The 67,049-nt window shown below is 40.1% G+C and overlaps 1 protein-coding gene across 1 annotated transcript; it reads right to left on the bottom strand.

The window, feature by feature from the left end:
• Positions 1-16,955: 16,955 nt before the first annotated feature.
• ntn2 (netrin 2) lies at positions 16,956-45,225 on the bottom strand (the record flags this gene model as incomplete). The annotated part of the gene is made up of 6 exons (XM_079261492.1): positions 16,956-17,396; positions 17,487-17,561; positions 23,644-23,697; positions 25,992-26,141; positions 32,384-32,572; positions 44,178-45,225. The coding sequence occupies 6 exons, from the start codon at positions 45,223-45,225 to the stop codon at positions 17,011-17,013; spliced, it is 1,902 nt and encodes a 633-aa protein (XP_079117618.1). The 3' UTR covers positions 16,956-17,010.
• Between the last annotated feature and the right edge of the window lie 21,824 nt (positions 45,226-67,049).

Raw genomic sequence — 67,049 nt, 5'->3', positions numbered from 1 at the left:
TTGTCACCCCCTCCCTCCCAGCTTATGAATGATTGTGAAGTGTGTGTTGTTTGCAATTAAAATTGGGAAGAAGTAACCACATCATGTTGGGAGCGGGACCACCAAAGCAGCCCCGCCCACCGCACACTGCATGGCCCGCCCCCCAAAATATGTCCATGTGTTGTCAGTGTGTGTTTTTTGTGTTATGTTGACTAAGTGTAATTAAAACTGGGAGGTGAACCGATGCTGGGTGCAGCGATCGAAACCACCTTGATGGCCTCTCTCACCATCCAGATCAACGTGTCCACCTCCCAACGCCCTGCCTGTATGTGGTGGAAGAAGGGAAGGAGGGGGGTCCGGGGATTTAGGTCCCGAGGGAAGCGCACCTCCCTCAAGAAGATGAGCCACCTGCGGCACGAGGCACGTCCCCCATTCCAGTGGAAACCCTCCCCATAAGTGATATGGGCAAGCGGTTCCACCTTGAGAGGTGGAAAAAAAAAAAAAAAAAAAGAAAAACCATATTTTACAGATATATGACTTCCACAGTTCTTTCATCCATTAAACTTGAAAGTATATGGATAACTTTTGCTGTTATCACACATAAAAATACCAGAATTGCCCCTCAAAAATTGTTGTTTGGAGGTACATTGCTGCCTATCCTAGGGCTTCATTTGCAGAATGCTCAATATATTTTTGATTGGGTTTGAGATTTCTTCCTTTTTATACTTGTACTGGCCAAAGATTCAATTGTTTTGTATCACTGGATACTTTCCTTGATATGCCTTTAATTGAACAAACATGTTTGCTTTGCTTTACTTAAGCTCACCTGGCAAAACTAATTATCAAACCTGGCTGAGATTATTATCAGTTAAAAGGAGAAAAACCAAAAAAGGAGCACCCTCACTGCTGTTTGTGTTGTTTTTCAAGCTCCCCTGCTTTGTGTTGTGGCAGCTGGGTCATCTTTATGTGCATGGATCCCAGCTGTGCAGCCCTGAGTAGGCAACTCTTCTACAGATTAAACAATGCTTTAACAACCACTTGTGAAGAGAAGGACTAAATCTGAGTTAACCTTATTTGTGTTGATTTATCATCTACAATACGTATTTTCATCTATAACTGTTTGAATCAGATTAGTCAACTACGTATGGATAGTTCCCACATCATCACAGGAATGAGGGAGAACTAAACCCATTTCTTGACTATAGTGTTTTTCAATAGTATTTCACATATATTAACAAACAAGGCAAAGATTCATCTGGCAATTAAAAAAAAAAAAAAACTAACAAAAAAGAAAACAAAAAAACAAAATCTGAAAACATGAACCTTAAGAAACAGAAACATTAAGCATAATATAGTTTACCTTGAAGTGATACAAATGATCTTTTTCCTCTGATATGCAAGTATTATGATTGAAGATACTAAAGTTAATTGGTAATACATTATTTTTGCACTTCTTTGATCTTAGTTTATTTTCTGCGCATTTACCAGTAATGACCAGTGGCTTATTTTTTTGGTCATCACTGGATCTAAACCAATGAGATAGTCTCCATCAGTCGACTTGAATGTAAAAGGTCTGCAGCCAAGCAGCAACCTCTGGCAGTTAAAAGTGAAGCCTATGCGGGAGTGCCAAAAACTGCAGCTCCCACCTCATGCTAGGGCCTCCAGAACAGAGCAAATCCCCATAGACACCCAGCAGATTCACAGCAATTACACAGCAGATATAAACATGCTTACAGCCTGGTAAAAAAATACCTTTTTCGGTTTATTAGTTCAGTTTACCTTCATGACAACTGTGGAGTGACAACTGTGCAGGAGGGTGAATTTTTTTCTAATTCCGCCGTTTAGTTGTAATTTCATCTCAAAATTCAGCTTATTTAGGAGCGTGTCCTTTTGATTGACAGGTATCCATTCTCCCACTTCAAGATGGAGGAATGTGAAACAATTGCAGTTTTTAGCTAATTAACAGCGTGACTTAGCTTTAGACCGCTTACCTCCGTTAGTTGGTTTGCTCCTGCTAGCTACAGGTTTTCTCCAGGCCTGTAGCTCTTAGCTTTTTAATGAGTGGTTTTATTTTGTACATCTGCATTTAATCTTTTCTACTACTCATTTATTCACTACAAGCTTCAAACAAGTATACACATTTCAACTACATCCATTTTATAGCTGTGTATTCCAATGCAGGGTCATCAGGGACAAGACTTAAGTCTACCTATAAGCATGGCATGCCTGGACTGGTTGCCAGTCCATCGCACGACCAACAAAATAAGAAATGCTCACACTGATTCTCAGGGAAAATTAAGAAAGGCCAGTCAATCTAATATACAAGCGTTTGGATGGTGGAAGGACACCAGAGTATCTGGAGAAAGATGGAGAGAACCCATGCGAACCCAGAAAAGCAAAGGCTGAGATACGTTTCCAAAAAACTGCTTGCTGTGAGGTGATATTATACACACTGTGTAGCCCCAAATCAACTTCATGTCATTTACAAATGATTTTTTGTCATGCCAGATAACATTGTACTAGACATTTCCTTCACACCTCAAAAATTTTATGAGCCGCAAAATGACTTAAATATGACCATATCTCCAGTAATTGGCCAAACTCAGAAACCAACCCAATGTGAAAAGTGGTTCAGACATGTGAACATGTAATGGGATGCAGATCTTTCAGGCTTAAGTCCCATATTTAAAGATGGGAAAGTTGTGACTCTTGTTATGCAGCCTTTAGTTTTGGGCTTAGTGGCTGTACGTCCTCTGCTTGAAATGATTTACCAACATGTTGCTCCACTCCAAAGCCCATCAGCGACTTTGCCAAGCAAATACCTTGACAGGAGGAAAAGGAAACGAGCACCAAAGCATGCCAGGAGGATTTTTGCCACGTTCATGTATGTGTTCTGCATGTCTTGAGTGCTGTTGAGAACTTGGCAGTCTCTTTGAGTGTCTGTAATGCTGGCCTGAGGTTGGAGTGCCAAAGTAAATTACAATGGCTTTCTTTATTTTCTTGCGTGCTTCTACCACACAACTTGGGTTGCTCTGGCTGTAACTTATCTTTAGTTATTACAGACCAAGAGTACAGGACAGGAATTGTGGTTTTCTTTCGGTTTTACAGCACCATGTTGAGCTTTGGGTCCTGCACAGCCTTGATACCCACTGAACTGCTGCACACAGTCATTGGAATGTACTTCTCCATGTAAGTTACTGTTTTGCAACAGTTTATGTCACTTAAATGCACTTTGAAACCCAGAAAACTTCATATTAGCTAAACTAGCTCTCCCTTTTTTCTTTCATTTCAATCGCTGCAACCACAATGTGAATACACAAATTAAGCCTCTGTGCCATGAAAACCAGATCTAATCCTGAGCTCCTCCATCAGGTTAGCGAGGTGTTTTATTGGGCTGTGGGTGCGGCTGCTGAGTGGCATCTTTCATCAGAGTGTGCCCACACTCCACGCTGGTGTGAGTTTATTTGGTTTGATACGTGGTGCGCTGCCCATATTTTCACAGGTGCCTGTGTTGTTGAACCAAGAGCCTGATTCCTGCTTTCCCTGGCAAATACAAGGCTCTGGTTGTCCAGAACTTCCTCTGTTGAGCGAGCAGAGGAAAGGTGGCCCTTGTCTCTTTTAGGAAGTGGTTTCTTTCTGTAAACCGTACCAACCTATCTAATTTGCATAGTATTTAAAAGTTTAGTCTGTATTTAACTTGAAGAAAATGATTTGAATTAATTGTGTAGGATAGAATGATACTATCCCTTTGACCCGGCTTTGTACGGTACGGTCCATTTGACTCGCACGGCCTGGCTGCACAGTTTGACACTTGTTTTTTTTATACTTAAGTCTGTATAAGACATGACTTTATTGGAGCAGTGGGTGAATTAATGTCAAGATTGTCAAAAAGTAATAGAAAATATTTTAAGTGCAAACAGCCATGGCATGTTTTGACTGGGTGGGTGAATGATGGGTCAGTAGTTGTCATTAGCTCAGTTGAGTGTCTGAGTCGATGGTTCCTTAAGGAAAAACTATGTCCTGTAGAGCTGCAGTGGCCAAGTCACAACAGGTGCTCTATCAAGGGTTTGTGGGGAGAGTTTAAACCTTTGGGGAGCTTCCTTTTAACGACCCCATGCCACTGGTAATGCTTGAGGCCAGTCTGTCACCTGACTGACCGGCTGACCAGATGAACTTAATTGTTTTCTTTTATTTTAATGTGATTTTAGTGGAATCTTTTGGTTAGAAATATTTCAAGAATTGAATGAATTACCTTGTAATTCAGCACAGAGTTAATCTAACTGACTTTGCAGACTGAACCACTGAGTTTTTCACTTATCCAGAGAAAGGATAAGTACAAAATCTTATACAAATATTTATCTTCCAAATGAACTTTTTCTGTGGTGCCTTAATGTAAGTTTCATGTTTACCTTTTTTTTTTTTTTTTTTTTTTTAGATATCATGCTTTCCGCTATAATTTGACTGATATAACTGGAGATTAAGTTTAGCTTAAATGAATCAGACAAAGTGAAGAAGGGAAGGCATGAAGAAAAAAACGTGAGGATGAACTTTATCACAACTAATCTAGTTTAATCCCCAAATACAAAAAATGCTACTTAACTGACCATAATTCCTCCTCCTAGTCTAATTCCTAGTCTTTGGCAAATTCATTGAAGTAGACCATTTCAGTACCATTAAATTCATTCAGTGATGGTCATAAAGTAGATTTTATGAGTCACTATATTGATAAAAAAAAGAGAGAATTGTTTTAATTAACAAAAATATATTTTAGGAGTTCAAATTGAAATGCTGTGCAAACAAAAAGGATCAAACTGGACTACAGGATGCAAGATTAGCAAGGTGTAATGTCAACTTCACATCTTCATGGACGCTTTGTTGTATCAAGTTTTTGTAGTATTTGTGGCAAACACTGCTGCTTTACAATGCATGTTCAAAGATTCAGAGTTGCCAGGTCTGTTTTCTAACCAATTCAAACCAAATCTTTGTTTGTATCACGAGATCTGGCAGCACCGGCTCTAGCTGAGTTACATCCAGAACTGAACAGCTGTGATAAAAAGAAACACTGTTTTGGAAAGGAGAAAACAAAGTAGGGATATATAGTATGCCTTCATTTATAAAGTTTGATTCTTTCAAAATAAATCTTTTATTCCTTTTAACTCCATTTATGTAATTGTATAAAGAGTGTATTGTATAAAGGGAACATTGTATAAAGAGTGAAGTAGAAAAACAGAATTTCGTCATTATGATCAGAGTAACCCTAACAGAAAGTTAACTTTGCTGTACATACCTGTACATTTCCACATCTGTGTAGTAATCCTGAACTGCAATTACTTCATAACACAAACTGAAGTTATACAAACTTTCTATTTGGTAAGGAAGACATATCGTGTTATCCCCCTGCTTTGGAGATGTTATTTTGTTGTATATTTAAACACACAAAACAGTTTAATCCTTGGAATTAATTTCTTTGAAAAATTGCAGTTAAGTTTGTCTGTCATGTTTATACTTACAAAATTCACCCCGTGAGCCAGATTGGACCCCATGGTGGACCAGTTTTAGCCTCCTGACTATATGTGTCACGTCTCTTTTTCAGAGATTCCCACCGTGTTTTTGTCACAAACTTAAAAAACTGTATCTGCTTACATGTGTTTTGTGTTTAATTTTATCTTAGTGAAAGAAGCCAGTTGATGTGGCCTTGTTTTAAGCAAAACTCCAGAGTTGAACCAAGATACTGCCAAAGAGAACAGATCGATATCCACTAGGAAGTGTTGAAGAGGTGACTGGAAAGAGGGAAGTCTGGGAAGTTCAGCCAAAATTGTTGCCCTATGACCTAGACCCGGATAAGCGGTAGAAAATGGGTGGATGTGTGTATAGATGGGTGGATTTAGTCTAGTGTGTCTGAAAACTCAAACACACAAATAGAGTAATTAGTCTTTCATCCGCTGAAGAAGTGATTGACTGTGCACCACTTAGGTTAAAGGTCAAAGTTCAACAAATGTGAACTTTCACCTGTACAAAGATAATACAAAGTGCTGCACAGTCTACACACTACAATTAGTTGGCATACCGAAATCTACACTTCTGAAACAGTAATATTAATATCCATTCATAATTGTTTCTATAAACTTAAACAGAAGAATTAATTTTCATTCCATCTTAAATGATTTAACCTTCATTGACTCAGTAAAAAACAAAAACAAATAATTGTTTAGAAAATCAGGTGAGTCCGCAGTAAGTTTTACTCACATTCCCACATGCATGTTACCTGCAACAAACTAAATGCAAAACAGAATAAAAAGAACAGCCACAAACCAGAAAGTGTTTACATAGAGGTGCCTAATTCAGATTAATGGTATTGTTGTGCTAAACACTGCAAGTGTAGTAATGGTTGCCTTCAAGTGCCATCGCTGTACATAACATCACAGGTCAGTTGTGTCCGCTGAAAACCACAGAGGAACTGTTGTGTCCAGTGACAATGTATGTAGTCACACCTCAATTTTAATCAGTTTAGGTCTAGTAATGATCAAACATACAAAGATTTTTATGTAATCCATGTGATTCAAGAAGATAATTCATCAATAATCAAGACTGTCTGATGAATTTGAGACCAGATATGAGATGAATGAGTAATGACCAACTAATGATATTTTCTGAAGCTTAATTTGCTGAGACTTGTGTCATGCAGTTGTTATGATGGTCTCATCTGACAACATGGGGATCAAAATGGAGCCTTAGAGTCCTGGCAACACATCTCTTATCTGTTCTGTGTTGGTATTTTACAGCTCTCTGGGAGTTTTCCCACAGTTAAGTTTTGTTCTTTTACATGTATTTAAGGAAAAGCATAAAATTTGTTTAAGGTTTCAACACCATTACACTTACAGAAAAACAAAAACAGTGCTAATGTTGGAAAATAGTTTAATTTATTAGAGTTTACATGATGTCAACTGAACTACCTCTTAACCCACACCAGGCAGTCAAGTGTATTTAAATACCACAGACAATCTGAATCTTCATATGAAATGCAAAATAGACTAATTGTTAAGGTAATTTCCTAAAATACGGACCAAAACAAAGGTAGGGTAGGGTGGCTTTCACAACCATTACTATGTAATGAGAAAAACAGTTCAGGTCATAGCTTGATTTTAAAAATATAAGGATGTTTTTCTTAGTTGGGATATATTTTTCCTCCTAAATAGATAAGGGACATTGACAGATATGTCTCCCCAGATACAGACATGTTTGATTTTAAGGTACATGATGATTTTTGTGTTGATTAATCTTGTTATTGTGTGACAAAGCTCTTTGGTTTAAGCAACCAATCCTTGACTACATGCTTGTTCAGTCCGTCTTCAGGCATGATTTGAAACAATAATTGAAACAAAAATTGGAAACAGGTGGGAAAGAGTTCATACAGTACGAATTCTTTAATTTCTCTGCAGCAATGGAAGCCAGTACATTGTTCTTCCAACGTTAATCTTGTTAGTTTACGAGGCATGACTTGACAGGAGGATGTGCCCTTAAGCCCTTTTCCCTGCAGTGTCCACAGTTCCCAACAGCATGAAAACCTTCTAGTTTGGAAACAGACAGTAGGGTAAAAAACATATTGGAAGAGGAGGGGGATGTCTTCCTCACTGCTTGGCTGTGTTGGCTTGTGGATATTGGAGCGTGACTGCATAGGTCCTGATGGACTGTGGAGCCAGATGTCATCTGTCTGGATCCATCACATATCTCTGGAGAGGAAAGTCACTTCTCAACAAAACCACACAGGTCAGGCTTTTACAGTACAGCCCATGTTTTATGACCAACTCAACCGCTGCCTTTTTTCCCCATCTCATTCCAATTTTGTCATGTGGTCTTCCTCATGTCATTCCCTGATCACTTTCCTTTCCTCTTTGCAGATTTTTTTTTTTTTTTTTTTCCACTGTTAACCCTGCCTGCCCTCTCTTGTTTTTACTCCCTCACGGCTCTGTGCCTCTGTGTGTCCTCACAGATAAGTAGGCATCCCTCACCTTTCACATAACATCACATGGTAACAATCAGAGTAGGCTTTGGCAGACAAATTAGAGCAGTTAGAGCAGACCGGAGATCAGCGCAGAGGCGGGGAAGCTGGTGCTAAATGCCAACAGATGAGGCCTGAAGTTGATTGGCTCAGTATCACACAGTATGTTACAATGTAGCCTGGGGTGAGGAACTCAAAGACGGCTTGAGCCCAGAGGAAAGAGGAGCATTCTTACTAAATCTGGCTTTTTATGAGAGAGAAATTGAGCATGGAATGTTGCTAAAAGAAACGCTGACCAATTTTAAGCAAATATTGCTCCAGTACTGAAGCACAATTTGTTTTAAAATAGTATAATATGTCAGATTTTGACCTTACCCATCAGTGAACTCTGTGCAGGTCCTTGTTTCTCCATGTTTTCTGATTGAACTCAAAGAGCAATGGTAATAGTTATTAATTAATAAAGAAGGTCCAAAATTAATTTTCAAGTTTGAATATAAGCAATAAAACATGCTTTGAAAAAATTATTTTATTTATTTAATTATTATTTTCAACAGTTTTATATAGGTGACAGAGGTCCAACAACATTATTCTCAAAGAAAGTCAGCTTTGAATTTCAGCCATTCCCCAAATCTCTCGTGAGCTCTACTGAAAACGGGTTGTTTGGGTGTCTCTACTTTTAAATATTCATGAGTGGCACCTGTCCACTCCCACTCCATTTCCCTGCTTGGGGAGAGGATCAGACTTTCGCTGATGCCCGCTTGGGGATTTTAGAAAGCAGGCTGAGCTAGCTGGGGGTCAACTCAATGGCAGTATCCACTACTGGGCGAGTGATTTCTTTGTGAGGTCACAAAGAGAAAGAGCTCAGACTCACCCGTTTGAGCACGCATTCACTATAAACTGGAGCAAACAAGTAAGATGGGTGACAGAATTTTTCTCTTTTTTGGCCTCAAACACAGAGTATGAAGACACATATGACTGTTAGAAAACTTTTAGAAAGTGTATTTTGCATAAACCTTGGCATAAACCTAGAGATCAGGCATATACATGATATAATAAAGAAGCAAGTTGCTTTCTTAATGGATTTATTTATTGATCCGTCTTTGATCTATAAATACAATGTGAAAACCTATCGGCAGAGTACCAAGAGAGGAAATAGCTGTTTCTTCTTTTCTCTCATTCTATCTTTTTCTCTTAACCCGTTAACTTAGAGTCCAGGCTACCTTGCACCTTTAGAGATCACTTCTTTTTCTGCATATAAAAGCCCACTTCGCACCACAGTGCCCTCTGGTGGCAATTAACCATAACAAAATACAGATACATTCATTTTCCTAACCGCTTGATCCGATGAAGAGTCGCAGGGAAGCTGGAGCGTATCCCAGCTGTCTTCAGGTGAAAGACAGACTATCCTGGATACGCGAGTCACCCTGGACAGCTCGCCAGTCCATCACATGGCCACACAGAGACAAACAACCACTCACACTCACTCCTATGGGCAATTTAGAATAACCAATTAACCTAACATTTGCGTCTTTGGAAGGTGGGAGGAAGCTGGAGTACCCGGAGAGAACCCACACATCCACAGGGAGAAGATGCAAACTCCACACAGAAAGGCCGCTGTCCAAACCTCACCCTAATCGAGGATCAAACCAGCGACCTTCTTGCTGTGAGGCCACAGTGCTAACCACTATCCCACCGTGCAACATACAGTAAATTGAAATTAAACTTTGGCAGTTACACATTATTTATATCCTCTGTTATCTCATCCAACAAAACCATCTTTTATGAACTGTGAAGAGAACAATGCTCTCTGCTCAGACTCTGGCATATGGTTCCATATAGTTTTTAAATTCAGAATTAATTATTTGTAATTAAATAGTTTAGAATTCAAGTATTTACCTTCAGGTTTCCATGGCAATAGTAATTCTGAATTGAGGTTTACATAGAAAAACATGTTTATTTGCCTCTAATTAATTCCAGTTTAGATTGGTGGGTTGGAAAGGGTTCTGGGCAGACGTGACGCACTTATGTCTGCCGGAAATGAATAAAGTCCACTTCCTACTTCTCGTCTTTTTGACCATAACATGGAAAACTACATGATAAGTCCCATTATTGCTTTGATCTTGATTATAATTTTGAAGTACCACCTCAACAAAAACATACTACTTCACTTTTGTTAGCAGATAAGGAGAAGAAGGAAGACAAAGTCCTGGATACGCGAGTCAGAACACCACATGGAATATCTGTATTATCGCAACGGGATTGAGTATGCATCGAACGATCGGCATGAATTTAGAGTGTAATCAATGTTTATATGATACAATAATTAACCAGCTCAAATTTAAAATGGTAATAAACCAGCCACCTACTTAAGAATTAAGTTTAATTCCAAATGGTCATTTTCATTCAGAATTAGGTGTAATAGTGCAGTTTTTTTTTTTTTTTTTTTTTTTATCAGATCGAACTTTTACTTAAAATGAAAGCGATTTAAAACTCTCATCTAAACGTGGTCACTGTCAAAGCCAAGGCCCTCTCTGATTTATCTGTTCAGTCTTTATCCCAAACCAAACTGTCTGTGTCTAGCCTGATCCTGGAACATCCCATTACTGCCAGTTAGAACACTTTCAGCCAAACGCAATACCGCAATGTAGTCTTTTATAAACATGATGAAAAGCCTTTGAGCTCACACCGAAGTGAAACAGAAGTAATCACTCAGACCTGAAGCCAACAGTGTAATTCTTCATCTACAGTTTTTAAATGTAATAATGTGATAAATGATCAACTCACAGAGGGTTTATGTAAAATTTACCAATGTAATTTCTAGCTGTCCATCTGCACACAGTCTGCTTTTTGTGATCACCTTAATACAAGGGCAGCACACACACACACACATAAACACACACACCCCTCCACACACACAGACATTCCTCTTATGTTACAGGCTTTGAAGAGGCAGATTCATCCCCATTTTCAACAGTACGCAATCAAACACAAAGCTGAGGGGTGGATTAGGAGTGGGCTTGTGCTACACAATGCTCCTATCAGGGACCACACTGGTTTTAGATTACCCCCTATTCCTCACTCATTTTCAATCACTCAGTAGCCCAATAAAGTTAGTTTCTCCAATAAAAGGGAGAACATTGAATCCCAGTTTTGTGCAGCCAGTCCCATACAGTCTTTGACGCTTTCTTTGCCTGCAAAATTGTCTGCAGGTATCATGGATGTAATTAGCCCCCTTTGTGGGCTACATGATATGACGGACTGGAGGTGAGAAGAAGTTATTTCCTTCGAAAGGATGACATGTTTTTTTTAACGAATAGAAAAATGGGAAGATGAAAAGATCGAAGCATGACAGATATGTGGATGAGTAGAGGTGTGGTCAGTGTCATGCATGTTGTCAGTTCCAGGGGGAGTGGTGCCCCTCAGATGACAGCTGGCTTCACTCACAAAAAAAGAAAAAGATATGCTGCAGAGAGAGAAAGAAGGAGATCAGACCTTCACCACTGAATATTTATGATTTGGGTCTGCGCAGATTTCTTGCCACATTTTTTGTGGTTTTCAAGTCAGGGGGGTAGTGCATGGTAACACACACACACAGTCAGACTAGCACATGAGTATTCACAGATACACACAGAGAGTCGGGGGAATTAAATGGGGAAAAGAAATAAAAAAGGGAAATAAGTCAAAGAGATCATTAGAATGGAAAGTGGTGAATATGGCAAAAAAAAAAAAAAAAAAAAAAAAGTTTAGAAAAGTATGTAAGGGAAAAAAGAAGATTTAGGATACAGACCTCCACACATGCACAAAGACCCCACACTGGAAAGTGCATTGTGGAGCTTTGAAGCATGGTGGTAATGAGGCTCCATTTAATGCCAATGAAGCCGCTTTGGCAACTTATGAAAGCGAGATTGCTAAGCCCCCCTCATCTGCTGCTGGAGTTGTGTGTTGATGTGTGCGTGTGTCAGTGGAGGTGGAAGAATGGATAGTATCTGGCCTGATCTGCGGGGGGCTTTTTTCACTGAGGAGCACCTTTTTCCAAAATCTACAAAAGTCCTGAAGATTACACTAAAAAGATAAATTTTTTTCCTCCTTTGGTTTATTTATAGGATGTACAGCTAGGTGTTAAAACAGAACAATGAAATGAAAATATAAAATAAAAAGTTGTGAGTTGTGAAAGTGTATTACTTTATGTAATAATACCAATGACACCTACATTCTCATAATCACATCATCATAAGCAATATTATTCTCACAATTATCCTGTTACTCACTGTCAGTTTTTGTCTGCTGACGGTATCAGTTTTGGGTGCATCCAAGAACTCACTTTTTGACATGCAGGGTTTCAAAGCTGTTAGTAATATTTGCAGGACATATGCCATGACAGTCTTTGTGAATGAAACTGTGTATTTTAATGCCTAACCAGGATAATTTGCTAAACTTAACTAGGGACTTTGTACAAGTCCTGAAGGAGTACTAAAGCGAGGGAAGTTAGGAGAAAGATGGGAGGGGAAAATGGACCTACTAATACTGTGACCCGCTTTGAACTGTTTGTCTATTTTGTCTTTTTTATTTATTTATTTATTTGCTTTCATTGTGTCAATTTCTCTCAATTTGGTTCCTTCCATATAATATTCATTGTTTGAAGTAAGGAGCTTGGCTATTGTCAGAGAAAAACAAGGAAACTTTGAGGGTTGACTTTGAGATTTCATAGCTCTGACATCTTGCCAGAGAGGAACAAATGTGCTATATGACTCTTTTCATAGATCGCTGTGGCAAATTGTACGGAAAATTAAAGATGAAACAATTCAAAGACCGCAAGCTTTCCATCAACATTTTAATCTTGTGAAGGAATAAACTGAATAGGTTTGTTTCTGTAACAATCTCTCCCAGGACTATAAATCAGTATTTTCCACGCCCGCTTTGGTTGCAGACAATTGAAACTCTTTATGTGTAATGGGAACTGGACGAAAATGCAAAGCCAATTGTAGGCAAGGATTCCCAGGATGGATGCCACTGATGCAGTGACACATGTAGGTGTATGCTTGCATATTTGTGTCCACACACTCTCAGTGGTCTCTGTTCTCAGAGCCTTGATGGCCATGCCTGGGGAGAGTGATGATAAATGGCTACTTTCCTGTAATTTACCTTGAGGAGAATCGATGGAGCTGGTCTGTTTGGTTAGAGGGCGGGGAGATGAGGAAAGAGGAGACCGTAGGTGAGAGAGGGGCAATGAGAAAAAAAAGAAAATGAGAAAAAGAGGAAGGAGTTTCCTGCTTCGGGCTTGACTTGGGAGTTTGGTTTCCTCCATCGTGAGGTATGCATTAAAATGTGTGTGTGTGTACCTCATTGTTTATTTACAGAAGTTTAGCTCTTGCTGTGCTCATAGAAGAGGGAAGCCACTCTACCCAATGCATTCTCCCCCTTAAGCCCCCTTCAGTCTCTCTTGAGTGGAAACATACCAGAGCAGTGTGCCCACTATATGTGAGCATACTTTCCAATATAAAACATGAACATATCAATTTTAAATAATTTCCACAGCTCAGGCTAATGGCTGCTATTAAAGAGACAGATGATCAACACAACACACAGCTCATTAACTAATAATTTATTTTTTTACCATTTAGATGAAAAAGTCAGTGGTTCATTGCCTCAGAGGAAACTATACAGGGAAGGCTTTGACATAATAGATGTGAAAAGCAGGACTGGACTGATGGAGAATTCTTTTTTACCCCCAAAAGAAGGTGGGTGGTTATCCCAAGGACATTAACAGATCATTGCAGGCTCTTGGGTCAACTTTCATTTGTACCTCTTTAAGGAGAGCAAAGGGTCCAATCAGTTGTATTTTTACATGATTCACCTAAAAGTAATTGCCGATGGTCCAGTTGTTGCCTGGAAACACTGTAAAACAAAAAGGAATACATTCTGTGTAATATTTGAACCACATCTTCTGGTTGTAATTACAAAAGCATATGTTCCTGGTTTATACATCCACATAACATCCATAATCATCTGCTTTGTACATCCATACATTGTGAATCATCCAGGACCGAATGACACTTTACAAAAGACAACATGGATGGCAGAGGCAGTTCAGTACATATTTACAACATGAAAAAGGCAATAGACAAGCCAAATCTGAAAAATAGGAAACGTGTATGATATTTATTCCTTGTCAAATATCAAGACTCCACAAACAATCAAGTCTTACAAAACTTAAAAGTCTACCTTCAGATTAGAGTTCTCACCTTCCTGCAGTTCAGTTCATGTGCATATCACTTGTTTGCTCAGGCAGGTTAATTTAACACACATAAAGTCACACGCATACACCTGTAAAGGCTATAAATACTGCAAAAACAGAGGGGGAGGAGGGGGCAAAGTAAAGCGGTTACACAGACTCAGTTGCACTGCCAAGCTTGCAGGCTTGTTAATGTAAAACAACAGGATGGCTCTCCCTATGAGGCTCACTAAATAGTTTTCACGAGAGAAACCTAAATCTGGACGATTCCAACTTCCCAACATTCAGGGTGGGCACTGAAGAAATGGAAAACTGTCGGCCGATGTAAAGAATACTGTTTAGTTCTACTTCAAAGAAAGTTTTTAAAGATGCTGCAGTTCCTCCGTGAGTGTGTAGCACCAGGCAGGCCTCAGGCTGTTTGGCACTCAATCATATTCTGTCAAACCAAATTCACATATCTTACTAGGACCTTTAAACTGATGCTACTGTAACACAACCTGTCTGTCTGACCGCTGCACAGCCAACACACCAATGTTTAGTTCTGCATTTTTGTGAAATTCCATTAGTGGGAGCCATGCCCTGGGAACAGTGCTGCCATAAACTTCAATGCTTGTTTTGTTCTTCTTTGCATTTTTTTTTCTTTCACACACCAGAAGTCATGGTTGGTGATAACTCATTTTGGTTGCGAGTTGTTTTTGGATCAGCTAATAAAAATGAGACAGACAGAAGAAGAGCCACAATCATTTGAACAGGACTAAAAGTGTAAGGTTTAAAAAGCATCAACAATTAGGACGTCAATATTCTTAATTCTGAATGTAATACTCAACAAACACAATCCCACCTTATGGTGGTCTTTGCGGTTTGACTTACATTCTTGGAAGAAGTGAACATAAGCTGCAGTGTATCATTTATCTAAGACAGGAAATTCACAACATGCTAAACGGATTAAACCAAGCGCTTGAGAAGGATAGTGGCTGACTCAGCGACTGGAGCAGAGGCACAAACCAAACAAATGGCCATGACCAAATGACTTATGAGATACCTTGATGTGCTCCTGAAAGCTTTTTTTATTCTAAATCTTGTTCTCATTTAAACACATTGCAAAGTGGAATAACAACCAAAGACAGATAAAAAGTTTGAGATCGGCCAGACAGGTCCTGTCTGTGGGTTTAGCCAGTCCTGACTTTCATAGTCTCTTAAATCGAATTTAAAAACTGACTATGCTTATTTGGCAAAGGATGACAGGTTTATGTGTTAGGGTGGACACGTGGTGGAAGATAACTCAGAAAGTTCTCCTTTGGATCTTGATTCTCATATTGGTTTAATTCCTTCTCTGCTAACTGTTAAGTTTTGATAGACCGGAGAAAAAAAAAAAAAAAGAAAAAAAGACCCACAAACATGCAAACATAACAAAGCGCATGAGATGAAACATGATCCTCTCATGTCATAATACAATCAGTGAGCACTAAAAACCTTCCAGCCTCATTCATTTTGGCAAAATATACTAGAGCAAAGACACAACTATGATGTTTATCTGACTTTTTTCTCTTTACTGCATAAAAAAGGAACTCTTGTTTCAAATCTCTCTTTTTGGCAAACAAAAAGCCTGCCAGTCTTTACACACATCAGACATTTAAAGACCATCTGGAAGACGGTACCCAGCAGAAGACATTATCCATTAGGCAAAAAGTCTCATTGGAAATGGTATTGTTCTCAAATTCCAGCCATTTGTCCATGCCACATAATCTTTCTTCCACAAAAAGTGACAAGCAGTGAGTCACGATGGGGATGTATAATTTTATAAACCACTTATGAGAGCGGAGTAGTGGTGAATAGGCACAGCCCTGCACGCCTTAAATGTGACTCACGCATGCCAATACGATTTGTTCTGCTTAAAATTAAACAAACAGATGAGTCTCAAGTCAGGATAAGGCTGGGATCTGTATAGACAAGATAGCAAGTAGCTGTGTGAAAAATACAAATGCTACTATAAACATTAATTTCACATACTTAAAGATAAAAGAGCCTACATGAAGGGCTGTCTGGTGGCAGCAGAGCAGTGGTGGTGTGACTGAGGTTTGCTGTGAAAAATGTCCCAGCAAAAGTGAGCCCTTGGTTCCTCATGGGACACAAGTCTTTGAGATGCAGCCCACAGAAGTTAAAAAAAAAACAAAAAACTGGAGCAAGTTGGCCCCTTTGTCAGGGTTGTCAGGTGGTCCAGCTTGTCCTGCTCAACACTGAGTTTGTTTCAATAATGAAACATGCGGTGGCCAAGCTGACAGTTTCTAGCTTGTCTTTTTTGCTGACATCAGTCTCTGAAGCAGTGGCAATCACTGTGGAAAAAAATCCTTACGAAATGAAGGATCTGGTCAGTCTTACTGTATGTGAGATTACTAAAAATGGTAGGAAACAGTGAGTCTAAACAGATGGAGACTGGAGGTCAGAGGGTTGCAGATGCGCGACAAGTGGACATCTGTGCTGTCGTAACAACTGAGGGAATGGTGCCTGCTTTTGTCAACAATTCAAACCCTTTTTTATGGTCCCTTTTTAAGGCAAACCAATTGGACAAAAAAGACAAGTGGCATTTCAAAGACAAAACTTGAAGAGTCAAAAGAAAAATAATTATACAATATGCACAAAATGTGGTCCTTAAAAGACTTTCATAGGGTACATGCAGTCTTTGCGATGTGCAGTGTTCCCATGATAGAAGAGGTGAAAGGATTCAGAGGGTTGAAAACAGTCAGGGTTCACAAACGTGTGCGATGAAGGGGAGAGGTAGGGGTGGGGACTGGATTTCCAATCATGCTTTGCTGCATTTTCCCTTCTTCTCTTTACGCTGGAACTTCCTCAGACGTCTTGTCCAAACGTCCCTCCACTGGATCACCAGGCTGTTTTTATCAGCCACCAACCCCAAGCGCTCTGCTCCGGGACTGGTGGCTCCGCCTCCGGGCCCGACTCCTGGACCCACCCCTGGGCCTGTCCCTCCTTCGATGCCACCCATCACCAAAAATCGTTTGCTCATTTGGATCTTTGGACATTTGCAGGCCAGATCCTTCATGTGAACCCACAGGATGTTGTCGCCTCGCTTCAGAGGTTCGCCCCGGCTTTTGTACACAGACACCACACTGACCGAGAACTTGGCCCAGTCCCCCACTGTCTCCATGTCCAACACATTCACTTGGACCGCTGAGAAGACATTCATATGACATACGCTTAGATCAATACTCCCAATAGTGGACTGTTGCTGAATGTGCCAAAGTGATTTTGCTCTCTTACCATAATCCTTCTTGCAATATTTCTTCATGTTGATCTTTAAGTTGCCTTTCACTGGTTTACAATAAGCCTCACAATCTGCAAAAAACAAACATGACCAAAATTCACAACAATCCTCTTAATACTTTAAAACGTAATGACACAAACTTGACATTTTCAGCTGTAAGTCCGTGTAAAAAAAAAAAAAATAGATATTGTCATATGGACTTTAAAACCACCAATAATCAGATTCAGCAGCAGCATAAATCACTCCTGAGTTTGCTTTTACTGATGCAGGCATGCCACATTTTTCTTGGTGAGAACATGAATATGGATGAATTAACGCAACACATACTTCTTCAATATGTACATAAATCTTACATCATGAATTAGAGAGCATGCAATAGCAGTTCTAGGAGCTCCAAGTACAACTGAAGCAGGTTGGACAATGTTGAGTTTGATTTTTTTTTTTTTTGTGCGCGCTGAAAATACAGCTTCTGACAAATTTCAGTGAGATATACCAGAGGTGTAGAAGTGTTCTGTTTGACATGTTTTCTGGAGTCCTGAGGAAAGACAGAGGGTGGTGGAAGCAGGTCATGGTTGGACGAATGTGAATAGGCCTTGGCTGCCAGCGTGATGACTAAGACCACACATTGGGCAGATGACCTTCTTTGACCATTCTTGGTAGGACTTCCAGTAATGAGGTGTAATATTTATGACTTTGACAGTGGAACTTGAATTCCTGGCTGATCTAAGATCTCCTCCTGACTGGCTCTGACTACAATCATAGTTTGGTTTATGTCTCCCCAGTTATCTTAAATCCAATTTTTATATACAGTAACTTGTTTTTTGAGAGGACTTGTGATACTGAAAACTATGAAGCTCTTTCATCATTATAATTTGATGAAACTACCTCCGCATTATATCCCATGAGTTTAAAAAAAATGACAAAATGAACAAATGAAACAGAATATGATTTGCTTTAAAATGACTGTGTACTCTATTTGCTGTGGACCAAAAAGTTTGCGGGTGAGTTGATTCAGAAATAGCCCTTCAAAGGCTTGACAGCACCTGCATGTAATTATTTCCCAAAGTTTGTTTTCCTGAGATGCTGAAATATTTATTTTGCCATCTCAACATTAGAAGCTTTGGTTCTTTGTCATTGGATATGTGGCTTCCATTAGCTGGGAGCAGAACAGGAAATAATGTAGATAAGCTAAATTGAATGAACTTGAACAAACCTAATAAAAGAGTTCCCAACAAAAATCAGTAACACAAATACTTTATAAACATGATTGTAGTTTTTGAATTGTGGTGAAATGTTAGTTACTGGAGTTATGATGAAAAACTTGACTGGATGCCACTGAATTTTGTCATCTTTTCCACCCCCCATCTAACCCTGTCCTCTGGATCCTCGTCTCTAACACCTACTAACTTCATGTCCTCCTCACTGGGTCTCATAATCTCTTCTTTGCCTTGCTTCTTGGCCTCCTGCTTGGTAGTTCCAACCTCAGCATCCTTCGACAGATATATGCAACGTTCCTTCTGTATACTCATCTAAAGCATCTTAGTCTGTCCTCTGTGACTTTGTAAAACATCTACCAGGTGTTGTTGCTTTGATGCACTAATTCCTGATCCGACTCATCACTGTAACTCCCAAAAAGAGCATCTTCATTCGAACAAGAAAAGCAGACCATGGAATACCAGGGCATAAAAATTAAAATAAATATTTAAAAAAATCTGGCAAGTAGAGAAATATCTATTCTTAAAAAGGGAAAACCATTAAGTTGCATATCTTTTAAAAGCGAACAAATGAAATTGTTTTGAAATACTTGTTCCTGAGGGTTCATACACTTGTCTACTGTATTTTCATGTTATTTATTCCCAATGAATAACATCCTTGGTGATCCCTGGTCCATAATTACTATAGCTCATTTAGTTTCTTACATTATCAGACACTCAGTATGTGTCAACTGCAACTCTCTCACTCACGCATGCACGCCAACTCATTCCAACACCAACTTTTGTAATCTTTGAGGTCGTGGCTCAAAAAGTTTGGGAACCACTGTAATATGCTAGCTAATATAGCTAGCATATTAAATAAGCTAGCTAATGTAGTTAGCAAAGCTCTGGCTCTTGCATTTTTGTTTGTACAAGTGCTCTAAGCCTCTGAGAATATGCAATTCATACAAGAAGAGAGGCCCATGCAGAAGTATTGAGGGAGGGGCGACGAATTGCATTTGACTTTGATAGACATAACGCCATTCTATAATTTAAAATGGCCATTTAAAATGATTTGATGGTATTTTTGCAGTCCTCTCCATTCCACAGATTTCTACTTTTTATTTTTGCATTAAAGAATTTGGTAAATTGGCTGCAGTCAGGGTGTGGGAGGGATTTTAAGCACAATAGCCAAGAAATGCTCCTAAAAAATATTTTCCCTCCTACCTTTGAATGTAATCGCATACTGAAGGCCTTTTTTTTTTTTTTTTTTTTTTTTTTATCATTATAGGTGAGGCTTTTAGCATGGATTTCACATACAGATATGTATCGTGGAGGTCTTTGTTTGCAGCTAAGACATTAAAGTACTCAAGCTGTGTTATGATAGTATTAGCTAGCTGGAATTGTGTTTGTGTAGATGAAATATATAAGCTGTCCTAGAGTCATCAGTAGTTAAACACTGGCTAGAGAAAAGTGTGCAATTCCCATGAAGACTAACTCACTGCTGGCTCTTCACCTGGTAAAGCTTATGGTGATTCGCCCAATGACCCAGAAGACCAGCCCATTGGCAGAATGCACAATTAGCCCCAGAGATGTCCTTTTCACTGTGCCATGACAAGGACAAATTGCATCCACCGCCCCCTAAACAAAAAGATTTGTGGTGCCTTAAGTTTCTGACGGTGAAGCTTCTTCTATGGTGATTTAGGGAAGAGAAAGATGGGGGAAATGTTCTGATGTGTTTGGTGGAAGCTGAGGTGAATTGAAAATGAGTGAGTTTTATATAGAACCCTTAACATTTTCCCAAGGAAGGAATAAACAGAGTAGGGTCTTGGCTTTTTCATTCTTTTTTGTCACAAAGGCGAAAAGATCTAAGTATAAGGAGGAATGAGAGGGATTTACAATCAGAAAGGTTTCAAATTAGAAATAAATTAAAAATGTTGAGTATTATTCAAAGGAATGATGTGTTTTCAAACAATTTCTATTTTCTTATTGCCCAAAATTAGTGATGGGTACAACTAATATTGACATGTGCATATGTGCTAAATATGGGGTAAGATGACAACTAATTAGCATCATTTTAAGGTCTCCCACACAAAACCCTTCTTTAGCATAACTCAGATGTCTTTGATTGGAAAAAAACCCAAAACATATATTTTTTTTCTTTTTGTTTTCTTTTTTTTTATTTCCAAACAAATCCAGTGTTACGCATTGGATTTGAAAGCTATACTGCTCCACAGTTGTTTGTTTGCAGTTGTTTCTACTCAAATACTGGACTTTTTCAGATTTGTATCCATAGTAAGGGGGAAAAATCCAAATGTAGCTAAAGATGTAAGAGGATGCAGGGCAGGAACAAGGACAGAAAGTTTAAACCACTTCTTCCAACTGCTCAGATAGGAAATGTGACATTGTTAGCCAACAACAAGAACAAGCTTGAAGCAATAATAAGAGGAAACACTGTATAAAAAGTGCAATATTATGTCACTAAGATATGGCTGCAGGAACACATCCTAGATTCTGCTTTAAGATTGTAGAAGCAGATCGAGACAATAAAATTAGCAGAAATCTAAAAGGAGGAACTCCTGAAGTGCTTTTCAACTTGTACATGTCACAGTAAAATATATGACATGTACATGGGACACTGAGCTGTAAACTCTGAGTTTTCATCAACGTTGGCTTTCAAGATCAAGAAAGCCGGCTATGTGTTGGGGACTTCCATTAGAACACCGACATTTATAGAAACAAGTGACAACAGGACACATCCCTTAATCGTTATATATTACTACCTCTTTGACAAAATATTGGATTTGATCTTTTAATCAATCTATATTTAAAAGACCCATTTAATGTTGTAATTTAAACAGATAAGAGAAAAGCAGGAAAAGTTGTTAACTGCATTTGGTATTTGAGTCAGAAGTCAGACCTTTTGATTATTGATTATGTTTAAAATTTGTGAAAAGTTGAATTTGTTGAAGAAGAATATCAACACTGTAGCATTATTATACATGGCAGGAAATAAGGAAAAATGTTATAGGTCCCCTTAAATGTAGACCATTTTTTATTCTTACATTTTATAACAATTAGATTCAATTGGAGATTTTTCTGTTGTTACACCATGATGTGTTCACTGACTGTGTGACCAATGTTGGCCTTCAACTCGAGCCAATGTATCCAGCCATTAAAAACATCTAGTACTCTATAAGTTTAACCCTCAAACTGCACAGCATTTAACCTTTGAAATGTAAGAAGTCACGAGTCAATAATTGAAGCCAAGTAAGAAGTTAAAATTTATAGTGAGGTTTCTGAAACTATCCAAAACTTTTAGAAGCAAAGGGATCTAAAAACAACAACTTTAGTGCTTTAAAAATCTAGTAAAGTATTGGTGGGTAAGTGGGGAGGCATTGCTGGCAGTGAGAGACATAAGGAACCCTTCTAATGAATCAATATTTCCAAATCGAGAACACCATTCAAATTGCTCACAGAATGAATAATAAAGATAGGTTAATTGACCACAGCTTAAACTGGAGAGAGGGACTGATTGAATATGCTTCCCCCAAAGTCACCTGCTAAATTCTTTTCATACCTCATAACAGGGGCGGGGTTAGGGGTGGCTACTTGGGGTCAAGCCCCAAATATTTTCTAAAAAGCATTGAATCAAAAAAGTTTCTTCAAAGCAACTTGCAATACCAGAGTCTAACAGGCTGCAGCTGCGCAAAGTAGCCAGAATACACCCTCCCCCCCCAAGCCTCCTCCGAAGAAAAAGCCACATCAAAATGTCATTAACACCAGCTGAGATTAAATGGGTGATGAGTCAGGTTTTTGAATCCTATTTGAAAAGTGTCAAACATTATTCTGCTGCTTTGCTAAACATTAGTTTACTGCCAATAAAGTTGTGATACAAAGAAAGTGTAGATGGTTACTTGGGAAGAACCAAACAAGCTTGGATGATAATCATAAAAATAAAGTGTATAACAAAGAAGCTGACGCTCTCTGAAATATTGAATAAAAAGTGAAAAAGACTAAAGTATGTTACAACCAGTAAACACTGCTACACATGAAGTGTATATTATATATTTACTCTTAAGATGGGATGTTTCAGATTTGTGAATCCACAGATGTATTGTTATAAAAGATAGGAGATAACTTGACTGGTGAAGTGATGGTCAGCGAATCAACTAACTTGATTGTGTCTACTTTTTCACTCAGCTACATGTAGGGAAAAGCATAAAAGACAGAACAAGAAAAGACAGCAGAGGTGCCAGGCATGATCCCTTGTGAAATAATACAATGGATTTGGTTTTTTTTCTTTTATATATCAATTATCTAGTCAACCTAAGTAGCCCTCTTGTTTTATATTTTCTGCTTTAAGTGGCTGTGAGGTGTATTCCTCGGGCAAGTGATGTGATGTAACGTCAATCAGTAGCTGCCTGTGATTGTTGAAAGATGTTTATATTGTTGATTGTGTTATTTTGCGTTATTAAACATATTAATTTATATGTATAATCCATGTCTGCTTTTTACAGAATTTGAAAGTTGAGATGCCATTTAATTTTTTAAAAATGCACGAATTTTTCTCACATGTATCTATCCCTTATCTGGGCTAAGTCCCAAATCTTATTCCATCCTAAATCCACCCCTGCCTCAGAAGGCCAACTTTCACCCTAACACCCCCCCTCCCAATACTTTTACTAATCACATATCCTGCCTATTGACTGACTGCACAGTGAGGCAAGTAGTTGGGAAAACTGTGCCAAGGACACAGGATTTTAGGACAATGGAAAAAATTCTGCCTTTCCCTGGTGCACTCATTCTCTGTGAATTTCTTCAAATGAGCAGACCCACCCTGCATTAATATTTATTCCACACCTTAAAACTTGTGTCCAAAAACATTAAAAAAATATGTTTTTGTTCCTCTCGTAAAGCAGCAGTACTTATGGGCGAGGTGTGTAGAGCATTTACTCACCCGCTGGTTCCTCTGTGCTGCTCACCACAGCTGTGGGGCTGACCACAGGGATTTCTGAAACACACGTACAAGAAATACTAAATTATTTCCCTGGTTTAAGGTAATTCCATTCTTTTCAAATGGTCCTGAAGCAATTTGGTTCTGGAACTACTAAGAGAGCAGGTGGGGTCACAGAAACTAGATATGTCCAAAGTAATTGGAAGTGATTAAGTGAAAAAATAGTGGGTATGTGAAGGCTTGAATACCATATCAATATACCCACGAAAGAATAAACATTAGTGTTGAGTAGAAGAAGAAAGCATTCTTGCAAATCAAGGCCAGCAGAAGCACCAAGCTAGCCATACAGTAGGTTTGAACTGTGACATATGGACGCCAACTTTGCAAATGAAAACACACAAGGCTTCGTTAGATAAATACTGACGGATTGACAGAGACACTTAGTGGTGAGAGGGAAGACAGGGTTAAATAAACAAGCATGCCATGGACTAATGGGGGGGATTCACCATCATTTTTGAAAAAAAAAAACACAACACTAGAAGATTCTTTGACAGTGCCAGTAGAAGAAATACTGGCAGATCAGAAGTTATAATGGAAGTAAATGGAGTAAATGCAGCTCAAATCACCTTGAAATCCAGCTTGAAGAGGGGGTGCAGTCATAAACCATCTTACAAGGCAAATCTCAGTGTGAAATTGATTCTTTACAGTACACTGATTAAAATGGAAAGGTGCTTGTGCTGGATTAGCCTCATCCTATGATGGGTTAACATTACTGTGCAATCTCCATGCGAGCATGTATAGATAGATGGACAAACGGCATGAGGTTGAATGATCTTAAGACTGATGCAACCTTCCTTTGCTGCATACACTGGCTATGCTAAAAAGTGCCTTGTGTAATTCCTTCTGGACTTTTTTGTTTAATTGTATGCAACTTTGCAAATGCTAATGCCAACAACAGGCCCTCTGCTTTTACCGTAAACAGACTTACTGGAACGCTGGCTTAGCATCTACCAAGAGGACCTGCTTCTGATTGGATTTGAAGGTAGAGGGTTTGAACCAAGTGAGTGGGAGTGTGTTGGCGGGAGTGTTGCCTCAATCTGTTTTGAGGCAAACGCAGCAGTTGTCTCTCTTAAATTATGGACACCCTGCCAACAAAAACAAGCAAGGGCATAGAGGCTTTGTGAAGCCAGGCGCAGCTGCTAGAAGCTGCTCTGAGTCCGTGTGCTCTCATGGCCACATATTGTGAAGATAGACAGATGATGAAAGGATCATTTTTATGCGGGCTGCTGCCATCATACTAATTGGGTTCTTAATGGACTAGTATTCTGTCATGTGGGAAGAAAAGCCTCAAGAGGATGAAAAAAGCCCCCCCCCCCCCCCCCCCCATGAGGCCATACTGGCACATAATTGTCCTCAGCAGTATTTGTAATGGATCAGCTGTCTCCATTGCTTAAAGATATGCACATCCGCTATGTTTACCTTTTTGCACTACACAGTTCAGTGGCAACCAGACAAGTGTGGTTGGCCATTCATGACCACATTTGTCTTTTTGCCCATCCTCCATCTGCTTTGAAGCTGAATAAGAAAGAAACCACATGGCACCATGTTGCGAATGGCCGTGTATGCTATGGTACTGGGCAGCAAAGCTCCTTTTGCTTTAGTGAAGGTCATCGAGCTAGAGTTTGCAATTTGGCCCCAGTGTGGTGGAGAGTTGCCTGCATGTGCCGGGCCATGAACAAAATGCATAACCCACTTGGACACACACACACACACACACACACACACACACACACACACACACACACACACACACACACACACACACACACATGTGCTTGTCACAGGAAATTAAAAACCTGATCTAAAGCTGCAGGAGGACTTGCACACAAATTGTGGGTTCTCACACCAACTCTCTACTAACCTGCTCCAGAATCAACAATACTGTTCTTTACTCCTTTAACACATTTTAGGCAGCTCAGATGGACTTTACATCTGAACTTGCATTGATAAATACTTGCACTTCTCTGTATAGAATTATTTCAGCATTTTCGGAAGTCATGCAAAATCCCAAGAGCATATGTACCATAGACAGTTGAAGGATTGCACTGGGTGCCTCATTCAGGACTGAATCTCTTTAAACTGCAGAAGGATGTGCTTTCAATTATACTATGCAAGTTCTGTTTTTGCTGATTTTTGCACTTGACGTTCTTTATAATGGAGTTGGTGAGTCTTCACAATTTTACAAAGAGTCACTGGAAAACTACTGAAAGAAAGGGCAAGGACAAAGTGGGCTTGTGCCATGCATGCAATGTAACCAGTATCAGTGTTCATGTGTTGTCTGAATGACTTACTGATGCAGGGGGCCACGGGTGAGCGGCTCTGCTGGTAGCCCTTAGCGCAGCGGTTGCAGGTGATGCCGGTGACACCGTCCTTGCAGGGACACTGGCCTGTGGTCTGGTTGCACGTCTTGCCTGCTGCGCCCACAGGGTGGCAGTCACAGGCTGGGTAGGTGTTGAGAACAGGTGTAAAAGGTAGAGGAAGAAAAGGGAAGAGTAAAAAAATGTTTGGCAATAATTCTTTAACCTTGCTGCCATGAAGAACATAACATGCTAAACCATTCTGTGGATATAAATCTTATACAGGATGCTTGGATAAATTCTGCAATCTCTTTTTGCCAGCAGGCAAGTGGTAAGCTACAGCTATGAATGATTGGCTCAGAGCTCCAAAGACTTTTTCCTCTTTGCTTTAACGCTTTGATTCTCTGAATACTGCATCGTAAAACACTCTGCATGTGCATCTATTAGTAGAAAAGAGAGAAAGCAATTTAGCAAGTGAGAAATAATTTATGAGTGAAAGTAGAGGCTATCAGGGGAGAGATAAAACAACAGAAATATAGCCAGGAGATGTGAGTTATGAATTAAGTACATCACTGTCGGGAAATCCGGACCCAAAGGTGTACCCTCCTCTTTCCTCCTCTGCTTGTTTCCTCTCCCCTGAATCCTGTGTGCCTGCCTGGTTAACACAAGATCCGCTATTTCATCACTTCCCGAAAGTTCAGTAGATGCCAACCAAATGCCAACAGCAACAAGCAATGCTCAGGTCACCTCGCTTTGGCAGGACTTTTATGAGCTCTGCTTGTTCTGGATGATTTATTAAACCCACTTTAACCAAAATGGGGGTTCTTGGCATACAAAAGCAGTTAAATACAATATCTGGACTGCTGGTTTAAAACCTTTGGTAAAAGTTTGCAAGAGAGGATCGAGGATGGCAGGAAGAAGGGGAGAGCAATGATTCACAGAGGGAGAAGTGAAGGAAAGGATGTGAGAGACACATTGCCTCAGTATGGCCCAAGCACAGACTCATGTGTTCAGCAGTATAAATAACAGTGAATCAAACTACAGTGAACTGTAATAATTTCTATATCTATCTATCTATCTCTCTATCTGTAAACTTGCTTTGTTAAAATTTAACAAGAAGATATGAACGGTCAAAACTACACCTTGGGGGGAAAATCCCTGTAACCCAACATTTACAGATACAGCCTGTCAGAAAAAAGGCAGCTGCTAACACGCTATGGTTTCTTCCCACCATCTGATGGAATTGTGAATGAGTTTAAGCATATTCTTTCTTTTCTTTTTAGCAGCAACAACAAAGCAAACATCCAAACCAGCTGTTGACTGGGCAAAGGGAGAGTTTAAATGACTGTAACTAAACTAAGAGTCATCATAGTGTGACTACTGGCAGGTTGAGGAGCGATTTACTACAGCTCAGATCTTCAGGAAACATTTTAGCATGTTCAAGTGAGACCAATCTGTCCACACGTGTGAAAACGTCTACATTTTTTTTTAAAAACTGTGTACAAAAAGACAAATATAATGGTTCAGCTTGTGTGAAAATCCCAAAAATCAATTCATGCAAACTCTAAACTTAGTTTAGATAACATTTGTGGTTATAACCTGAGGGACTATACCATATACAGATATGTATATGGTAAAGTCAGCAACCGCACCAAGATGGACTCTCCTGCTCTGTGCCAACTACACCTCCAGTCTTTATCCATCAATCAAAGCCAGAGCAGCTGCCAATGATTCCAGGTGCCACATTGGCAGTGAACTATTTGGGAATTTCTAACATTCCTTAAAGAGTGTGTATTAAAACAAAGCACAGCTGATTCATGGGTTAACACACCAATCTGTAGACACAAGCCCTTTTTAGCCATTTTTGGAGATGATTAGTAATTGTTTTGAGCTAATTTGCAAAGGAAGGTAGTTTAATCAAAGTCATGAGAGGCTGATTTGATCGTATGTTTACTTTGCCTGTGACATAATGTGCCAAGACACATGGGGGATAAACCCATGTTATTTGAGCTGTCATATACTTGTCTCCTGTTGGTCTATCATGCCTGCTGAGACATGTGGCAAACACTGACAGCCCATTGTTTCCCCTCTGATCACTGAACAGAAAAGCCTGTCAACCATGCCAGTATAAACCCAACGTGAATTATGTTAGACCTTCTCACTTTGTAGCTGATGCGAGTGTGACTGTTTATGTGTTTCCATGACAACGCTGAAAATTTAGGATGAAGTTTTGTTTCCTTTTCTTTTAATATATTCATAATTACATACTTGCACTCTACCTTATAAGCTTCCTGCCATAAGTTGTTAAATCTACTTGGTAAAATTATTTGAGTTGTTAAGTTACGTGAGTCCCATGACCCCGGAAGTGTCAGTGGGAGTCTGACAGAAACAGAAAGAGACATCATGGGCACAAGAGAAGGGACTGAAACACAAAGAGACATCCTGTGCGCAAGAGAGGGGACATTTATGCTCATCAAACTTATCTACCACTGGTTTACGTAGTGTAAAGACTCATTTATTTTTGTTCATACTGTGAAGGCTGATATGCGATGTTGTTACTTAAAGGCAGAGTATGTAAGAGTTCAAGGCGATTCTTTCCACCACTAGGTGGCAAACACCAGGTCGTGAGCAAAACCACAAAACTGTTACCTCCACAAACGACCAGAGGTTGGCAGTAATGAGCAAAACTCACCCCTCACCCCTCCTCCTTGCCAGCTCCAATGAGGGCAGGAATCGCTTGTGATCTGTAGCTCAGAGCCGCTCTGCAATAAATTGGCTTATACTCACCCTACTGGTGAAAAAAGTACTTTTTTTTTACTGGTCAGAAAACATTCAAGAAGGGTCTTTGTCATTAATTAAACTTGTAATTTGATAACGCATCAAATATGGACAGACTGGAACCTACCAGTTTTCACGGTGTTCAATGGGTCTTCAGCAAATAAATAAACAGACTGTGGAGATCAGTACGAAGCATGAATTCTTTGCAACCAGGGCAGATACACACTTCCTTGCTAAACAAGTGCAGGTTGCTAAAACTTAAGTTTACCATCGATGTCCACATTGTTCTGTGAATAACCAGCAGCAGCCTACCACATGGAGCAACTTTTGAAACTTGCAAATGTGTTCTCAAATCCACTCACAATGGGCAAACATTTTGGATATGTAAAATAACTACATTTGCAGACATTACAAACTATCAAAACACTAATATTTTTGCACTTTAATAAAAGGATTTAGACTGTATAGCTCTTATATCATCATTCATCCATTTGATGATGAAATATTCAGTCATTGGTCATGTCACATTTATTATGATCCGCTTTAAACAACGCCTGCCTCTGGTCTGCCTCTGTGAATAGTTCAGTTCATTTGAAGTACAATGAATACTAATTCGCCCTATGGTGTAAGGTTGTTTCTGGAATATCCCCTTTAGTGAACAATTGATGTTACTGTGTGATGATATTTATGTGGACTGGTTCACTTTAGTAAAGTCCAGTGTGAAAGCAAACCAAACTGAAAGAGGGTTTTTCAAATCCAAGCCCCAATTCAGCAGAATTCCCTGAACTATCCTGGTGTGAAAATACTCATGGAGATTATCTTTCTCACTTTGAAATAATTATGAAAGAAAATAACACTTGAGTCTGATTAAAACCCAGATGAGCCAGTTTCCCACCTACACTTAAATGCACCATGTATAGTGAGGAGGCTGGATGCGTAAAATAAGTCTGAAAATCCTTTGTATGCATATAAGCGATTCCTTGCAAAAAGGATCATATCTGTGAGGCTGAGGGTCATTTTTTTGCCAAATGTTAATGTTTGTACAGTTTTCATGATGTGCTTATGTAGTTATTCAATGTTTTTAAGGTGATTTGGAGTTGTGCATGGATTCAAACATCCAGTTTCTCACAAGAATGATTTGCACATTCATAAAGCATGTATTGTGAAAAATAACTGTCATTGAGTCTTATTCTTCTCCATACAGTCAGATCTGCACGGGATGTGAGGGGCAGGAAGGAGGATGAGGGGGCTGGTGGTGTCACTCTCCACCCCCCAGCTCTCCTTCTCCAACTGCTTTTCAGAAGTTTTATGTGCAGGGGCAAGAACCAGTTAAGAAGCTGTAAAAACGTCTTCAGATGTTGATGACTTTTCAAGCCTGTGCGACTGCAGACGTGACAGGCGCTGGGTTGGGATTTGTAGTCCTTTGACAGGCCTTTGCACAGTTTTACTGTTTTGCGTCGGGGCATGGGTGCATGCACTGGGGTAAGGTGCTGGTAAGATCTGCACTTTGTCTGCTGTTACTGGCCACCACTACATTTGGAGGAGAGGGTAATGTCTTAGCTGGAAATGTTTAACACTTACTTTCATCGGGTTAGTTCATTGTGTAGACAAAAGCATTTAAATGTGCACATTTCACTGATTTATATAGTTTTTAAAAGGAAATATTAGAATTAATTAATGCTGTGTTGAAAAGAGCTGAAGAGCTGAAGCAATTCTCGGTTGCATGTTAACTTTGCTCATGTTCATGTATTTGGCTTTGGATTTTTCTTAAAGAAATGTAGCCATTGTGTTTTACCAACCAACTTCATGAGATAATTAGAGTTGATTCATCAGTATTACACAGAGCAGACCAGGTGTGTATTTATATTTCTTTACACACTCAGAGTGTCTTTGGCCTTACATCTAGTGCAAATTTGATTAGAAACAGGCTTGGCTCATTCATCCTCTCTGCACTTCCCCCCCAGCCCTCCCCACTCTTGTCTCGCCCTCAGAAAACACCTGCATTTTATAGTCCATTTCAGATGTGAGCACTTCAGTCATACCATACCTCTGACTTATGTCACGATGCGGACATGTTTAGATCAAACGTGGAAGAGAGTGAAAGCTGAAAAATAAATCGAGGGATGCAACAGTGAGAGAATGAGACGGACAAAGGTGTTAAAGGTTTCTCGTGAGTCATGGGAAGAAAAGTCAGAAGTCGTGGAGCAGTTGGAGATGGTGGTTATGAACCAAATGTGGACATAGAGATGAAAAACAGCTCCTACAAGGCTGTGGAATTGCTCTGATCAATCATTTAGTCAGCTTGCCCAGCAGAGACCTTGTGGGACGTTAACTTTCATTTCTGTCACATCTGGAGTCTTTGTGGAGGAGGGAGATGTACTGTTTATCACCCGATCACTCAGTTTTGATTGGGACAAATTGTAGTGTCAGGGGTTTGCGTGTGTGCGAAAGCAATTACATTTCCAGGTGTTGAAGGAAATAAAAGATTTAAGGAGGACACACGTGTCAGAACTGATTTGAACCACAGCACATCTCATTCTCTTTTTTTTTTGGTGCATTAACAGGTCAAGTGACCTATGTTTTCAGGTATGTGACCAAGTTTCTGTGGAGGTTCAGCTATTGCATGATGAACGGTTTGACATCTCAGCCCAGCAAACATGGGTAAATGTGGCCTGATATGCCATTTCCAACCTCCCAGTGTAGGGTTACAGCTTGCCCCAACCACAGAAGGAAAACTGAGCAGAAGCCAACAACAGATTCACGCTGTGAAATTTCAGCCGAAAGATCTTAACAGCTACGAGCATTGGCAGATCTCACTCATGCTTTCTTTTAATGTTCTTTAAGTGCTGCTTTACTTTTTTTGAGATCCGTGGGGTGAAAAACACCCCTTTGCTGCTATTTATTTGAAATCTTTCTGAGCAACAAGTACAGGAAACTGATGTGATTTTTGCAATGCTTCCAGGATAATATCTGGCTGAAAATATTCACTGCAAATGTGAAATAATAAAACACTTTTTTTCCATGAGAGATGCCTTGGTGAAAAGATACTATTATGTGGTGTGTGGGGAATGAAGAAGCATTTGATGGGATAGCCAGAAAAGCTTCAGGCACAGTATTAATTCATTTCTCTCTGCTATACAATGCCAAATCAGGCATGCTGATATTTTTTAATGAAAGCTACCATGACTGCATGTGTTTCCTATCACATTTGCTCTTTTTACACTTTCTCAGAAATGACATGTTACAACAGTATTAACAGGGCTCGAACATCTCAGTTTTCTCTTGTTTTCTTTAAGCGCTGCACACTGCCAAGTGAAAACTCAAACTGAGCTTATATGTCTGACATTTTAAGAAAACATGAATAAATATTTGCTACTTTATTAATGACTGATACAACCTAAAGTGATCTCTCAAATAAGTACACAATTAGTTATATTTTTCCTGGAAAAGCACATCTGTTATACATTTTTTGATGATAACTTGAGTTGGCATATTTGTCACACAAACACAAAAAGAACTGCCACGGCTCTGATGTCACCTCCATTGGAAATTAAGAAACAAAGAGCAGAAAAACACGTCCAACTCTGAGCATAACGTGCTCTTATTACCTTTGCAAGCTCTCCTGTGAGTGATGGGTCTGGCCATGTCTCTGTAGAAGCCTTCCTTGCAGTAGTGGCAATGGCGTCCAGCTGTGTTGTGACGACAGTTCATGCAGACCCCTCCGCTTTTCCTCCCAGACAGCTTGTACAGCTCCATGTTGAATCGGCAGCGGCGGGCGTGGAGGTTGCAGTTACATGCTGCAGAGGGAAGACAAAAGCTTTGTTACTGAATCAAAACAAAACAAGTGCTGATTTTATTTTATTTATTTATTTTTTTTATAAAATATGATTTAACAGACATAAAATGTTCTCATGTGCACAGGCAGTAAAACATGTGATCACCATAAAGTATAACACAAAAGAGCAGGGAGAGATTTTCCAGTAAAGCAGAATAATGGTGAGTGGTTTATAATCTTGACCTCAACTCTAAGCCTTGCTGCTATTCCAGAGATCATCAATCATATGTGATATTTGCAGAGCTCATTTTCTCCATTTCATAATTAATGAATTCGGCTTTTCCCAGCCCATTACTTATTAATCTCTGGAAAGAGAGACATTAATTTCATGAATCACTGATGAGAAAAGACTGGTAAGATATATTAAAAGTGAGACAGATTCAGATAAGAGGGAGCTCGAGCTAGCCGTCTTCTAAATGAGGCGAGCAGGATATATGTGGCCTTCTCACCGAAAACACAGCAAGCTCTTTCATGTCACCTTGGCTCGTGAATTTTTCCCTTGATTCCTTTATGTTCACCAGCTTTGACATTATCGATAAACTCTGGTCAATCTCGACATGTGGGGCTTGCATTCGAGCAGCCTGTTGTGAAACCACCTCTTCTCATTTGATCCAGACCCTCTGCTGGTTAAATCAGAGTCAGACCTGGAAACTGAAAATTTGGCTGTGACTCTAAAGTCAACCATTGCAGAGCTTAGCGCCAGTTCAACATTATCTGCAGATAAATCAGAAAGAGGTGAATAACAGCAGAGACTTTGATAAAAAAAATTTCAACAGCTATGGTTAAGTAGGATTTTAGAGGATCCCAAATGAAGGTCCCATTAGTTAACTGTAGTCAGAAGAGAGTGCGTTAAGGAAAATAGATTTGAATAACTGAATATTTACAATTAATCAAGGACACAAAAAAGGGAACAAGTAAAGGTAGGTAACTGGAGGCATTTTATGTTTATCTCTGTGTGTGGCCTTTTGTGCAATACACATCCTTATTTCTCTTCTTAGCATGGGCATAGGAAGAGGAAAACTGTAAGAAGGTAGTCCAACCACACCGTCATGGAGGAAACCGGTAAATACAGAACCTGGCTCTGTCCAAAAGTAACTAAAACTGGTGCCCACCATTTCTCATTAATAAATGTTTTATACAATATTTTTGTGCCAGACCATTTGCTTATATTATAGTTTAAAAAAATAATTAAATCCATCCCAGAACTACACTTTTTTCCTCACATAAAAAGCTTTCTATAATCCATTTCTATTGTAAATCAAAAAGCTCATAGTTTACAACAGAGCACTTCAAACTCTGCAGGTTTACTTGAGGTCCCTGGCATCTCTAAGAGTAGAATGGGAGGCAGAGTCTTCTGCTATCAGACCCCTCTCTTGTTGAATCCGCTCCTAGTTTGAATTTGGGAAGCAGACATCATCTGCACCTTTGAGACTAGGCTTAAAACCTTTCTCTTTGATAAATCATGGTTATATATCTCTCAGATATGCTGCTAAAGGCTCTAGGTTTAAGGCACATTTATGCTCCCTTCCCTATGCAAATGGTGGACATCCGTTTAAAAGAGTTGTCACAAGTTGCCACCCACATCCTTTCATGCATCTTTTATGTTGCCATAGTTAAGTCAGTCCACTAATGAGCTTCTGCATTTTGACACCAGTTGGTAGCAATTAATGCACCACAACAAGGTTGTTTAAAACCATCCAAAAATAGCAGAAATAACATTTTCCTAAACATTCAAACTCCACTATTGCCCCCTGTGATTTCTGGTGGAGTTGCTCCACTCTGCACCACCAGGCGGCCATCTGTCTGCCTCTCTGCTTTTGTGAGAACTGACCATGGGTTTGTGAGAGTCAAAAACTATTGCAACTGTTTTTATTTAAAGTATACACACCAACAATTTTAATGGCGAATAACATAACTTTCTGACTTTAAAACTCTGCCTTCTGGACTTGTTTGATGACATTATGACATCATGTGCATTTCTGAAGACGCTGCTTTCTTCCTGAGGCTGAAAAACAGCACAATACCACTTTTTCATCTGGGACGCTGTGAAGTTGCAGCAAAGTTTCACTTCACAGGTTAGAAAACAGATTTAAACACACTGGCTGTTTTGAACATGCACCATCACTGATTCAACAAAGAAGCACAATAAGAATAAGAGACAAGAAAGTTCACTGTACAGGTGGATGCTGAATTAGCCATTGATAGGGGGCACTTCACTGGAAATGGCAAAAGGTCTGTTTTATGTTTGATTTCTGTAACCCATAAGATGTTTATATAACTAGGACTACTGGTGATGACCAGTACTTAATTCTTTAATGTCTTTTTTTAACCAAGTTGTTTAACCAAGTTGATTAAATAAATCTTTTCCCACTTTCCTGAAGTTATCCAGTTGACTTTTCCTTTATAGTTACTGTACATAAAACTAATATATTATCAACCTAACTGAAATGCAAATGTAAAATATGTTTTAGCATGTAAGCACTTACAATCTAACTTGCATTTTTAACCTTTTTGCTTTTTAAATCTCCATTTTTGAACGATGTCTGACGTAATTTAACATGCGTTAAACATTCAATGTTTAAAAAAGCTGCATTTTAAGAGAGTAACAAGTAAAAAAAATAAGGTATGCCTTGCAGTTATAATGCCAGCACTGAACAATACACATCTCCATTCACACTCAAAGCCTGGCACCTGGTTGGGAAAGAGGCCCACTCTTCCCAGACCCTGGAAAAAAATAATGAAAAAAAAGTGGGGTGTAGGGGGCACATTCCCAGACTGTTTCCCAATTCCATCTGGTTATTATGTGGCTCAATTTGTATGGAATTTTGCTCTTAATGAAGCGCTGTTTTATGTATAAATTCATATCAAGGCAGCACTGTTTGTGTAGAGACACTGCTGGATTTTTTGGCTCCGCTTTGATGAACTAGAGCCCAACATCAGAACTGCCCCTTGACCCCAGAGAATTGTACAAAGTAAATGTGTAAGCAGTTCTAAGACAGCAATGGCTTGTTGGATACCGAAAGAAGTTTGAAAACTCAGTTCAAAGTCTTTCATGTTTGGTGTGTTCTTAGCAGGAGAGATGTGGTTAATACCAGCTTTAACTGGTAAAGCAATATGCAGCAAATTACTGACACATTGGAGATGCAACTAGTTCTTTTCTCTAGGTGTATTTGTGCATGTGTGTTAACAATTGAACAGCCTGCCTGACTTCTTCTCAGGGCAATTTGACAAAGAACACCAGCCCCAGTGAAATGCCAAGGTTGGAGTGGGGGGGGGGGGTTTAACTGTGATTGCGATCAAGCATCTCAAACGCACACACAGCTGTGAGCACTTGTGTCCATTAACACCTCGTGGGGAAACATGAAAGCGGTGGATCACATTTTCTCCCCAGCTGAGGAACCAATGGCTTTCTCATGGAATCCTCTCGATTTACGGCCATGCAACAAGATCAGCCAAGAAAGTTCTAAAGTCAGAGAGGATATGTTCAAGTGTGGAGAATGTAAAGAAAGCTCCTCCAGTTTAACCTTTAAATGGTTTAGCATGTGTAACTGTGATGATGGCTTTAACACCAGCCACATACTTTGTGACAGAAAAGTTGGGAAATATTAGTTTGGCATAAGTAGTAGTTCGGTATCACGATCAGAAAGAGGATGACATAAATTAAATGAGGTCAAGAAACACTATTATATGTGAGCTAAACAGAATTGTTATGAAAAATGTTTGTACGGTTTCTATGGTCTTCTCCCTGAATGCAGTCAGCTCCAGCTCAGAGCTACAGCTGCCCAAAGATCCTGGAATGTTTATGGGTTTGTTTTGAAGTGCTGTGCACACACATCCTGACACCCCACCTCCCATCAACCTGCCACCCCCTACTCTGCCATCCAAATTAGGCTCAGGAGGTATAACTGAACACTGTTGAAGGCCATTTTTCCAATTCATTCACACATCAAAGTCTCACTGCTGCTTTGAAAAACACAATTTCTTATCCATTGGAGGGATAAAAAAAAAAAAAAAAAAAAACGTCATGGTGGAAAGAAGTTCTGTGGGTGGCGGAAAGTCAGTGGAGAATCTCTGATCTTCAACTGACTGTGGCCGCTTCATGGGTGAGCGCCCAATTCAAGGATGGATAAAGCTGATTTCTCAAGTTGTCGTGGAAATTGAACAACAAACAAGCTTGTTGAACAGATAAATGCTGAGACAAAAAAAAAAGAAGGGATGGAAGGAAAAGAGGAAAAGCATCTTGGAAAATATCAGATGACTGTTTCACCGTATTTTCTCCTCCACAGTTTGTACAACAGTTATCAGTTTTCAGTCTGCTCTGGGCAAGCCTTTCTTCTTTTTACAAGTATAGAATTTTTTTCAAAGGAAGGCAGACTTGGAGTGGAACAACACACTTCTATTTCAGCTATAATAACAGGTGCCTCAAGATGTAAATGTGCTCTGAACAAACTCACTGGTTGATCTGTCAAGTGTGCTATGACAAATTGGCCCTTTAAGACTCAACAAATAAAACGCAAGTGTGTTTGTGGAGTGCACTGCTTCTCCTTTTCCCTCCATATGTCAGGGATAAATCTAACCTAATTTTTCCTCCAACTTGAACAAAGCCAAGCCAGTAAGCACAGCCAATTGATTTTGGATGCCTGTGCAAAACCCAAATCCCATGGCTAAAATTGGTCCTTGAAAATTGGAGTGTTCACACCGCCACCTTTACCCTCTTGGCCCAAGCCATGGTCCAGACCTGCTGCTGCCCCCCTTGGGTGCTCTCTCCGCCTGGCCAAACAGACTCTACTCTTGGGCTTTTGCCATGATGTGTGTGTGTGTGTGTGTGTGCATGTGTGTATGCATACACACTTTTTTTCACTGTGTATGTGTTGTGTGTTTGGGCTGGGTTCCACCTGGCTGCTCCAGCCACCTGCTCAGGGCACGGAGGGGAACACCCGGTTAATTAGCTCCTCATTATAGCCAAGGCAGTGTACAGTGCAGACACACACACACACACACACACACACACATTTTTGCACCCATCATAGACTTGCTCGAGAGGTAGTAACCTCTCACAAATGATGGGGACCAAATAATTCAAGTCACTAAAAAGGGTGAACCAAGTTTAAACGGATGTACGCTCTGCTTTTCTGTAAGATCTAATGAGCTGTGGACAACAAGCTGAGAAAATGATTTAAGAACTCCAAGAGGACTAACAGGAAACTACAACTCTGAAGCCCTGCTGGGTGTATTTACATTTTGCTTCTGCCTCGCCTTAACAAAGCTACTTTAGCTCCAGTTGCTCTTTCCTCTACATCCACACAGACACGTCTTTCACTTCTAGCCTTGATACCACATCTCAGCTCTTCCTTCCTTCTGCTGGTTTTTGTGGTTAGCCTCATGCCGTGGGCTTAAGAGCAGGCTCTTGGGAGCCCTTTTGAACTTGGAGTCCCCTTAATTCCTCTTCCAACCCTCCAATAAGCTTCCTCCTCCGACCTTTCTTCCTCTTACTTTCATAAGACCCCCATTTCAAATACTCTTTCTGGCCACCTATAAGTAATTTTCCTCGTTTTATCCCTCAGCCTCTGCTCTCATCGATACTTTTCTCCATCTCCTCTTTTTCTTTCTGCATGGCATCAGGCCGACAAAGATTTTAACAAGATTACACTGGAGGGTTGCCAGCCTGGGGGGTTGCCAGGCTGGGGGGCCTAGTGTCGGTGGAGAGTCGAGTCCTTGGCTCCGTTCACTCTCACCGGTCTACTTCACTTCCCCACATCTAAACATTGTTATCTTGGTCCTGTCTTTACCTTCACTTTTTGTCTGTCCCATTCCTTCATTTTTCTTCACAAGCAAAGTTCTGCAGCTTTGGAGGATGTTGTGCAATAATATTATCATGGGAGATCAGCATAAACCAAGGTAATCTGTAACTGCTCTACGTTTGGCTTTACTTTTGGCAAATACAACCATAAGGTCCACTCGGGGCAATGCATGAGATGCCATGGCTGGTTTAGAAATAGAAAGTGACAGATGGAACATACTGTGTAAACTCACAAGCTTGGCTTGAGACGATTGCCAAAATGCAAGAAAACTACAGCTCAAACCTCCTTAAAAGCTCTTTTGAAGCAATGGAAGTGATGCTGAAATTGCGGACTGCAGTGTAGAGAGGTGTTCAGTCCAAGATCCAAGGCACCTCATGTTTGCCCTGAGTGGACCTCATGATTTTATGACACAAAAAAACTGATATTTTTTCATGTTGCCATCAGCCAGGTGCCATACTTTCAGGATTGAACATGAAGGTATTTTACCTAGAATCAAGCCAAACAGTAAAAAGAAATGCAAGATAACATACATATGTATAACAAATAAAACTGCCAACATAGTGTAATGGAGGGTGGGGTAAGGAGTGGTGGACATATTATCACTAAATCATCTTTGTATCTGGCAGCTACCAGAAATACTAGTGGGCAGCCAAAAACCACATTATTTTCTCAGGCAATGCTGCACAGAGGCTTGCAGCAGTATATATAAATAACAACAAGAAGAATTCATCAAATAGTCAGAAAAAAAGAAACTGATTTTAGAAAAAAAAAAAAAAAAAAAGAAAAGAAACAACTGGAAAGAGTTAATCTTTGACAAGAGTTACACATGAAGAAAGTAGAAGAAGAGAGCACTGGTGGTAACGGGCACCTCAGGAGGTGATTGCTACCATCTGTGGGAGAGTGAGTGTGGACCTGAGAGAGCAGGGTGGGCACACTGCAGATTCACTAGTTTGCTTTGGCACTGTGATGAAACATTTTATCGCATCAGGAGATTATTACATGTGACCCTTACACATGAACAAATGTACAGAGATATGCAGACAAATAAATGTGCACGCAAACCACAAACTCGGCCTCAGACAGGCAAAAGCATTTCTCCAGGATCCAGCATTTACCCTCACTGACACTAATGCTGTCGTTTGACACTTTGCTCCCTTCAACATCTGTTTCATCGTGTTCCTCTCTTGCTAGAAAGCCTTTCTCAGAATAACAAACACATCAGTCTCTTATTGGCTGGACACAGACCAAAACTGAAACACTGATAAATGAAAAGATCAAAGCTGTAATGAAAACTAATATTTTTATACTGCTTCAAATTCTTATACTATACACACACACACACACACACACACACACACTGAATGTTAAAGCTCATGCACTTTCCGTTTGTTAGCCTTTTCACTCTTGCTCTTTTGCTTCACACCAACCATCCGAGGGGTATGATTTTAAAATATTTTGAGGCTGTGCAATTATGTGAAAGCAGAAGACCTCTGCTTTCAAAATTTGTTGGTTTTTTTTTTGTCACTCAGCAACTTTCTTCAATGTATACACTCATCCACACACACAAAAAAAACGCCTCCTGCTATTTTCAAGTTGAACTATAAGTAACTGAGTGTTCGTTCCCTGTTAGCTTGGAGGTGACAGGCATCTGATTTGGGAGAAGGAGGGGAGGCTCTTTAAGTCACTTAGTGAAAAAGAGAACATGGCACATACAGGCTGTAATGTTGATGCAGGCCTGGCTTCATATCATAATGGCCTCTAGGGAATGCTAACAACATTTCAGCTGAACATCATTATGCTGTGTTCTGAATATCTGAATTCTTTAAGCTCAAACAGTCTCTGGTGAGGTTGGCTTTGTTTTACTCTAAACCAAACAACATTGTGTTGCAAGGATAAAACACACACACACACACACACACACACACACACACACACACACACACACACACACACACACACACACACACACACACACACACACACACACACAAATCCTTCTCCCCATGCTAAGATTGGGAAACTATAAAAATCAAGTGCTGTTCATGTTACCCAAAACATTCAACCTCACAAACTGCCGTGGTTCTGCATGCAGTGTGTTTAAAGATTAGGTCATTTCTCAATCGCCTAAGAAACATCTTGAAAAATGTTCTCTATGGATGGAACATTGGCTTGACCTTTGGATGCCCTTGAGATGCGATGGCGGTGGGAGAGGTCTGTTTTGAAATTCTAATCAGCATCAAATGACCATCTGTCCCTTGTCAGTGAGGGAGATGTAGAGAGGGGTTTTTGTAGGGTGGGGGGGGGTACTTATATGGTCTTCACAGTTTCCAGCTCTGTTACCAAGCTCATCTGAGCCATGAGCCTGAGCATGTGTTCCTGGTTGGCTTCTTCCTCTAAAACACAACCACACACTCGTCTGGTGTATCACAATACTTTCCTAGGGAACCCATCTGTCGATACCCCCCCCAATTCTAGCTAATAGTTAAAAAAAATAAAAGAAAAACCAAACAAAAAAAATTTGAGGAAAATAAAAAACCTGAACCTACTGAAAAGCCACAAAAGTCCCCTTTAAATTCTTCAACACACTTGCAACTTAAAAATCTCTATATTTTGCTGGAACTTCTGCTCTTTAACTCACATTTGAACATAACCACTGTTTCATTACTGTAGCAGACATGATCTAATAGCATTTATTACATAGCAGGCAATAACTTCAGAAGTAGTAACCATATTTGTGTGGTTTCCTACAGGTGATGACATGATCAGATGTATAATGAAACTCTACCATGAATAGTTATATGCTTGATTGGTTTAATTTCAAAGGAAACTCCCATTCTTGCATGAAAACAGAGCACCATATCACTCATTCCCTGGTGGACACAAGATGTCAAATTTCCTATTCAAAATTTTCAGCACCACACCCAAACACTACAACAGACTCCACCAGACTCACCTGCACTTCTGGCAATTCAAATAGTCTTCACATGACCTTCGTAGTTCAAGTTATGAATGCATGCCAGTGTTTCTGGTGAAACACTGGGAGCACGCATGGCTTGGCTGGTCCATTAGGGATGGATAGTGTCTGGCCTTGAGCTTGTAGCGTCGCAGAGCAGTGCTCTGGACTTCCTGCAGTTTGAGTACAAATGAGAGTGAGGAAGGGCTGCAAAATAGAACAGCTTGGTGCCGCAGCCAAGCGGGGCCAAGATGGTTTCAGACATAGCCAAGAGCCGAGAGCTACTAAGGCACCATAAATTATCATCTACTCAGGATGTCACATTGTCATTGACTCCACAAGAGGCCTCTTCATCTTATACAGTGACTTTGGCAGACTTTATTAATGGCATGATATAGGGTCTCACATTTTTAAGTCAACATAAAGTATTTACATTACAGCATCAACCATGCCAGCAGAAAAGCCAATATTCCATCACAACCAGAAACCAAACAGCTCTCATCCATCTGTTTCCTCATTCTGCCCTGTGGCTCAAACTAGGAGGCAGATAAATCACAGACTTTTCCATCATGTCTCTCTCAATGCAAACAGATATGCTTCTTTATGAGGCTGTACTCCCTGACTACTTCAGCATAGATTTGTAAACTAACGTCTTGAGGCAGGATTCATAGAGAGGGAGGCGGCAGATGGGCCTGTGTGTGCACGGCTTGTGCCGTGTCTGGAAACTACATGTGCATGAGCTTGCCAAGACGGCAGAGAGTAATCTTGGTGCAGGGCAAGTCAAACATTTAGAAAAACCATTGAAATGAGCCAGATAGATAGTGTTCTTGTCGCCAATGTTAAAATTCAAGTCAAGACAGAGAAAAGTGGGAGCAAAACCTTGTAATTATCTTCAGAAAAGATTTTGAAAAAGGCCTAAAGCAAATAATTTTTAAAGCGGTGGCTGATTTAGTAATAGGATGAAAAAAACCTACTTTTTTTATTTATTATCCTCAAACCAAGTCAACATAACTTCATCATCAATGCAAAAAAGGATCATGACCCCTCCAACTAAAACACTCCAAAGACCTCATGGGGACACCTCACCTCTGTAACTTGCCAGTTTTGCTCATTTTTCCTATCTAAATACCCATGCCTCCCCTGGCACAGTGGTATGCCTCTGAGCAAACACTACTGCCCCTACATTTGCACCGTGTCAGGAAGAAAAACAGCTGAGAACTCAACACAACATTTAGTGCCGTTTTAAAAATTGAGACTTTTCAAGGCCCTCCAGCTACTTTAAGGATAGTTTCAGGATGCAGTTCCACCAGAATAAACCATAAAGAGGCAGAACATGAAATTTGGGACAACTGGGACTGACTTTTTGGCATGTTCAGATGTATGATCAGGTATAGCGTGCAACTAGCTGGGAATAAACTGTACTGTATCAACACTGGGATACAGTGTGTGGTTACTTTTATCTGCAGGCTGAGTAAATGAGGGTTTCAGAGATGCATGAGAAGCAAAAGGTTAACACGGATGATTTCAGAGCACCAAATAAGGAAAGGATGAATTTGTTGGCTGTTAAAATGCCTAAATGGTTTTGCCCCTCTAGCTCTGTCACTCTCAGCCCCCTTTAAACAGATTTGGCACTGTTCAGTGCTAAATATGAGCTCAGGTTAGCTCACTAGGCAATTACAACACGTTAGAAAAATATACAATGTGTTTCAATGTTCTACTGGTGTGTTTTTTCCTCTGTGGCTGTAATTTTATTTCATTATGGGTAAAGGTTAAAATGGGGACAGTGGTTCTAATATGGTTTCATTTTCCTACTCTAACAAATTTTTATGACAAGCAAAATTGACCTGAATTAAGTCCACCTCTGTGTACCTATATGTATCAACAGAGAAATGCTGTAAAAATGACCACCAAAGAAATAGCAACACGTTAGAGGTAAAAATAAATGGAAAAAAAAGTCTGCTAATTAACATTGATCCAAAAGCTTTGCAAAGCCACTAAACTCATCTATGCATGAAATATCACATCAAAAACTTTAATCATGGAAGATCATAATCCAATACAAAGATAATCCATTTACAAAAATTGCCACAGAAATTGCAGTAATTTTTCTTGGCAAACTTTCAGAGCAAGTCTGGATGACTTTTATAGAACATATCTTGAGGTAAAGACAAACACTGCCAAATAACATTCTTGTATGACTAAGCTGTAGCAGTGTGCCAGTGAGTCAAGATGTTGTAATCTGCTGTTTAGACTTGCTTGTGCAAAAGAGTTTTTCATAGTCCAAAAAAACAAAATTCAGTTGAAACCAGTAGTCTTTGAAAATGCAGAAGGATGATTGGAACTGAAAGCAACACATAGGTTTGTGTTGTCAAAGGTACTGCCAGACTTGCCAGTGAAATTGCTGCTTGGTACTACAATTTTTCACCTGAATAAACACAAATCGTTCCGGTATAAAACAACACTATTAATGACCATTATGTCATTCAAACAAAGATTTTTTTTTTGGTTAAATCTTGTTTTTTCTGCCCTGTTCTCCCTTTCCTTTATTGTATTAATTCAGTTAGTTGGCCTAATTTTACACAGCTGTTCTTAGTATCCTAAAAAGAAGAAGTGAAAATGTCTAGCAATAAAAGGTGTAACATATAAACTCCTTTCATTTACAAATATTCATTTTAAATTGCAATTTTGGTTGCACAACTAATATAGAATGAAATATCTTTAATGTAAGATAATTGTATTAATCATTCTGTGAGAGTAAAATCTAAAAAATGTTAAAAAGCACATAATGAATGACAAATAGGGGGAGGACTTACGCAGGCATTCGTTGGCCTCGCGAGCATTGGCCCTCTGCCATGGTCGGTCATAGTGAAAGGGCTTGCAGCGGTCGCATTCAGGCCCTTCTGTGTTGTGTTTGCAATCACACACCAGTTTGCCTTCCTTGTCTTTCAGACAGCGTGAAGCATGGCCATTGCATTTACACCTCCCGCCCACCTGGAAGTCTCCCACTGCATAGAAATATGTTGGCAGTGTTGACGTTACTGCCATGGGGTCATCGTCCCTTCCTCCAGTGCTTCCAGTCCCCATTACAAGTTCTCGAGGTAGCTGGGGCCGGCTGAAGACAACACGAATATCAGTAACAGTCACCCAGTCCTGAAGGACTGGGCTGTTGTCAAAGTCTTTACCAGAGGGCCGTCCATCCAGAGTGCTGAAAGCAATGAGCCCTCCAGAAAGTGGGTAGAGGTCAGTGTGGCCATCTGTGCAAAGAGCCTCCTGCTCGTTCTGTTTGGTAATGGTTGCTTTGTTGGGCCTGTTGTACATACGCCGGCACTGTGACGAGTAAAACTGGTAGGGCATCCAGGTTTTGCCATAGTCCATGCTTTTGTATATGGCCAGGGAGTCAGGCCGGGGTGAGCAGAACTGCAGGCTGACATAGGTGATCTCAAACTTTTTACCAAGTGAAAGGGTGAGTGTCACATTGTGTGGAGAGGTATTCAGATTCTCTGATTGCCAACAGGTAAGGTTGTGGGCTGAGTCGTGGTCAGTGAGGTAGGAAGCTGGGTGGGCCCGGCGGGGGTCGGCTGCATCACAGATTTGGCATGCACGAACAGAAGGTCGCTCATCACCACGCTCCACCACACTGCAGGAGCGGGATGGCGGCCGGCCACAGACACTGGACACCGACACCTCCTTGCCAAAGGCAGCATTGATGAATTCAGGGATACAGCGCCTTGCTGCCCCGGTATCGTCATAGCAAGGGTCTAGAGGGGTTTGCTGCCCTACAAAGGGATTGGTGGCACTGTGAGCGGAGGCTGAGCATACCAAAAGAAACAGGCCCAGCAGGCATCTCCAAGGTTCCCTCATCCTGCTCAATGGGCCAGTGTCTGAATGTGTGTCTGCGCCGATTCAAAGCTGAGATTTTGAGTGTGTGCCTAAGAGGCACTGGGAGCAACTCAGTGTATGTGTCTCTGGATAGATGCGTCTGTTAGTCTAAATTTCTCCTATGTGTGTATAGCTGACAGTCAGTAGAAGGAAAGTGTCTGAGTTCAGTGACCCTTCACTCCAGGCTGACCAGTCTTTCCTGTAAGAGAGAAAAATAAACAGAGAGGTCAATGTCATAGACATATTTTTACCATAATAGAATGAAAAATGGAAAGTGACACTAATCTACTGCATAAAAACATGGTTACATATCCTTCAAACAACATTATATTTGCCCTTATACAGAAAATTGGACAGGATTTTTTGGATGGTACAATTCCAAGCAAGTGTGTTCACTGACTTAACGCCTGTCAGAGGATGAGACAGTTAGATGAGAGGCCCAAAAGAAAGGATGTGATCATCTAAAGAGAGACATTAGTGACTGAGAGTAACAACATCCTGAATTTCAATGCCATCCTCTCATTCAGAACTTCTATTCAGGTCAAAACTGGCCAAGCCTTCTGGTCATGCTTGAAAAGCATAGCAGAAGTCACCCCGTAATCCCTGGTGATGCTGCACAGCAGTGAACTGGTCAATCTGCTGCTAAAAGAGCTGGAAGTGAAAAAAGAAAACTATGTTGCATACAAGGACAAGGTTGTACTTTTGCACCATTTTAGATATTCCTAATTTTATAGTGAATCAACCACTGAGACACCATTGTTGCACAGCAGTGACCCCAGATTTAACAGCATTATATACATTTATTGAAGCACAAAATTCACCAGAAAGGTGTAGCTATTTAAGGATTATTCTCAACGCCAGGAGAACTGAGGCTCTCAGACTCTATTCAAGCCTTTCTACATCTCTGGGTCCAGAGAGGTACCTTGATAGCATCATTTATATGCTCACAGTTAGACAAGAGGCCACTCCGTCTCAAGGAAAGAAAAAACAAGGGGTTCAGGGAGACAAAGCCTCAGAATAAAGAAAGAAAGAAACAGAAAGAGATGTATTTCACCAGAGGCTTTTCCTTCCCTAATCCCCATTTGTATCCTTGGGTGTCAAATCTAGAAGAACCCCATTTCACTACAGACAGCTGAGAGGTTGAGAAGGCACCCCAATCCTCTGTGCAAAGTATTTCTTAAATTACAATGAGTTACACCCTCCTCCTCCTTCTTTCACATTCCCTTTTAAACTACAGCATCCCTCTTCATCTTGGTAGAACAAAAGGCTCCCTCTGTATCCACTTCGGTCAAGAGGGGACGGCAGACGGACTACTTTAAGGCAACTTGAGGGGGAAAAAAAAGGTTTTGTTCTTTCCTTGTGTGAAGGGTCCAAAGCCAGTGGACCTCAAAAAAGAACCATGCAGCCATTTAAATAGGACCGCTCCTCTGTTGCTCAAGTGCTTAAGCCCAGCCATTTAGCCCATTTCTCAAGCAAGGAGTGGGTGTTAGAGGAAAATAGTTTAGGGGACTTGCATTGAGCAGAGAGGCAGCGCAGTACAACTGCATCCCATGGTAAAACTACAGGAGAAATTGTTTACCAACAACAAATGTCTCACTAAGTTTTACATGGAATTTCTATTATGTCAATTCGTATAGCGTCACTTCACAACAATGTTGTCCCAGGGCACTTTACGTACACAAATCAACATACACATCATTTCAAGCCAATTCATACATATCCTATAATAGAAACATCGAGTCATGACTTCGATCCAATCCCCCATCCTGAGCTGCACGCGGCGACAGTGGGGAGGAAAAAACTCCCCTTTAACAGGAAGAAAGCCTCTGGCAGAACCTGGCTCAGGGAGGGAAGCCATCTGCCTCGACTGGTTGAGGTGTCACACCTGAACTCTGAAGTAACTACTTGTTACAAGTCCTGGTGAATTATTAAAAAAAAGATTATCAATTTTGTTCATAATTAGGATTTGAGTAGAACATCAGTTATAATATCTTATTTTGTGTTGTTGCTGTTCCCCTTTGCACTCTGTGAAGCACTTTGTGATTTTATTTCTGTGAAAGGTGCTATATAAATAAAATTTCTTCTTCTTCTTCTTCTTCTTCTTCTTAACTTTGACAAGTAAGTAATCACATTTCTAAGTGACGTTTAGACCTTCAGTTTGGTATGCATATTTGCCCAGAACTTTGCACAAGTTCTAAATATACAAAACAGAGAATTTATTGAACATAGGGTTTCTGAATAATTTATTTTTTCTTGTATTTATTTGAACTTGTAGTCTTACTTGTAGTTTTAATACTGTCAATTTCTATTATTTTGAGAGTTATACATTAGAAAACATGCTGAATGGCCATCTCACATAAAAAGAAAAATGAAAATCTTATTTAACATCTATGCAGAGAAGAGTTTTTATTAAGCTTTAAGTATCCACGTTGATTCAGTACATTTTAAAGATTTATTGAAAGACCTTTCCACAGCAAATATTGAAAGTGATTGCAGAGGTCTGGTTGGACAGATAAATGAATTGATCTACGATGTATCTGGAGGAAAGGTGGTTAGAATGGAGATGCAAATGGGAATTTATCAACCACAGTACTCCATCAAAAGACCAGCTTTAGTAAAGCTGGCAGGCCAGACACCCACTGGGTAGGTCATGGAGAGATGGCTGAGAGAATTAGCAAGTCATTAGCATCCAGGCGCAGCTACCACAAACAGCATGTCCATCTGAGTAAATCCGCAGCAGGGCACTCAAGACAACAGGTTGAAAGGAGCTGGAACAGCAAGAAGAAATTATGAGAGATGAAGGAAAAACAAAGCAAACGACTCACACTTATGACCAAACAGGTAGGTTAGTGAAGAAGATTTTAAACAGGAAGGTTTAAACATGGACAAGAGAAGAGAGGACAGAGAAAGTTATGATAGGCAAGAATAAAAAGAAGGACACATGAGGGGTAAAGAAAAAAGCAAGTGGCCCGACAGTGATAAAGCAGAAATGACTTGAGGGAGGGTAAGCGAGGACAGAGATGAATGGTAGCAGCGGGAGAGAGAGAAGAACAGTGACAAAGATGAAGCACACTGAGGGAAAGACATAAAAAATGTGAGAGGAAAAAACAGAGGGGGAGACAGATTAAGGTGAACGACTGCAATGGTCTGTGTTCGGGCTTAGAATGACTAAATATGGTGTGGTCCATGTACTGCTCAGCTTGTGGGGAGACTCCTCCAGGGTCTGGTGCTGTCAGGCTCATCTGGCAAATGAGCATGTCGGTTAAACAAAGAGAGAATAGTGACATGACTGTTTAACTCCGCACTGTCCACCCCCTGAAAGGGATGCTAGCTTTGTCATTCTTCAAAATGACTAACCCCCTAAAAAAAAAAAAAAAGAAAACCAGCATAAAACTAAATAAAAAGCATCATAAAGTCTGCAAGATGTTTATAAGTCCCACAAAGTCTTAACAGTTAAGTAAGCTATGCCAAGACATCAGCATATAAAAGTGACTGGTTGGCCCTTAAAAATAGGAGAAACAAGTTTTTAAAAAAAACAAAAACATGATAATTAGCCTATGTAGCCTATTTAACAATCCCAAAGTTTCCTGATGTGAAATGAAATTGTCTTTCTTTCCTTAAAGTAGCAGCAGCTGCAGGTTTCTCAGAGGAAGACAAAGACTACTACATGGAAATGTTGAGTTAGCTGCAGCATTTATTTTACCAAAGAATATTAAATTAATAGTTTGATATTTAGTAAAGAGCTATTTCTTGCCAAGAGTTCAATACCATCATTGAACCTTATCATCACTTCTTTCTATAAAGTAAATATGAATCATCAGGGGAGGTTGAAACTGTGGCCTTTTCCGTGTAGAGTTTGCACATTCTCCCTGTGTATACGTGGGTTATCTCCAGGCACTCCAGCTTCCTCCCAGCATTAAAAGACACCTATATTAGGTTAATTTTTTACTCTAAATGAAAATATAAACATTTTTAGTCACATGTGCAACAGACAAGACTGAAAAAAAATACTATCCAATTATTTTAAGCAACGCATTTGAAATAATGGGATGGTGATTTGTCTATCAATGTCAAATGCCCTTTGTCCCTCCCCCCTCAACTCCTTTGGAACCAGCACTAGCATTTTTGTGCTTTAGAGATGGGACTTTAGGGGGACGTCAGAAGAAAAGGGTTTGGACTTTTTGAATTGTGCATTTGCAAAATGTAGCTTGCTTGAACTGTTTTTCCAGGATTTCCAGCCCTTCTACCTGAATAGGCTTTGGAGCAGGGATCATCAAGTCCAACTTCTCGAGCCATCATCTTACTGGTTTTTGATATTTCCTACTGCAACACACCTGACTCAAAATAACAGGGTGTTATGAGCAGAACTTGAAAACAAGCTGTGGGAAAATCATTTCATTTGAACCAGGTATGCCCAAGAGGTCCGGAGTTGGTGATCCATGCTTTAGAGGATCCATCATTCGCAAAGTATCAAGAATGTTCTGTTGATTAGAAATTAGGGATTCCAGTTTGGGATTAAGTCGATTAATACTAGAATGCTCTTCCCAATGAACTTGGTGCAGTTTATTAATGTATTTTTTCCCCACACATGGCCGCACCGTTTGCCAGAACACAAACTGGTTTGAATTTTTTTTTTCCCAAACACAGACTCCTGCCCTCTTGCCACATTTATGCTTCCTTGCACAGTTATGTAGTCCCCTACCCCTGCAGCTACCATCTGCATCACCAGCAGATCATGTAGGATTGAATGATTTCCAAGCACATGCTATAGAAATTAAAGGTGAGGCAAGAATAACAAAAAAAAGGCAGTTTTAGGCTTTAGGAAGCCACTGTGTCACAACAGTGTTCGGGCACAGATTAGCAGCAATTAAAATGCGTTGTGCAACTGTGCAAAAACCCTCAGGGGTAAACTACCACAGCTTACACAGTTTGCTTATTAGTTTTAAAAGGTACAGTATGCTAATGACTTAAAAATATACATATATTTGAATAAGGAAGTCCTATGCATAATAACTATAACAATTGCTCAGGCTAGTTTCCAGTTGCAATAGATTAAATGGTTTTAATCAAACAATGACAGCCCAATTAGTGCAGGTGGTAATGTGGGGAAAGGGAAGAGAAATTAGATTTTAAAAAAAAAAAAAAAAAAAAAAAAAAAAAAGGTGGGTGAGTAATTGAGGGACCAACTCAGAGAGACAAGAAGATGGAGTGAGAGAAAACGAGAAATGGGAAGATGACAGGGTGGTCTGGTGGTTTCAGCAGAGACATTCCAGGGAACGTTTTTTCAGCTTCTCCCTGTCACCGGGAGATCATCCCATGTTGAGTTGTCTCTCTTTCAAGCGTGGGCGCCTCTGTCAGAGTTCACAGATTAGGAAAACAGAAGTCGCTGAGAGGCTTTATTTGGCTTGGGTGTAGAGGAGGGCGCCAGGGGAAGTGAGGATAGGAACGGGACAGCTGAGCCACTTTGTATCCCAAGTGGGAGCCTTTTTACGCTGGTTGGCAAGGTGGTCACACTCTGGGGATGGGGAGTGAATAGATGTTTTTTGGGTTGTCTGTCTCAAATAACAGCTAGCTGGGGTCCACACCGACACTGCATCTTTCTGGCCTCCTTTACAGTAATCACCGCCGGGTTTATTGCTGGGTGACCAGAACCAAGAGGGCTTTTGCGACAACCAACAGCAGGAAAACCTCCGTTCTTAAAAAGAGACCCTTTATGAACATGAAAGAATGCAACAGAGTCGGAAATCCCGTTAAAATGTATGATACAGTTTCTGGTGCTACTAATCGGATTCATTTTCAGCTCTTCTGTCTCAAAATTATTTCATAGTTTCACTTTTTAAAGGATAAAAATCCCATTTAAAAACAATTGTGCCTTTTCTGCTTGTTTCAGGCTTCTCCTCTTTGTATCGCTGTATATGTATCGCGTAATATGGATGTGTGTGTGTAAAACAGGAAAATTAAGCCTGTTCAAATGGATCAACATGACTGACAGGCTTCAGGTTACATGGGTGTGACATCAGTGACCTGAATTCCACTTGAAGATGTGTGTGTGTGTCCACACAGTGTCGATCGGGATCCTACTGTTTTTGTGAGCGTGAGTGAGTTGATGGTGGACGTGGGGGTGTCGGATAGTCTTGAGTTCCTCGCTGGCATTCATTAAAGACAGAGGAGGAGGGGAGGAGGAGCAGGGAGGCTTGAGGGCAGGAGGGGGTCAACTCTCACAGCTGAGGGCGTCATTAGCAGGGGGATCACTGACAAATTTTTAAAGCCACCTCGGAGGTTCACTCTGTGTGTGTGTGTGTGTGTGTGTGTGTGTCTGGAGGGTTTAATGTGACCCCTCCCTGCTCCTTTTCACTTAAATCCAAATCTAGCCCCATTTACAAAATTTCTCACAATCGTGCCACAGTACACTTGTTGGGGGACTATATATCAGTTTGAAGCCGCCTGTGTGGCTCAAGTCAAAGCAAGAAAATCCAAAGAATATCACAAACAAACTGAAGGGAAATATTCTCTACCTTTCCACTTGACGGAAAGAGACACTACGCGGAGAAAAACTGAACGCCCAGCAGAGGAATGCAGCAGCTTCTGTGGCCAAGCCAACATGGCTGGCCCAGACTCTGACAGCAGTTCTTTGAATCAACAGAACCTGATCCAGAACCCAACAGGAGGAGAGAAGCCAGACAGAGCAAGGTGGAATAAAGGGTCAAGCCAGTTCTCACAGACTCCAACAGGAAGTTGTGTTAAGCTGGCCCTATCCGTTTTTATCCGCAAGCACACTGTAGAACAAAAGTAAGAGGAAAATGCTGATAGGAGAGGTTTTGGTATATTGGACGATTCGGTGAAGTCAGGGCTTTTGGTGAGAAAACTGGAGGGGTAGGGAGGGAAAGGACATGAGCATGTAAAAGGTTTTAGGCACCGGTGACTCACAAGTCTCAGGGTTCAATGGGATTAGCATCTCAGAAGAGGCTACAATAAAGACTTCAGTTATTTTGACATATTTCTATCCTCACACATCCAACAGCTTTGCTGAAGACACTGAATGCTGCATTTCATTTTCTAATTGCAGTTTTGAAAGGGGTGCTATTCTGGTATTTCAAGTTTTCTGAGCTTTCTACAGTGTTACAGTGTTGAATCCTCATCAGACCTGTGAACGGCACTGTTTTTTATCACCTAAACGCATGTTTGAGTTTGAGTTCCAGCACTCTCTCTCCGTTCGGTTTCCATGGCGACGAAAAACGCGTCATTTTAGAGAGTTTTTTCTGCTTCGAAATCCTTGTGACGTCCTGGGGGAATAAGGTTCGGTGATTGGTTACCTTCTACTGGTTAATAAGGGCATGTACAAATACATCAGGCGGGTGGAAAACGTCGGATAAAGTTATTTCCAACGATGGCTGGTGAGTTTACCAAAGAGAGACATCCTGCTGCATTCGTTGCTGTGGGTTGCTGTTTTCCACTTCGTTTTCAGGGTCTGATTCAGGTTCCAACATGTAGGGCTGTATGCTATGTGTTGACATAGTTTTTTTTTTTTTTTTTTTTTTTAAATTGAGTTTCTTATTAGCCTAATCCTTCTGTTTATGAGATGTTACAATGACAACGAAAGCAGTTACGGTGCGTGCTCCCGATGTAGTGCAGTGGCGGGAGGCGGGGCTTAATGCGGAAGAGTCTCAATCCACTCGTTTTGCCCACAAGCTGATCTGACAGCCTACGGAGAGGGTCGGTCTGAAGTAAATAAGGCGATTTGTGGCAATAACTCGATCAATCCCAGCCCTTCTTGTCTCAGAAATAAAAATAAATTAGCCTGAAATGCACATAATAGTTCTACTTTAAAGAAAATGGTGATAAAATGCAAATGCTGCTCAATGAAAGCCATAAACGTGTTTGCTCCAATCATAGCAAGGCTTTAAAGCAACTCCTACATTCCCACATTTCTTCAGTCTCAGAATAGCTGTTTCACAAGATGAAAAATTTAGTTGGAGACCACTGTGAGTGGGAAGCAAACGTTTTACTTTGTTTTGGATTTTTAACTGACAGGAAGATGGATTTAGAGGGAGATGGGACCAGAGACTGAAAATTTATAGCCGCCCGTGTCGAGCTGTGATCTGTTTTCAAATACAAGAAATATTTCCCATACATGTGCCATCAAGATGTGGCTGACAAAGGATGACACTCCCAGACATGGGATGATGGTTAGAGCTACAGACTACAGACAGACAGGAAAGCCATCATACAACCTGGTTACAGGAATAATGAACCCATAGATGCTGAGAGGTTCTCGTACCTCATCTGCACTGTTTCAGTGGATGTGGGTGGGATTGATGGCACCCTGATTGAACATTTCCCATGGACATGGGCACAACTTAAGACTGTGGCTTGAGGGCCAGGTGAGGTGTTTCTGGATATGAGAATAAGTAGCTTGTTTATTGAGATGAAGGGATTTAAAGAAATGAGAGGTGAATGCTCCTTCAGAGCCTTTTGATGGATGGCTGTGGTAGGCAAAGCCAAGGTTTTCCCAAAAAGCTCCCCTAACAGGAAAACAGTCTCTTTTTTTTTTTTTTTTTTTCCATTGCACAAGCGCAACCTCTACCCCACAGCCAAAAGCATGGACCAGCTTTGAACTCACAGGGGGAGAAAACCACAAATAATTTTATTAAGTGCTTGTGAGTTTGTGTACATTATACTTAAACACACACGTTGCTGATGGACAAACGCGAGTTTTCTAGTACTATTGAGTTTTTATAGTTTCTGTATTTATTTGCAAATGTAGAATAGCTGTAACAGATGTAGCAGCTCAGGATTTGGGCAACTTACTTTCACCTCTTCCTTTGTTACCATCCTCCCCATCTTCATTTCTATCTCCCTTCAGGGCAGTGTTGCAGCACAACAGGGAATCTTCACCTAAAGACCAGAGGTCAGAGTGAAAGGCCTTAACTGGCTGCCTTTTGGTTTGACTCATGCTAACAGAGAGCCTTTTCTGATTTTTTTTTCTTTTTTACTTTACCAGTGGTGGCTTTGCCTTTTATTCTCACCAACTTTCATTGCTGTTAAGGATGGTGAGCAAATCTGAGAAGGCCTGCTTTTAATGAGTCCGCTGCTCAGAGACGGAAGCAAACGGCAGGAGATCTTTGGGAACCAACAAAACACATCATCTGTCTCACCTGAGTCTTCCTTTCAGTGCAGATGTGACGATGTGTGTGACCATCAGATAAGCTGACAGGTACTAAGTGAGCACAGACACACACACTCAGACCTCACACACACATGTATCAGTCTGCATCTGGACAAAATGTGTGGCTTACAAACCAGGCCCAGCGGGGTGCAGGAAATGACAGGATAGAGTGTGTGAATTTTCTGCCTTTGGATCATCTTCCCACACAGAAACATCTTTGGTGTCACAATGGAAACTATTTTTTTTAAATAAAAAAAAAAAGATATGCACACATGCATATACATAGTTTGCCATCTTTAAAGAAAACACAGCTACTTAAGTCAGAAGTGAGGCAGCAATTTTACAGCTTTTCATCTCTAAAATGGAGATGAATGTGTGAGAGTTTTTAATATGGGTACTCTCATGCTACTTTATTTTTTAGGTCTAAATGGAATGGAAATGATCCAAATAACTAAGAATAAAATTTGCTTGTTGTCAAAACACACTCAGATGTATGGGTTTACTCTGCACCTAGAGTCCAGTGCAACTATAAACTGTTATAATATGTCAAGTCATCATTCTGATTTGCACTTCCTCTTTACAGAAATACCTTTTAAAATAGTTTCTGTCATTTATTCAAAATGACAAATGCGGAACTCAAGGAGTGGATTATGTTACACGAATCAAAAACAGGAAAGTATGGGCTAACAGAAAGAGATCTAGCATTACTTTGCTTCATCAAACTGCTGAAGCCACAGAGGAAAAATGTATTAGACGTGTTGACTTAGTCGCTCAGGTGAATGGAGCCAAGACTCGTGAGGAATCCTGCTTTTCAAGGCAGGAGAAAAAAAGTCTGCTTGTGTTACTGCAGCCTTTCCCATCTCTGTCCATTGGCCTTTCTCTGGGGGTTCCTGAATACCAAACACAAGTGCATAAGCAAACACTTTGCAGGAGCGGATAAAATCTGCACTATGATGCTTTGGATTAGCTCCGACATCATGTGCCTTCAGCTGTTCCTGGCTCTGCCTCCCTTACTCTCCTGACTGGTGGAAGCAGGGTTTGATTAAGTTAAATCATGTTTATTAATTTTCATAGATATTGAAGATAATTTTGCTCTTCAGTTGATCACAAAATCTACAGAAACGTTCAGTTCTGCTGGTTAGGATTTCCCATTTCACATTCCTTCAGACTGTGTAAAGAAATGGGTATTCAAACAACTTAATTCTTCATGGACTAATACCAGTCATTAGTGGTGAGAGTAATAAGTGGGTCAAGTGACTGACACTGATTCAGTGTGCAATAGGGGCATACTTTAAGTCTGTTGAAGCACTTGAGATAAGCAATCAGTATGGGACTCTCGCTTTCGCTTCCAGGCTTTTAGCTGCTTGAGACCAGGGGGGTAGATGAGCTTCAGAAGGGTGGAGCTCATTGTTGTTGGCAGGGCTATTGTTTCCTGTCATACTATGCCAAAAATGGGCTTAGGTGCCAAGTCAAGTTTATCACTTGAAGTCTCCTAATAGAATTCAGAGGGGAAAGGCCCTTTAATAAATAACTAAAAGTCTTTCTGGACAGGTTAACAGCAGATACTATGTTGATTTTAATGTCACAGATGTTTTCCAAATTGTTCATTAGATGTGTCATCGGATGTGTAGACAATTGTCAAACGGGGACGGACGGAAATCACAAAAAGGTGCTCCGGGATCTGGGTTTAGACCGAGGGAGCCGACACCTGTCTGGTGTCCGGCACTCTGATCCCGCGCGCTCCTGTAATCCAGCAAACACCTGAACAAAATGGAACGACCCGAGTCTTTAATAAAGTTCTGACAATTATTCCTATTGTCTAAGACAAATACGTGATGGACAGTCTGTCACGACGAGTCACTTTCCTCTGTTCTAGTGCGTAAAAATAAAATCTGCTGTCTGCAAAGCTGCATGAATGCCAGGAGGGTAACAAATAAAAAAAAGGTACAATGACCCGAAACCTTGCTTACCCCAATGTCGTCTTCTTTGTCACCGAATCTAAATTAAAAAATGAAAGAAAAAAAAAAAAAAAAAAAAAAAAACTTGCGCCGAGAGATCCACAACAGTTACACTTGAGCTTCTGTTCCCAGTCGGAGACGGTCCTCTCCGAGCGCAAAAGTCTCTCTGCTGCTTTACATTTGCCTCTTCAAAATACTGAGAGATAACACAAACTGGAGACAGTCACAACTAAGAGCTGTACCACTGAACCCATCAGCGCACGACGCTCGAACCAACTGAAAGCTGTCCAGCACATCCTTATGTAAAACGAGCCCAGGGTAAGCGACTCCCCATTAAAATCAATCCCAGATTTTCCAAACCTTGTGCGCAAGGGAGAGAAAGAGAGGGAGAGAGAGAGAGAGAGAGAGAGAGAGAGAGAGAGAGAGAGAGCACACCAGAGCGAGAGTGTGTGTGTGTGTTTTTGAGGGAGTGAGAGAAAGAGTGACAGAATAATCTATAGATTATTAAGGGCTGGTGCGTTTGCCTAACTTTAACTTTACCAGCTGTTTGATGATGTGTATAATTAAGTCCCATCGTCCAAATTACACACACACACACACACACACACACACACACACTTAACTCTTTGTGTCAAGACGTTTCTATCCCTTTCAAACAACACAACTGATCACACTTTTACAACAAATACCTCCGCCGCTTTACTGACTCATTGTTAGTGTGCTGCCTGCTCCAGACCCTGCTCGGTGTTCTCAGGCAGCCATATGGAGGTCGTAATGAGCACACAAGGTTGAACCTGTTGAAACAGAGAAGGCTTTGCGGGGCTCCGGGGCCCGAAGAAACAGGAGGCATCTGCAGTGTATTAGAATGTATCAATCCTAATAACAGCCCCAACACATGCTGGATTTATCTGAGTGCGTCAAGGACGAAAAATGTTCATACTTTAATTATATCAGCACTCAAAAACTAACAAGAACATCAATGTGTTGCTTTCTTTTGCACATGTGAAGATGGAACTGTGCGGGTTTTTTCCAAAGAGATTCGTTCTGGGTGTCAGCCACGACATTACATTAAGTCATTACCTGCATTCATCCATCTTAGGCATCCCACAATGTGCTTTGTGTGTGTTTTTTAAGCGTATGAGCAGTTTTGCCCGTCGAGGAGTGAATGCGTAAAATACCAGAGAGCTTAATGAATTACATGTCCACAAATCAGCAGAAAGGAATTGTATCAGTAATGCCATATATCACTGCCTTTGTGTTTAATCAAAAAGAGCCAAATAGCATGAATGATGACTTTTGCCACATGCATTATGTGTTTATTGGTTTGCCCGTCTCAGTAAATCACGTCTGACCAATAGAATTCATTTAGAAAATGTGTACAGAATACGTTACATATGTAAAGCCAGCCCAGCAGAACCGCGTGGACGACCACAATTCACTTTATAACCCCAGTTAATTTACAGGCGACAGGCCGTAAGTTGTCCTGCGTGTTATTACAGGTGCAGCGTGCCCGTCTGCTTAACGCAAGCTGCGCGGTCCAACACATTTCGTGCACGCCGTGGTTCTGCAATACGTTGATTCTTGAAGGTTCAACTTTGCCATCTTCCCAGTCCGCCAGCCTTAATTATTTATTTTAATAATGCATTTAAAGATATCATGACATAAACCTTTCGTTAAAAGAAAAACCAAGGAAATGAAAAACAGATAAATAGGCAAGTATTCTTATCAGCAGTTGACTGAAGTGAATGAGCACGTGTGCGCGCGCCCGAGACTAACCGCACACCTGCAGCCGGTGCTAATTAACGACGTGAACGCGCACAGAATTTAAAAAAAAAAAAAGAAAAAAGAGAGCCAGCTTTGACAAGGAAAACTGGCAAGCTTAACTCAAAGTTCAACAAATGCTGCGTTAAGTGTACAAACATCAAGATTCGCCTATTTTTTTATTTTTTTATTGTAAACTTATGAGGACATTTATCTTCTTGCTCATTGATCTCAATGTAGTTACTCACTTATTGGGACGATTAGGTTTTTTTCAATTTAAATAGTCTTTCCTCTCCTTTGGTATATTCCCACGTGTATCAGAGCTGGGAATAACTAATCTTCAAAAGGAGGCACGATTATTTTACAGCAAATTACTTTTAATTCTCTCTCGTAGCCCAACTGTCCCATTTTTGGTCCTCTCATATAGCCTGCCTACACGCAAAAAATTCTCTTTTAAAATGTGGAATTGCACTGGAGACGCATTTTAATTGCTTCCCAGTGTTTTAAATTAAAACGATTGATTGAATTGAAGATGGAAGACAAATGAAGAAGAGAAAAAAAAATCTAATATAGCAGATACTTCTTACTACTTAGACCTAATAAAATCCATTTAGTTTAAAATTCTCTATAATTACACTGGATCAAAAAAAAAAAAAAAAAAAAAAAAAAAAAAGATAAAGGCTACCAGACATGCCAAAAACTATGTAAATGACGTCTCAAGTCACAAAAAAAAAAAAAAAAAGATTAGAATCAAAGAAAACAGGACAGACAGGCACCACACTCACTCGCTGTCAGACGAAATTCAAACTGGGAGCGCTCCTCGATTCTTTAGAGTTGTTCCACTTGGATCAGTCTGCTGATTGTGTCTGCAAAACAAGCTTCAGTAGTCTGCTGGTTCAAAGCTCCGGGCTCTCGGTGCTGGGTTCCCTGCGGTGCACACCCTGAAAATGTCAGCCTCAGTTTTATTTTCCTCGCTTCAATTTTTGGCACCCCTGAGATTGGACACAAGAAGAGATGCTTACCTTGACGAGAAAGTACCCCCCCACCCCAAACCCGGGTGGTTTTAAATGGTGACAGGGCGACATCTTGTGGTGAGAAATATTTATTACTCAATGGAGCTTAACAGATCGCAGATCAAACTCGGATAACTTTTTGGCCCCAAACTATAAGAACATCTTCTAGAAAGGACTATAATAACACTTCATAGCAAGATTATATAATAATAGAAGAAATTAACCATTTTAGAATCATATTTAATGATACAGACGTCATGAGAAAAACACATGTGAAACAATCAGATTAATGATCTTGCATGTACATTAAAAGTGAATCAAACACATAACTGAAGCACAAAAACTGAAAAAACTAAAAGAATTTCCCTTATTACTGTTATTAGTTACACCTGTGTTTGATGAGTCAGAAAGCACCGTTGCTGAAATAGAACGAAATGACTTCATGGGATTTATTATCCTAATAAGTGTGGATGGAGCTGCAGGAGCACAACACACAAAGTGCATGCTCAAAAAAACTAACATCATTTTATTGTTGTGTTGGTTGGATCAATAATAACAATGATTATAATCATGACGCCTTGAATCACTGGTTTTTCCAACACTAGAAGTTTAAAAATGTACCTCACGCTGTACTTGTTTGATTTAACACAACAAAACTCAAACGCAACTCACAAAAAACTTTATGCATCCACAGAGAACAAATAGTTCAGTTACATGATGTTGTCAAGAAGCCTGATGGCTTAAGGAAGAATGGTGGGTGGTCCTGCAGTTTAGGCTGTGACATCTTTTAAGCAACAATAGGCACTGAAAAGAGTCTGTGGAGAGGGGTCCTTTATGATACCCAGGGCCCTACATCTGACAGGTGAAAATAGTTCCTAAACCGAGAACAGCGTATTACACTTTCTGCTGCTCTCACAACTCTGCAGGGCCTTTTTCTCTTGTGCACTGGAGCCAGCAAATCAGAATATGGCATACTTTCCACTGTGCTCCAGAAGAAGGTAGTGTAGAAATTGAAGATGCAAATTTAGGCACATATGATAGACATAATTTAGCCATTATTATAAAAACAAAAAGAAAAAGAAACTAAATGGGCATCAGAAGCAGATTGTCAAAAACAGAAATCTGTAACCAAAGCAGAATAAGGCAGAAAGGACTGGACCAACATCAATAATTGCAACAAAGACAGTGTGATGAAAGAGAAAAATATGCAAGAACATCTCAGTAAATTAGAATATCATGGGAAAGTTCAATATTTTTCATCAGTCATTATAGAATGTGAAATCCATATATTATATAGATCCATTACACATAGAGTGAAACATTTCAAACATTTATTTCTTGAAATTTTGATGATTGTGGCTTATAGATAATGAAAACCCAAAATGCAGTTTCTCAGAAAATTTGAGAATTACATTAGATCAATATAATAAAAGAAAAAACAGAAATGTTTTTTTAAACAGAAATGTCAGGTTTCTGAAAAGTATGTTCATTTCCATGCACTCAATACTTGGGTGGGCCCCTTTTGCATGAATTACTGCATAAATGCTGCATGGCAATGGAAGCGTTCAGCATGTGGCACCGCTCAGGTGTGATGGAAGTACAGGTTGCTTTGATCATCTACATAGTTGGGTCTGGTGTCTCTCATCTTCCTCTTGACAATACCCCACGGATTCTCTATGGGTTTCAGATCAGGTGAGTTTATTGGCCAATCAAGCACTGTAACACCACGGCCATTGAACCAGCGCTTGGCACCTTTGGCAGTGTAGGCAGGTGCCAAATCCTGCAGGACATAAAGCTTGTCAGCAGAAGGACGCATGAAGTGCTCCAAAATTTCCTGGTAGATGGCTGTGTTAACTGTGCACTTCAGAAAACACAGTGGACCGACACCAGCAGATGAAAATTTGCTTTCATCTGAGAAACAGCCCAGTCCTTTTTCTCCTCAGCCCAAGTGAGATGCTTCTGTCTTTGTCTCCGGTTCAGGAGTGGCTTGACACGAGGAATATGACACTTGTAGCCCATGTCCAGGATTCATCTGTGCGTAGTGGCTCTTGATGCGTTGAGTCCAGCTTCAGTCCACTCCTTGTAAAGCTCCCAAATTCTTGAATGGATGTTGCTTGACAATGCTCTCAAGGCTGCGGTTATGCCTTTTGCTGGTGCACCTTTTCCTTTCACTCAACTTTCCATTAATATGCTTGGATCCAACACTCTGTGAACAAGCAGCTTCTTTAGAAATGACCTTTTATGGCTCTCCCTCCTTGTGGAGGGTCAATGATCGTCTTCTGGACATCTGTCAAGTCAGCATTCTTCCCCATGATTTTGTATTTTCTGAGACACTGCATTTTAGGTTTACATTATCTTAAAGCCACAATTATCACAATTTCAAGGATTGAAAAGGTGGTATAAGGTCCCGATGTCCACAGGTTGGGGTTGTGCTTACAGCCCAGCACTATGCAGGGCGTTTGGCATTTGCCAGAGAACACCAAGATTGGCAAATTCGCCACTGGCTTCCTGTGCTCTTCACAGATGAAAGCAGGTTTACACTGAGCACATGTGACAGACATGACAGAGTCGAGAACGTTCTGCTGCCTGCAACATCCTCCAGCATGACCGGTTTGGCAGTGGGTCAGTGGGGTGGCATTTCTTTGGAGGGCCCTGGGTTCCTCCTAATGCAAAACAATGCTAGACTTCATGTGGCTGGAGTGTGTCAGCAGTTCCTGCAACACAAAGGCATTGATGTTATGGACTGGCCCGCCCGTTCCCCAGACCTGAATCCAGTTGAGCACATCTGGGACATCATGTCTCGCTCCATCCACCAACGCCAAGTTGCACCACAGACTGTCCAGGAGTTGGTGGAAGCTTTAGTCCAGGTCTGGGAGGAGATCCCTCAGGAGAACATCCGTCGCCTCATCAGGAGCACGCCCAGGCGTTGTAGGGAGGTCATACACACTACTGAGCCTCATTTAGACTTTTTTAAAAGACATTACATCAAAGTTGGATCAGCCTGTAGTGTGTTTTTCCACTTTAATTTTGAGTATAACTTCAAATCCAGACCTCCATGGGTTGATACCTCTGATTTTCATTGATAGTTTTGTGTGATTTTGTTGTCAGCATATTTAACTATGGAGAGAACAAGATATTTAATAAAAATATTTAGTTCAAACAGATCTACAACATGTTACTTTCGTGTTCCCTTTGAGCAGAATATATATATATATATATATATATATATATATATATATATATATATATATATATATATATATATATATATATATACATACATATATATGTATATATATATATATATATATATATATATAATATAAATATATATATATATATATATATATATATATATATATATACATATATATATATATATATATATATATATATATATATATATATATATATATAATGTTTTCTTGGCGCACTTTGGGTCTCCTAATGTCATTTACACACCACAACCTGAGTGTCATTATGTCATTATTGACCATGTCCGTCCTTTTATAACCACGCGATCTCCATTCTCTGATGGCTACTTCCAGCAGGATAAAGAACCATGCCTCAAAGTTTAATCATTATCAACAGTTATTTTGTTTTACATGACCAAAAGTTCTTTGTTCTTCAGGCATCTCCACAATCACCAGATCTCCATCCAGTAGACCATTGTTGGGATATTTGCATCATGATATGTAGTCAACAGCTATACAAAAATTGCGTGACACCATCTTGTTAATATGGACCAAAATTTCCAATCCACATTTCCAACACCACGGCAACTCTTTGCAACAAAGTATTAAGGCAGCTCCAAAGGCAAAAGAGGATCCAATCCTGTTAGCAAAGTGTACCTAATGAAGTGACCGATGATTATACATTCATGTACCTTCACTGTCACTGGTAGAGAGCACAGAGGAACCCAAGTGACTATAAGTTTTAAAAAACATCAGAGGAAGAGTGGCAGGGTTTGAAGACAGTATGAGGCCGAGTGAAAGTAATGCAAGAGTTTTGGGGAAAATATGAAAAGGAGGTTAAGTTATACAGAGACAGAGAGACCTAAGAGCACTTAAAAAGATAATGTGGTCCCATGTGAAAATAAACAGCTTGAACCCTTCTTACTCCATACAAGTAGCCACTTGGGGAATTCTGTCCACTTGCTTTCCTTCTGTAAAATTGTCATAATTTTATATAACTTCTTGCACACTATTGCTCAGAGCTCAGCAGCTACTTTTCAAAGATTCAAGGCCTACATATGAAAGGGTATAATACCAGCATGTCTTTGCACATGTCTCCCTGCCTCCTTATGTCGTACTACTGATTTTGTGTGCAGCATCAACAATTCATCATTAAGGAAAGTGAACTATCAATAGATAGCCTTTTCCAGGATTATTGTCCCATCCATCATTTTGACATAACACCACTGAAGGTGGCCTCTTCCCATCTCTCAGTGATGACTCAACAAGAGAGTTTTTATATGAGGATACCTTGAGGCCACAGCAAGGGATCTGCAGTAACCCAATCTGCACTCATGCAAGTTCAGAGGAGTTGTGTTGGCCTGTGTGTGTGCATGGGAGTGTGCTGTTAAATTGGTTTGGGATTATTTGGGGGTTGGCTGTTTCCGTTTGACAGCAGTGACTGTCAAGAATGACTGTGGGGAATTAGTTTTCCTACTGGTTGCACATAGTGCGTGAATGATTGACCCACTGAGGAAAATGTATTAGTGGAAGTAACTGTACATTCTTTTACATTCATGTATGCATTTCTGTGCATTAAGAAGGGGGTTCAGGTGCCTCTCCGGTGGTATTTAGACCCTTCATTTGTGTGGAATCCAGCATCATTATCCCAAAGTGTTGCCAGCTGGAAGCATTTGGGAGTTCCCATTTGAACTCTATGTGTGTTCTGAAGATGTAGAGACTTGAAGAGTCAAAACTCTCTAATGAAAGCTTATGCTCTGGTTCACATACCCCCCTGATATTCATGAGCAGCAGAATCTGGCACTGTCTTGCTGATTAGCTAATAAATTGTGCAGCGAACAACAATGCCACCCATGGCTACAGAGACTCTTCTTGAATTAGTTGTAATCCAATGTGCTGGACGCTGATGATTGAGGAGGTTAAAGTCTAGCACACTGACAGTAAATAATGTCCTAATGAATATAAATGTTCCAATGTTGTCCAGTTGCTGGTCTGTATCAATAAACATCAAAAATAGTAATGATTACCAGCTTTGACTGGTATAGTGATCATTTAATAATTATTAAAACATGGAAAAACAGCATGCGATAAAGTGTTCGGTATAACTTAAAGTTCATTCTAATCATATGTATGCTATGTAGTGTGGCTTCTACAATTAACTTCTGCACAGGTCACCCAAAACATCAGCTCTTATACTTTGAAACTCCAGAAACATCTTTTATTTTTGTGGCAATGTTTGCTGTCTATCTCTTAAATAACTGTGTTGATTCTCCAGTTCCACCAAAATACTGACATGATGGCTCTCTGCTTAACATTAATATGTAGGAAATATACTACCATTCCATTTACTTGCACAGATTGTTGTTTTTTAATCTTTTGCTTGTTTAGATAATCTTACAATTTCAAAGTAATTTCTGTTGTTAGAATCAGGCAGGGATAAGGATATGTGCAGTGGAGGCCAGAGTGTGAAAGCTGGTATTGTTTTAGAGAATTGAACAAGGAATCAATTTGGCTGTGGTGCCACAACACCCCCGTTGTGGTATTGCATATATAACTCGAACACTTTAAGGGTTTTTGGTACAATGTGGGAGATTTTTTTTGTTTTTGGAAATACAGATCCATATCCTTGTGGTATGCTCTTATTCATTTACTAGCTGGTTGGTTTGTTGCACAAAATTGGTTTGGTCAAAGAAAAAAAAAATGATCAGGGTTTGTTTCAACAGGATTTCACGAATTTAATTGTAAAACTGGGTCCCATTGTTTCATACTGTCACTGTTTCCACACATACTGCAGTCTTGAAATTTTCCTGAAATATTCTGGAGGCAGCATGTGAAAAGTCAATTTTTTGTCAGGACTTGTTTTGGGGAGAATTTCCAACCAGCTCCATAACATCATTGGAGGACTGGCAGGTGAGGCATTATATGAATATAGTTGTTAGTCAATTTGTATGCTTTATGAGAGTTGCTCCTTTATTTGTGTATTTTACCTTCCACTGATGTGCTTGCACATTTACCAGAAAATGTCTATTGTTAAAGTGTAAAAACAGCTTATGGTGCAAACTGACTTAGCAGAAAGAAAGGGTTTGTGACTTATTGGTATGACCAAGAGCATGTTTCTTTAGACATGCTATGAGTGTGTCTGCTGTCAATATTTACACATAACTGAGCTTTATTTTGAGCTAGCAAACAGTAGCGAACTAAACTTCGGTGGTGTGCTGACTTAATGTGTAAGCATGTAACATTGGGATTCTGACATACTTGTTGCAACTTACGCTAGCAGTTAGATACTGCATACAGTGTTAGCAGCATGGTTTTTACACAGACAGTACAGTAAATGATGAGTTTCCAGATTCAGTCAAATTTAGTTAATTACAGAATGCAAAAACAAAACAAAACAAAACAAAACTGTAATTACTTTATAAATTTGTTGATCTGATTCATTAAAATGTCCCAAGTGATCACTGATCTAGTTATAGATAAAAACTCATGAAATCTAGTTGTTGTAGCCATGATGGTATTACAGGCTTCATGCATACCACCACAAGAAGGTCCCCTCAGCCTTACAACCATTAATTACATGCACTTTACAGAAGATAACATGATATTTTCACCACTAGATGACAGTGTTTGTCTAGTTTGACAAGTCCATTGCCTCCTTTAACTTTGCTAAACAAATGTAAATAAATTGCATCACAACTGACAATGGCCTTCATAAGACAGTCAAAAGTGAGCAAAAAGACACCCAGCTGTCACTGTGATTCCAGGTGTCTTGTAACTGCTGCAATAAAAGGCTTTTCTACAATATCTGCCTTGTATTTTTTTTACCCTGCAGACATGGAATGAATTGTGGAATTGTGTGTTTTCATAAAAACAATCATATTTGTTGAACAAGGGCAAAGAAAAAACAAAGAAATGGTAAGGCAAAAGCTTTCTTTAAACCCGTTTCATTAGTTATCTTACATTTTTCTCAACCAATGTCCTTAAATATATCTTTTACTCAATGGTGTTGATGTTTTCTGTACGGCTTAAGTCTCAAGTATCAATGGATAAAAGGTGTTTTTTGACAGGCTTTGTGAGCAGCTTTGATCACATTTTTAAAGTTTTCAATATTAAAAAGATACTCACTAAATTCTGTGATGTTGAGTTCACAGTTTATTTGACTGAAGGATCGCCTGAAGCAGGACTTATTTCAGGGGCATATATACGTTCAGCTGAACACTATGGGAAATTGACTCGACAATTGTCTCGCAAATTACCAGAGTATTACATCGTCTTGTTCATTGTGGTCTCTTTCAGTGTAACATGAACCATACCTAAATGAGACTAAATGCTCTCTGATTCAAACAAGTTCGTAGCCATGTTCCCATGGGGTCAACCCGTGTGCACCATGAGCTGAAAAGCGTCCTATTCGGCTTTCTCTTTATATTCAGACTCCATTGAGAAGTGCATGCAGGCAGGCATGCAACAACGCACACACAGACTCACAGACACACAAAACCCTGCCCCTTTGAGTCCTTACCACTATAGCTGTATATGTCCATTCCCTAATTGGTGGTTCTTTTTTCAAAGGAGTGATTATGTGTGTATGTGTTTAGAGGCGTCCTCTCTGTGCAAGGCGTCTCGATTCAGTCCATCTCCAACGCCAGAGGGGACAAAAGAGGCACCCGTTCCTCCTCTTGGGGCAAGGGGCCGTTGACACCAATAAATCCCCCCT

Source organism: Telmatherina bonti, assembly GCF_933228915.1.
Source record: "Telmatherina bonti genome assembly, chromosome: 21".
NCBI lineage: Eukaryota > Metazoa > Chordata > Actinopteri > Atheriniformes > Telmatherinidae > Telmatherina > Telmatherina bonti.
Note: the sequence above shows the minus strand (reverse complement) of the source record. Positions and strands in the feature narration are given on the sequence as shown.